Source organism: Salvia splendens, chromosome 4 (assembly GCF_004379255.2).
Source record: "Salvia splendens isolate huo1 chromosome 4, SspV2, whole genome shotgun sequence".
Lineage (NCBI taxonomy): Eukaryota > Viridiplantae > Streptophyta > Magnoliopsida > Lamiales > Lamiaceae > Salvia > Salvia splendens.
This window is the reverse complement of record NC_056035.1, coordinates 30791471-30863559: the sequence shown is the minus strand read 5'-3', so window position 1 is coordinate 30863559 and position 72089 is coordinate 30791471. Positions and strand designations below refer to the sequence as shown.

Below are 72089 nucleotides of genomic sequence, written 5' to 3'. Positions count from 1 at the left end.
CTGGGTTGCCCTGCTGTCATGGTCACTGTGGCTGACGTAGGGGATGGTTGGGTTCGCCGGCGATTTGACATATTGTGCAGCCATTACGTAGGACGCGTTTGAGATTAAAAAAAAGGCATGGGGCGGGTATTTGAAACATTTTCAAATTATTCACAAGTAAAATCCACACTTCCCTCCACACCACTTAACGTCTCCCAAACCCCTCTCAGTAACCTCTCCTTCGCCTCTGACGGTTCTTGCATGAATGGCCCCTAAACGAAAGCGGGCTGGGTCGTCTGGTGCTTCCTCCTCGCGCAATGGGCCTCGGCGTAAAAAAACATCCGACACCACCGCCATCGCCATCGTCATCGTCATCGCCAGCACGACCACATAGACGTCGACAGGAGGTAATCGATGTGGACGCGGAAACCTGGGATATCCGAGATCCTGAATTGGATTTTTTCTATCCCGAAGAAGAATACAGTAAGTTAGCGTTGAAAAATGCAATTTTCAATTTCACACGTAGATTGGCTCAGTATGTGATATTCTCACTTGTAGATAGTCTCAGTTTGTGATTTAGGGCTCCGAAATTTGTAAATCTTGTTAATTCCATTTCATAGTTTGTCAGAAGTTAGGTTATTAAAATTTTGGCTGATTTTGAATATTCTTCATAGGGGACGCTCCTGGTAAGTTTTCCGTTGCATTCCATCATGGTGATGCGTTCTTCGAGTCCAAAGAAGAGTAGAAGTATGTTGAGGGTGGACTGACTTACTTCGACGAGTGCGACGTTAACCACTTCGGGCTGATAGACTTGTTTAGTATGTTACTTAAGTTGAGGTATGACAGGAAGACAATATGCGAGTTTTATTACTGTCATCCTAAGTACAGTCCTGGATGTGGGGCCAAGGCCGTAGGAGGCCCGGTGATGCCCATTGTTGAGGATGAACATCTAGTTGAATTCCTCAAAGTTGGTGCTACTAGCACAAAGTTAGTTCACATATACGTGTTGGAGATTACCCGGGCGGACGCTATACTAAAAAAAGATGAAAGATGAAGCGCAAGAGGTTCTCAAATTCTGGCCTGCGAAATCCGCATGAGTGATTATTGAAGAGATTGACAAACCTCAGCCAACTGCCCCAGTGCGTCCACCGAGAAGGAAGAGAATGCAGGAGCATGTGGTGGTGCAAAAGAAACAGCCTTTGATGATTGGGTGGTATGAAAAAGATGTAGAGTTTGAGGAATTTCTGATAAATAGTCTAGAAACTGACTGTGCTAGGAGGAAAAGGGACGCCGAGGTAGCCCGTCAAAATCTGGAGAAAGCCTTTGAAGAGGTAGCAACCGAGGATGGAAAAGTATAAGATGATATACCAGAATTCATCAAAATTATGCCACAACAAGTTGAAACAGTCTGAGAATTTATTGAAGTTATGCCACAAGTTCAAACGGTCTCCAAACCAGTCGAAGTTATGCCACAAGTCGAAACAGTCCCATAAATTGTTGAAGCTATACCACAACCAATACCAGATGATGGTGAAGCTGATGTCGAGGAAGTTGGAGGAGAAGACTTACATACACACGTGCAAGAGGTAATTAGTTGTGAAGCAACATAAACTTGTATGGATATATTACCCACGTTTGTGAGTTGTGATTTACATGAATGATGTAGTACCCCATTTGTGATTTTGTTATGTTTTGTTTGTGTTCGTTTGTGTTGATACTGTTCTGTTTTTGCTTAGGGTGTTCATTGTTCGGTAGAAGACGTATATCATCCGGTAATGAACATCGGGTGTCAACCTCAAGCAGACATTCGGACTGGCAATTCATCCTTCCCAGTTGTTGAGGACATTACCCTTGAAGAGTTCATGGCCGACTTTCATACCCATGTGCAAGCGATAGATCCAACTCCTATTTTTGAACCAAATCTAGGACAATTACCACACGATGAGGAAAATTGCCCTACTGTGGAGTATGTGTCGGACGGATGCCATCTTCATAACGAGGGTTCTCCGAGTGATGATGATGATGATGAGGACGAGGTTGGCCATTTTATCTATTTGGCGAACATGTGTCGAGATGAGCAACTATTTACATCCTATTACAAATCCCTACATCAGCAACAACCAGATCAAGGTGGGGAACAACAACGGTAGGCGGAAGTGGAGCCCGAAGGACAAGGGTCTGGACAGTCGACTGGTGATGGCAGTGGAGGGTCGAAGAAACGGCAAAAGTATTCTCGTGTTGTGGAACAAAGGAGCCCGACGGATGCAAACCCACTACGCGATCACGAAACAGTTGATGAGCTACAGGATCTGCAGGATCTTGAAGATTTGGAGGGGTTAGAGAAGAATGGTATAAAGTACACCCCATTCAAACTAAGCCTGGTGATATTTTTAAGGATCGAGATTTCTTCTACGAGGTCATTCGCCAGTACGCGATAATGACCAAACGACCTGTCCATGTATCAAAAAATGATGGCAAGAGACTTCGTGCCATATGTAGAGGCAAGGCATGTGAATGGTATGTGTATGCAAGGAAGATAGAATCCCACAATGCTACCGATTATGTGGTAATAACTATGCAGAGAGATCATGCTCATACGTGTTCGCAAGTGTTGGATCAGAGATGGGTAACGTCAAAGTGGCTAGCCGAGCGATACTGGAGAAAATCAAAGCGAATCCCCACATATCATTGTCAGTGATACGGCAGTGTGTGGATGAGGAGTTCGGGCTGAAAGTTGTAGAATGAAGGCATACCGCGCAAGAGACACTGCATTGGATGGTATTTTTGGCAAGGCCGGACGCCAATACCTGAAACTTTTCGACTATAAATCTGAATTGGAGCAAACACATCCTGGGTCGAGTGTGCATATACACTACGAAAACTTCAGGGATCATGAAGTTGATGGTCCGAGATTCGTGAGGTTTTACTGTTGCCTAGGACCGTTGAAAACTGGGTGGATGCGTTTTTGCGGTCCAATTATTTTCTTAGATTCCTGTTTCTTGAGAGGTATGTACCGAGGACAACTTATGACTGCCATGGGAATTGATCCAAACAACGGTTGGTGGCCTATTGCGTGGGCAGTGACTGAGGCCGAGAGCTACGAACAGTGGAAATGGTTCCTTGCATACCTCTCAGAGGACCTTCGAATATAGTATAATGCCCCAAGATGCGGCTTCATGTCTGATCAGCAGAAGGTACTACTAATGTGATTTCAGCAAATAGTGCATACTGTAAATGTGATTATTTGAATAATTGTACATTATCTGTGATTTAGCACTAATATTTAAGAGTTTGATTGTGATTATAGATTTTGTGATGTGGCTTATACATGTGCTAATGTGTTGCATGACTTTGGTAGGGTCTTGCAAAAGTCATAGTGGAGGATTTCCCACAGAGCGAGCATCGCTTCTGTGTTCAGCACGTCTACAACAATTTCAAGAAGAGGTTCATTGGGGAAAATTTTAAGGAATTACTGTGGGAGCTTGCATCGAGCACAACCAACGAACAATACGTGGAGAGGATGGACGCATTACGGATTATATATCCGTAAGCGCATCAATACCTACTCGGTGTTGCTCCAAAAGAAAAGTGGGTGAAAGCATATTTCTCGTCACATGTTTGTTGTGATATCATCCTTAACAACATCTGCGAGACATTTAATTCGAATATATCAATTGCACGCGAGCTGGCCATTATCACAATGCTAGAGGAGATCCGGACTAGTCAGATGGAGAGGATTCAGATCAGAGGCCAGTGGATCAAAGCATACTATCACGCACTGCCGCCAGTTATCAAAGAGATCGTCGATAAGTTGTAAGCGAGGGCGTCTTCCCGGAGATCCACATGGAACGGGCAAGATTCGTACCAAGTGTCGGGACCGGCAGGACAGTATGTAGTAAACATGCGTGAATTTACCTGCTCGTGCAGATCATGGCAGCTGACTGGGATCCCGTGCACTCATGCCATTGCTACAATTAACAAGAATGGGAAGGATGTATCAGGTTACGTCTCCTGCTATTATTTGCGGTCAACAATGTTAATTCTATACGAGAATGTCCTACACCCAATTAATGGGATGGATAACTGACCCAAGAATACTGAGGTTGGATAAATGTCTTGTATGTTAATGGCTTGTTTGTTACAGACCAATCAACCTCGTCGAGGACGACCTCGCACACGTCAGTCTACGCGTCCAACCCAAGAGGTAGTTTCTGTTATCAATTTTTCGCTTTTCGTTTCCTATCCATTGGTAGTCAATTTGACCGCGTTGTTGTTTGTTGCAGAGCAATCCCACTGGTACAAGGGCCAACACACGTCGCGCCAGGACTCACCCGCAATGATGTGGCCGTCGCGGGGATCGGGAATGAATGTTAGCGGGGATCAGGTGTGGGAACCTGAAATCTCTCAAAATGGTGTTGGTTTATTTGTTGGTGCTATCGCATGTAGTTGACTGCCTTTTGACAAACAGTATGGTTGTTTTGACAAACAGTATGGTTTAAGTGAAGCCTCTTGTATGCTTTTGGTGTCTGTATTTTTGTACTATTAATTCAGTGTATACTTTTGTGTATGCTTTTGGTTTAGACCCTCTTCTGTGTTCACTAATTGATTGAGTACTGCATATAGTCTAACTATGTACCCAAAATGTTATTTCATAGGAAGTTTTGTCCATCGGGTGTTATTCAACAAAAGATGGGTACTTACGGTGGTATTTCGCGAAAAAGCAGGGTACGTAAGTTGTTATTATAATTTAAATTTCAAGCGGGAACCTACTTCAATCGTGTACAATAATTAAAGTCTCTTAGCAAAGTTCCCCTTATACGTTCGGTGATGCACAAGTGTTACCATTACATTAGGAAAAAAAATTACAACATATAAAACCAATATTAAGATCTTCATTTTTTGAGACATTTTGGTGATTTTAACAACTTCTACACTAAGACGTTGACACTCCTCAGTCTTCATGCTCAGAGTTAACTTCAACTCTTCACATTCCTCACTTTTCTTGCGCAATTTATCTTCAAGATCACACACCTAATTATTCTTGCATCGGAGTTGTTCTTCAAACCTGTCTCGTTCGAGCTTGATTCTTTGAAAGTACGTGTCCTGGCTTGGCGATAGACCCGCATCAAACCAACAAAAAAATCTGCAATCGTCTTCATTCCATATTGGACAACGATAGTAACGTCGCCCAGGATTAGCAGCCGACCGTGATATCACGAGCTCAGCCTCAAGATCATGCTGACAGTACACATTCTGAGGACGCGGCCAATCCCAATTGAAACTTGACCCGAAAGATTGTGAACTAGAGGAAGACATTGCAGTAAGGACCTGAATTGAAAATTTTAACCATCAATGTTGTCACACCTTAGTAAACGCCATTATTTGTCAAACGAATGCCCAAAAATTGAAACGACACACCCTAAGACACAACCAAGGTCAGCCGCATGAACTCGCGAAAAACACTCTACCTTTTACCAGTCACAAGCCAATACATTACCTAAATTGCGATGTGAAACTCAGCGATAGGGAAAAAAAACCCCAATTGAACAAAACCAAAATCAGCCGCATGAACTCACTAAAAACACTCTACCTTTTACCGGTCACAAGCCAATAAATTACCTAAATTGCGATGTGAAACTCAGCGATAGAGAAAAAAAACCCAATTGAACAAAACCAAAATCCGCTGCATGAACTCACTAAAAACATCCTACATTTTTACCGCTCACAGTACTATTTGTGCATTACAGATGTAGTTCAGGATGTGGAATAACTCACCTAAAAATTGCGATGTCAAACGCAGCGATATGGATGACTGCACGAGCGCAAGAATGAGTGAATGAGTGCAGGAGTGAGAATGGGGAATTCAGAATCATACTATTTGTGCATTACAGATGTATAGGTCGAAAGGGTGGGAAATGAAATGATTGTGAACAGTGGTAGTACATAGGGTAGCTCTGCAACGCCAGATTAGGTCTGCGGTGCATGTCCCCAGATTAAGTGAAAGTTTACTGAAAAGCCCCTGAAGGCATTTGGGCAAAATGGTCTGAAAATTGGCTACAAAAACACGATTTGTGATTATCTTTAAGGTTAGGGTTATGTGGAGATATTTTTTTTGTTAGGGGCTTGCAACGAAACTTTTGAAAACGTTAGGGATATTTGACGTAATTCACTATCTTTTTTAATGAAAAGAGTATTAAAATTATAAACTTGCATCTGCAATATGCGAATCCCAAGAGAGAATGATGTTGTGGACATTTTAAATATATTATAATCACTAACTCTTTCAATTGCAATTTGCTAAACATATATTCAATCACTAATTTTTTCTATTTAAAATGTCACGGGAGATGGGAGGTGGATTGGAATGGGATTTGATCACCATTTATATTGTCACGGGAGATGGTGGTGGACCAGAATATCTAAAATTTTAATTTCGAAGAATTTTTTTATCATGGCAATTTTAGTGTTGTACTCCCTCCGTCCCCGAATAAGAGTCGCTAATTTTCATTTTGGGCCGTCCCCCATTAAGAGTCAATCTTCATTTTTACCATAAATGGTAGTAGGCCCCACATTCCACTAACTCACTCCACTCACATTTTATTATAAAACCAATATAAAAATGTGGGTCTCACATTCTACTAACTTTTTCAACCAACTTTTCTCTACATTTCTTAAAAGTCGTGCCCAGTCAAAAAGCGACCCCTATTAGGGGACGGAGGGAGTAATATTATGTTCAAATGTACCGATGCTTGGATAAAGAAAATGTAGATTTTGCCTTATAACAAATGTAGATTTTGCCTTAGACGGGCGGTGGACGATTTTTAATATTTCTTTATTTGGGATTTAGTCACGTTAGTATATGTTTTCTCACCAATCATAAAAAACCTATATTTATAACAAAAATAAAAATCTTTACGCTTTGGGAATATTTAAAAAATCTATGTTCCCGAGTATTTCATCATTGAAGATATAAGTTTGTCTTAGATGAACCTACTCCTACCGTACCCGATGCTAATGCATCAGCTGCGAACATCAAGTGGCGCAAAGCTAAGAAGATGATGAAGTGTTGGGTTTATGGTGAATCATGCGTGACAAAAGACTTGCATAAGCAAATAAATCATATGTATACGAGATCTATTTGTTCGATTATAAGATTAATTATTTTACATCGTAAACAAATAATTGCATGCTAGAATGCAAATAATTCATGTATAAAAAATTTAAGTTCTAAATCATGAATTTTATGGTTTTGAGTGACCAAATTGATTCTCCAAAAAATCGATGATTGTTTGCACCTTCTCCACATGATGATCTTCAAAACTCGACTATGGATCTTCTAATTGTTTCCCAACCTTTAATATTGACCTTAGGGTGACCTAAGCTTATAAAAAATTTCCAGGTCTTAAATTGAAAACAGACAAAATTTCTACACAAAGTAGGAGTGAAATTCATCCATATCTAGAGAGAGATGGATACGAAAATAATGAAGAGATTTATGTCTTTGTCTCTCTACTATTCATAAAAAGTTATGTTGGGTCAGTTAGAGATCTATGGAGGTTTAGACCGAGCCACAGTAAAATAATATTGATTGTCCGCTTAAATCCAAAATTATGAGTATTCCGGGTTTTCCTCTTTAATATTGTATTCCATAATTTCTCGTGCTTAAAGTATAAATATCCATTAATTATTTTAAGTTTGATACAAACTTTAATTAATTAACATCTTATCACATAGTGGTATAGTTCGAAAAATATATTTTTGATTCGTGGAATAAATTCCAACCGGTCAGGTTTCCAGATAATAAAACTTTATTTCAGATACCACTTAGGTCATGTTTGGTTGCCAGGATTCTGTCTGAGAAAGTAATCTGATTCCTTAAATTTTAAATTCCTGTGTTTGTTTCAGATTTTAATCAAATTGAGAAAGTAATCAGAATCCAGAGAACAAGGAAAGTTAGTACAACTTTCCAGGAACCTGAATCCTAACTTTTCTTAGGTATTCTTTTTCTTAGCTTTAGGATTCATACATATTTAATGCAATATTATTATTATTATTATTATTATTATTATTATTATTATTATTATTATTATTATTATTATTATTATTATTATTATTATTATTATTATTATTATTATTATTATTATTATTATTATTATTATTATTATAATATACAATGTTTTTAAATAATTTAAAATTATAAATCAAACTTATTTCAGTATAATAAATAACTATAATTAACATTATCATAATTATAACTATGTTATTATATTATTTATATATAATTGTTATTATCATAATAATAATTAATAATTTATTAAATAATTATAATATAAAATATATAATAATAAATACTAATTATTATTTTATAAATTAATAATTAATCAATAAAATCATAGTAAAATTTTAAATTATAATATTTATGTAATTATAATATCCATAAATATAATAATAATAATTATTATTATTGTTAATATACTCCATGTAACCATAATTATAATTATATTATTATATATTGTCATGGATGATCCATTTTTAAACTATCCATTATAATAATAAATATAATAATATAATTATTATCATTTGTAATTAGTAATTTATTAAAAATATTATTATTATTATTATTATTATTATTATTATTATTCTTTATAAATAAAATAATAATAAATACTACCTCCATCCCGCATTAACTGTCTTATTTACTTTTCTGCACTCGTTTTGTAAAAATGATAATAAATAGTTAAGGTGGAGAAATAGTAAAAATAAGAGAGAGAATAAGGTAGAGAGGAGTCTTATTTACAAATTGTCCCCTCAGCCATATCCACGATCGTCTTGGCCGTTCTAAAAAATGGTCTTCCTAACAAGACTCCACTAGACTCCCTCGCTTCATGCTCACTCATTTTGATCACATAAAAATCAGCAGGGTATGTAAAATCATGCACTCTAACTAATATATCCTCTAAAACTCCCTCCGGACTTATGCATGACCTATCAGCCAGTTGGATCAATACTCTAGTACTTGACAGCCTCACTCCCTTCAACCGGTTATAGATAGACAATGGCATGACATTTATAGATGCCCCCAAATCACACATTGCATGTTCGACCTTCACATCTCCAACAGTTATTGGTAAGGTAAACATACCTGGGTCGGCTCTCTTGGGTGGTAACGTCTCTTGCACTATTGCTGACGCTATCCCTTCCACCATAATCTTGCCATCTTTCTGGGCTCTCCCGGCTATGAAATCCTTTATGAATTTCCCAAGGGGGGGTAGTTTCACGGCTTGGAGAAATGGTATGGTGACATCCAACTTCCCAAAAATCGACAAATAGTCAACCGGGTTCTCTTTCTTCCTCTTTGTAACAAATCGGAATGGGAATGGTTTCTCCCCTTTTTTCTCATCTACTTGTCCCTTAGCAACCTTCTTGGAGTCTTTCCGGGGTAGTTCCTGAGTCTAGGCTTCCATTCTGGGCTCTTCCTCTCGATGAGGTTCCTTTCTGGTCAGTAGGGTTTCGGGTTCATCTCCTGCAATTGGTGTAGCATCCAAGAAGAATGGATCCTGCATCTGAGGCATAGGCCTCCCTAGTTCTTCCGCTGAAACGGTATCGCCTCCTATCTTCGTTCCGTTAGATCCTCCACTAGGTCGTTTGGGTTGAGGCGCGTCATAAGTAGTTCCTGACCTCAACGTAACCTTACTCACATTTGCCTTTTCGGGTATTTGGACTGTAGATGGTAGTTTCCCTGCATTTCCCTTCAAATCACCTACCGAACTGGCCAGTTGGGCTAACTGCCTATTCATCATATCCATGTTCGCCTTATGTTCTTTCTGGGCATTTTGCATCCCCTGCACGACCTCGTTATGGGATTGCAATTCTCCTTTGATGCTCTGTTGTGACGCTAGCATTTCACCCATCATGTCCTCAACGGACCTCCTTGGCCTGTTCGGATTTTGGAAATGATTCGGCCCTTGGTGTTGGTAGTTCTGGAAGTTTTGCTGGCCTTGATTAGGCGGGTATTGGTTATACTGGGCAGGAGGGACGTACTGATCTTGAGGATATTGATTCTGGTGCTGGGCTTGAAACTGATTTTGGTTCTGATGGTGTTGGGGTGCATGATTTGGCTGATTTTGGAAACTGTGGAAGTTTCTCTGGTGGGGTGGTACATAAACAGGATTCGGGTTTTGGCTTTGTGGGCTTTGATTTTGGGTTTGTTGGTTTCTTCCTGACCAGTTGGGCTGGTAGTCTGGGTTTGCTAGTCCACGGTTAGGGTTTTGGTTTGGATTGGGGTTATACTGGTTCTGTCCTTGGTTCTGATTTTGGCCCCCGTCTCCCCATCGAAAGTTTGGATGATCCCTCCATGGTGCATCCCGTTGTCTACCCTGAATCCAATGCCCACTGGAATTGAAGTACCCCGCAGCATTGACCTGTTCCATATTCACGTAGTCACTAGGCTGTTCATAGTTCGGTCCTTGATTTCCCTGTTCTGCACCTTTGTAATTCCCAGCTGGGGGAGGTGGTGGGGTGCTCTTCTCGATCGCACTCAGAAGTGACTTCTTCAGCTCATCCATCTTCAAGTCCATTTTCTGCTCCAGTTTATTTTCCTGATCAGTAGACAAGACAACAGCAGCCCGCTCTCGGTTGTATCCTTCCCTTGAATGGTCATACTCTTTCTTTGCATTCAGTAGCTTCCTTAGGACTCTCTTCGCTTCGCTGACCCGTAATTGTGTGAAGCTTCCTCCTGACGATGAATTTGCTAGATCCTTGGTTACCGCGTTCATACCTTCGTAGAAAGTATGATGCACTTCAATGTCCGCCATGCGATGGTTGGGACATGATTCCAAAAGACCCATGTATCTTGCCCAATAATCGCTCAAGGGTTCATCATATCCTTGCTTCACATTAGTTATTTCCCTTTTCAGCGCGCTTGTCTTTGATGACGGGAAAAACTCGCCTAGGAATGCTGACTTGAAATCGGCCCAAGTCTCAATGGAGTTGGGGGGCAGGCGCATGAACCAGGTGTTGGCTTCCCCCTTGAGCACAAATGGCAAGGCCTTCAACCTATAATCATCCTCATTCGCTCCTACTGGTCTCCTCTGCGCCCTACAAATTTTACAAAACTCATGCAGAAACTCATACGGCCCTTCATAGCTCTTCCCACAGTATGTAGGCAGAATCGCGATCACATGAGGCTTCACATCGCAGGCGGTTTGCCCTGGAGTGACGACTATGGCTTGCGATGGTTCTCCCTCGGTATGCGCGTTAAGGGTACCGATCTCTGGATCCTCATCTCCGTTGGCGGCCATCAGAACTGGAATGCCTTCCAACAGTGGTATCTCCTCTGGTATTGGTCCTTCTATGTTGTATTGCTCTTCGTCGCTACTCGAACCTAAGTCAGATAAAGCCGTCGACAACCCGGATCGAGTGGTTACGAGTATCGATCCTCGCTGAAGTATCTTCGGCCTCCACTGGTCAGGAGCCGAACTGCTTCTCATAAACTGAAAAGAAAAGAAAAAAAAGAAAGGTTATGCACAATATATACACCGAAGTATCACTCACAGTAATTGCAAATAACGCTATCCATCCCCGGCAACGGCGCCATTTGAAAGGACCTAGGGTGCGTAGGTGTCGTTCAAGCAAGGATATATCCTACTGGTCAGGATAGAGATCCTACTAAGCCTAGACCCTGGTTTCAAAGATTCCTCAACCCACTTCTACTGATCAGTATAGTGGTGGTAAGGGTCGAATCCCACAGAGATGGTGCGTTCTTAAACTACCGCGGTGACAATCGGAAGATTTGGTTAGCTACCACGCTGGGTTGAGTTTCTACCTAGGCTGGAACTTAAAGGAGGTGTTCTACTGGTCAGACGGTAAGGAAAACATTTGGAATGTAACTGTGTACGTGGAATGGGGGGACAATTTTGTAACAGAAAAATATTTGGAAGGTACGGGTTTCTATTTCGGGCTAAACAGAATATTCAGAGTGTAGTGGAAGTTTTGTGACTGGGCTGACAGGGCTTAACTAAAAGTGAAGGACAAAAGCAAAAGCATCTTGAAAAGTAAGTGGTCCCCTCCAATTGGAATAGACATCATCTTCTTCAACAAACACTTCCAAAATTCAGATAACAATTCCAGATTCAACACGGAAAAACTCAGATTAACAACTCACAAACACAGATCCAAAACTAAGAAATCAAATCCGAAATCAAACACTGAAACTGGACTTCTGCATACTGGTCAACATGAAAGAACGATTCAGAAATTAAAACTAAGCTTTGCATACAACGACCTACTTTCCGATCAAACAATACTTGTTTATCTATCCTAAAGAAATTTGTTACGTAAACGGAATTTAGAGAATCAACACTTTAAACACCGAGAAACTTTAAATCTAAGCTAACTAGGCAAGGGAATAAAGAAACACCACAATAAACGAAACGGAAATCAACTTCATAGCATAAACACGTTCGGATCTTCAACAAAGTATTTCAAAAGCAGAAAATATCCAAAGGTAAACAAGATCCAACGTAAGGAAAGCGAGAAATTTAAAACTACGAAAGCAATGTTAAAGTGTTTTGCCACTCCGGACGATGAGACTCTAAACTACGATCTTGCTGGCTGGAATGGACGATGACTGGAATTCTGGGAACATCTGAACGTCAAGTGATCATGGCTACGGCGAGGCAAGAAGCGGGACACGGCTGAAAGACTGAAGCTACCGAGAGAACTTTCTACCTAAAGATGGTGTGTTGAATGAGTGAATGTTGTATCGTCCCCCCTCTTTCTCTCCAATTTGGCTTCCTTTTATAGGGAGGCTACCCTTGATTTTAGGGTAAATCCTCGTTGCAATTTGACTTCTTTGCCCTTAATTGTGGGTAATCCGTCCCAGCTATTCGTCTTCTCCATCTCAAGCCGTTTTAGCACGAATACTGATCAGTATGAGATCATGCTGGCGCCTTCTTCACCTGAACATTCCGAAACTTCCCTACTGGCTAAAATGCTTAACCTGCACACTTTAAACAACTGTTTTGCAAATATAATCAATTAAGCACATCATACTGACCCGTAACCAAGGCCTAGAATACGACTTATCAAACTGCTCACACTTACCACAGGCTTGTCCTCAAGCGTGAAGAACAAACAAAGAAAAGAATAAGTCGAATTCTAGCCTGGTTACTCCCCTGACCGACTCTACCTAACTTACACTCTAAACTATGACGCAAAGAAAAACACAAACAAACACAGAGAAACATAAACACATAAAAGACTGAAACACATAGATCGGGCTATATTTTCAACCATCCCTCCCCTCTGGATCAGGTGCAATCCGGCCTTAGACAGCCTTGAACTTCTGCCGCCCCCCTTTTCTCTTCCAGTCAGTATATCTGTTTGTCAAGATCGCCCACACTCTTGGCCCAACACTAGGTTCGCTCAGTCGCTCATACCTCACCAGGAATGTCAGGACTGCATTCTCTCATTATGCTCACCACAATTGCTTCGGACTTAGATTCCACGAGCGGCTACTGAAGGACTTATAGGCTTGTAACGGGGCTGTTGGCTTGTAATGTTTTCGGTGGATGTTCCTAAGGCTCTAAGGTTCAAAAATTTCTATTTTTATTTATGCGGGGGAACTGTGTATGTTAGGCTTCTGATCAGTTGCTTTCTTTAGTTGGCGCTTCTGGCTTTGATCTCCACTGGTCAGTAGCATCTTGTGGCTTCGCCACCCTTATTCCTTCATTCATCTCTTTTTTGTGGTCAAATCTTTCTGACCATTTTCTTCATTTTCTCGGTTCCCCTTTTTTTTCTTTTTTTCGTTCCTTCGTGGCTTCGCCACCCTTATTCCTTCTTCTCTTTTTTGGACTGGGAATGACTCCCTGGTCGATTTTCTTCTAACTTTTTCGCCCAGCTGGTTTCTGCTTTTCCGCACTTCTTCCTGGCCAGTAAGCTCCATTGTTTCATGCCTTACACAGTCCCAGTCGGCTGGGGTGTTTATCTGGGTACATAAAAGGTTAAGAAGAAAGGGTTCTAAAGGTGGTTTTTTTTTTTTTTTTTTTTTTTTTTTTTTTTTTTAACGAGGGGGGGGGGGTTCCTACTGCCTTCAGTATTTGCTACCCGTGATCACTTCACCCTAGGCGAATTGTGGCAGCCTCTCTCTTTTTTTTTTTCAATATATGTGGAAAGTGGTTCCACTTTAAGGCTTATAACTCGCATTTTTAGAGGGCTTTCGTGTTTGGCTCTAAGTATGGGCTTTTCTCTCATACTCACCTCATCTATCCTGACTAGGAGGTACTAACGGGGATGGTTTAGGTTTTCCAGCATGTCCTATCTCCCTCAATTCCCCTCACCTTCAGCTCAAGACGGTTGAGTTTTAAGCCCAATCACAAACAACATAAAACTAGACCTAACAAAACAAAACAAAAGCAGAAACACAAAGACTACACATATATACATACATCTTACTGGCCATTGCGTCCTCCCTCTCACTTCACAAGTGTCTGCCCCCAGATAAGGCTGTGAAGTGGAAAAGGTAATGGTCAGTACGATGGCACACAGACAACAAACAGCAAAACTAAAACAAAAACTTCTCACACTTAGACTATGGAATAGGCTAAGTGAGAGAGGTTTTATCGCCTATACAGAGATCAACAAAACATAACCACAAACACATATATACAAACTCCTCACACTTAGACCATGCAATGGGCTAAGTGTGAGCTAACATGCATGCGACATAGAAAACAAAACAAACAAAACAAAGAAAACATGCTCCAAAGAAACAAACCCTTAACTTCTCACACTTAGACTATGGAATAGGCTAAGTGTTTTGAAGTGGGGTTTGCGCACAAACACAAATTATACTACCTAAACAAAACCAACTTATAACAACAATACGAAAAGTTAAAAGAAAAACTGAAACTTAAAAAGAAAAACTAACTTGGTCAGTAGGGGGGGTCTATCGGAGTCTCCTGCTCCTTCGTGGGGCAGGTGGTGCAGGTCGTTCTATCGGTTGGTCCTCCGGTTGGTCTGTCTCCATTCCATCATCCTTTGCCGGCTCCTCGGCAGTTGCCAGCACCTCGGCTTTCTCTTCCTCTTGCTCCTTCACTACGGTCTCTGGGACTTGTGGTTCAACATCCTGGCCAGCATGGCCGCTTGTTCCTGTAGCTTGTTCTTTCTTCCGGCTGGTCACTTCTTCCAACAACACATCTATCACGGATGCCATCCGGCCCATCTCCGTGATCAATCGATGATTTTCCTCTCCCAAAGTAGTCACTAACGTCTCCATAGCGTCTTGCTTTTGAGCCAATGTCTCCTGCTCTGCAGATCTCTCCAACATCCTTTCCATCACTGCCGCTAGCTTGACCATCTCTGCTTTCAATTGCTTATTCTCCTCTCTAACTTCATCCATTTCCTTCTCCATTCTGGCTTGACGCTGTTCCTGGTCCGATGCCAATCCGATCATGTCTGCCCTTATCTGCCTGCTTCCCTCCGCTATCTTCTCCATAGCTTTTTCCATCCCCTCTTGTCTCTGGTCGTGTGCCGGTGCTTCATGAGCTGCTGCCAACCGAGCAGTGGGTGTAGCTTCCTCTCCCATCGCGTAGAAGTGTGGCACGCCTTGCCTCATGTATACCGCATTCGTCCGGACGAATAGGGGGGTATCAAACAATCCTGGGGCGTCCACCATCGCCAAGGGGGTTAAGTCTTCGTCCTCTGAAATGGTGACATTGTTTCTCACAAAGATTCCCAATATATGGCAGAGGGAAATATTCCGTGCTGGGTGGGTAGCGATGAGGTGACATGTGTATGCAGTCCAGAACCCTAAGTGCAACTTCTTGCCTCTCTTGGCACACCACATAAGATACAATTCCGTCATCGATGTCCGGACTACCGAATTCGACTGTCCTAAAAGGTTGTAACCCAAGAAGAGTTGAACCAGGCGTAGATTAGGATCGTTGAGATGGATAGATCGGGAGATAGTGGACTGAAACTGTCCTGCCCCGGGGTGAGTAAGCTCTTCCCAAGCTACCTGGGGCTCAAAGTCCACATGCCTGCAGGGAATCCCCCGCTCCCTATCTCTCCACTCGGGCCCTATGGCCTCCTCCAAACTGCATATCCCCAGCCGAACAGTCCATTCAATCAAATTCATCCTAATCTCTCCTCCAAATACTCTGAAACTGATGCACTCTACATCCAAATCCGTTGTGACCTTGAATCGAAAGGTCGCGAAAAATTCCTTGGCCAAATCGACCGGAACATTCAAATTCTCATTCCTTAACAGCCATTCAAAACCCAATTCGTGGAAAAGGGCGAGAAACGATTCCCGAACCTTCAATTCATCTAACGAGGGGAGATGAATTACCTTTCCACACTTAACCTTCTTGCCTTTTGCGTTCTTGGTGCGATAGATGGATTGGAGCTCCTTGGAGTCAAAAAATTGCATCCCCTCCACCACGTCATCTGTGAGCTCCACCGTCCAACGCTTATATCGGAGTGGTTCTGCAGGTGGATGCAATAGTTCCCGATGATCGTTAGGGAGTTGCTGCTCCTTGTACTCCTAATCTTCCATGGTCGTATCGCTATCGGATTCAGATTCTTCACTGATCTCATATTCACTGTCACTCTGTGTTTGCCGGTTTGATGGGGTCCTCTGGTCAGCCTCAGTGATCACGATGCTTGTGTTCACGGTACGCGGTTTTTTGGTACTCGGCTTGTTCTTCACAACGGCTTTTCCTTTCCTTTTTCTTTCTCGCTGATATTGTGCTTCTTCCTCCTGAGCAGTAGGCTGTGCAGGTTCACCCCCTGCCTTCGTTGGAGTGGCTTGTTCTTCCTCGCTCTCGATCTCTACTGGGTTCTCAGCCGTGTTTGTCTTGGCCTTGCTGGCTACTCTTTTACCCAGGCATCGCTGAGATACCCACATCTTCAGGACCAATTGCCGCTTCACTGGGTGGGGTTTTAAGACGGGAGGCGCCACAGTTTCCGGTACTTGAGTGTCTACGGTTGGTCTCCCCTCCTCTATTTGCATTCGATCATCCCCTGCTTCCACTTGGGTATCAACTGGCTCTGCCCCTTTTTCTTTACTCTGTTCTTCCCTCTCCTCTTCCCCTACTGACTGGGATGCCTTATCCTTCGGTATGGGTTCTGTAAAAGCTTGTTCATCCTCTCCTACTGCCCTCGATGCGAGGTCTAGACCCTCAGCCATTAGAGCAGTATCTTCCCTGCGATTCACCTCCTCCACTATTGATTCAAACTCCGTTTCCGTCATGAGGCCGCGCTTTTGGGCCGACTTATTCAGGTCGATCTCCTCCCTAATTACTTCTTGGTGAACCGCTTCCACTTCTGGCGTCTCCTCAATTCCTTCTCCCCCTTCCTGGTCTTGTTGCTCCCTTCTCAGCCTTTCCGCTCTTTCTTCCTCATCAGAGGCATAATAAGCCGCAATGGCCTCGAGATCCTCAAGTTCGGCTTCCTGGGTCGTCGGAAAAAATTCTTCCGTCTCTGTCATTTCGGCTTCAGTTGAGGGGTTGCTTTCCTGGGGAACCATCGACGGAATCGGCAATGTAGATGAAATAGGGGTTAAGGGTTGCGTAGTGGTTACTGGCATGGTTGCCGCATGAGTTGCTCCGGCTCCGCTCCCTTGCCATCTACCTTGGTTAAAATACTCTAACTCCGCTGCCCAATTCCTATTCGGATCCTGCAATCGGAGAAACTCCGTCATTGCATCCAGAGAGACCATCGGCGGGGCTTGTTGTGTTGGCGCGGGACGTTGTGGGTTTAGTGGTGGTGGTATTTCGAGGTTTCTTTCCTCACTGACCTTCTTTGAGGGCGGTTTGATTTTGGTAGCAAATGCTTTCTTCCCCATGGCTGAAAATTAGGGCTTGTAAACAGTGGAATTTGGTCTTGATATCTGGGAGAAAATGGAAGAAAATGAGGGTTTGTGATTTACGCTTTCTTGAGAGAGTATGGGATAATATCTCTTGAGAAAGGGAATTTGAAAATGAGGGTTTGTGAGGGATAAAGTTTGGGACGGTCGTTTAATTTAGGCGAGAGATAGCAGTTGCAGGTGGTTGCAACCGGCTATAGGGAGTTGCCGGTCGCGACGCTTGGACAGAAGGCGGTTAGGAATGCTGGCCCCTGATTGGCTATCGCGTCTACTCTCTCTGCTCCACGCCACTCCAGCCGCTGCCACCCTGCAAAAGCTGCATAAGTCTTAATTCAAAATTTCGTCTTTTCTCGATACCTACCTAATAAGGGAAATAATTCAAATGGGCTCTTAAATTAGAATTGAAATAGCACCAAATAGGTAGTCTCTTGGTCAATGTGTACTCCAAATTAAATTTAAGGCCCGAAAATATTTTTTTGGATTTTCTTAGGAATTATCTGACATGCAAAGACTAATTACGTATTTACAATATTTACACCTTTCTTGGGTAATTTGGAATCCTACTTGGCCAGTATACGCAGAAAATTATCAAAAAGGAACTAGCCATGTGGAATTCCCAATTCCCATCTTACTGATCAGTATGAAACCTATGTAAGTGTTTTGCAGTGGAATTTCATCCACTACACCCACTTCGCTATTCTCCCTGAATATTTTCAACCTATGTCCATTTACTATGAAAGGTTCCGAGTTAGGAAAACTCCCTGAAATTTCTACTGCCCCGTTGGATCGGAGTGCAGTTATGATGTAAGGTCCTGTCCATTTGGACTTGAGTTTCCCTGGCATAAGCTTCAATCTTGACTGGAAGAGTAGTACTTTCTGGCCAACATGGAGCTCCTTCGTCCTCAGATTTCGGTCATGCCAAAATTTAGTTCGTTCTTTGTACCACATGGCGGAGTCGAATGACTCCAATCTAAGTTCCTCAAGCTCCTGCAGTTACAGCTTCCTTTCCTCTTCACAGGCTGTAGCATCCATATTCACTTTCTGTACTGCCCAGTATGCTCGATGCTCGATTCCAACTGGGAAATGGCACATCTTACCAAAGACAATCCGGTAAGGGGACATGCCTATGGGAGTCTTGTAGGCAGTCCGATACGCCCAGAGAGCATTCTCTAACCTCACACTCCAGTCTTTCCTCGAAGTGTTCACAGTCTTCTCCAAAATCTTCTTTATCTCACGGTCAGAGATCCGCTTGACCATTGGCTTGCGGATGGTACGGGCTGGAAAGTCTATGGTGCACACCGTATTTCTTCATTAAGGCTTCAATTGTGCGATTGCAGAAGTGTGTACCTTGATCTGATATGATCGCCCTTGGAACTCCGAACCGGCTGAAGATATGACTCTTTAAGAACTTGGCCACCTCCTTTGCTTCACACGTACTTGTGGCCTTGGCTTCTACCCATTTGGAGACGTAATCTACCGCGACTAGGATATACAGATTGCCATAGGACGAAGGAAAAGGCCCCATGAAATCCATTCCCCATATGTCGAATAGCTCGCAAACTATTATAGGAACCTGCGGCATTTCGTCCCGGGCAGATATTCCACCGGTCAGTTGGCAACGCTCGCAACTTCTGCAGAACTCGTACGCATCTTGTTGAGTGTTGGCCAATAAAAGCCGCTATCCATAATCTTCCTTGCCGTCTTCTTGGATCCGAAATGTCCTCCGCATGCTAACGAATGGCAGTGGGTTAGAACATCCCGCTGCTCCCAGTCAGGAATGCACCTTCTTATCACTTGATCGGATCCTACCCTCCATAGGTAGGGGTCGTCCCAAAAGTAGTATTTTGCTTCACTCTTGATCTTCATTCTTTGTGCCTTGGTAACACTTGGTGCTTCTGGAAGTTCTCCAGTTACTAGGTAGTTAGCCAGGTCCGCATACCATGGCTCATGCCCTACCTTCTCCTTTCCTTTTGCTGTATCATTCTGACCAGTAAGTTTGTACACTACTTCCCAATCAATTTTCCTGGGCACAAAAATCACTTCAAATAAATGTTCCTCTGGAAACTTATCATGCACTCCGTCACTGTTTCCATCTTGCATTATTCTGCTCAAATGGTCTGCCACCTTGTTCTCGACTCCTCTCTTATCTTCCACCTCCCAATCAAATTCTTGTAACAAGAGTACCCATCGGATCAAGCGTGGTTTGGATTCCTTCTTGGCAATCAGATACTTAATGGCTGCATGGTCAGTATATACTATGACCTTGGATCCCAACAAATACGGCCGGAACTTCTCGAAAGAATACACCACTGCCAGCATCTCTTTTTCAGTGGTATCGTAATTCCGCTGGGCTTGATTCAAAGTCTTGGACGCATAAAAATTACGTACCTCTTCCCATCGATCTTCTGACCCAGCACGGCCCCTACCGCAAAGTCGCTGGCATCGCACATTACTTCGAAAGGATGGTCCCAGTCAGGAGCCCGTATGATAGGTGCGGATATCAGCTTTTCCTTGAGAAGATTGAAAGCAGCCTTGCATTGCTCATCAAAAACGAACTCCACGTCATTTTGAAGTAGCCTGGTAAGGGGTTGGGCGATTTTGGAGAAATCCTTAATAAATCGTCGATAAAATCCGGCATGCCCCAGAAAACCCCTAATCCCCTTCTGATCAGTAGGAAACGGTAATTTAGATATAACGTCCACCTTTGCTCGATCTACCTGGATTCCCCTTTCCGAGACCACGTGTCCCAGAACAATCCCTTCGGTGACCATAAAATGGCACTTCTCAAAGTTCAAAACCAAACTCTTCGCTTGACATCTCTCAAGAACTATATCCAAATGATGAAGGCAAGAATCGAACGAGTCTCCGTAGACCGTAAAGTCATCCATGAATATCTCTATGCAATCCTCAATCAAATCAGAAAATATGCTCATCATGCAGCGTTGAAACGTACCTGGAGCGTTGCATAGGCCGAAAGGCATGCGCCGGTATGCATAAGTTCCAAATGGGCAAGTGAAGGTGGTCTTATCCTGGTCTTCAGGATCCACGTAGATTTGGAAATATCCGCTGTACCCATCCAAGAAGCAAAAGTACTTCTTCCCAGCGAGTCGCTCCAACATCTGGTCGATAAAAGGCAGAGGGAAGTGATCCTTCCTTGTTTGCATTGTTCAGCTTGCGGTAATCGATGCACATTCGCCAACCCGTGACTAGCCTCGTTGGAATCAGCTCATTCCTCTCATTTTGGACGACTTGGATTCCCGACTTCTTTGGAACCATGTGGATTGGGCTGACCCACTCACTGTCTGGCACTGAATAGATAATCCCTAGCGACAACAACTTCAAGATTTCCTTCAATATTTCCTCTCGCATGTTAGGGTTTACTTTCCTTTGGGCATCTCGATGTGCCTTTGCTCCATCTTCCAGCCTAATATGGTGCATGCAGACGTCGGGGCTAATTCCAACTAAATCTGTAAGACTCCATCCAATCGCCTTCCTGTTCTTGCTCATCACGGTCAGTAGCCTAGCTTCTTGTTCCTTCGTAAGGCTGCTGCTGATGATCACTGGATAGGAGTCCTCACCTCCGAGGAAGGCATACTTCAAATTCGAGGGTAACTTCTTCAGCTCAACTTGGGGTGGAAGTGTGTCCTTCGGTTAGGGGGTTTTTCCTCGGACTCTTTCCCTTTTTCTAAATCTCCTTCTGATGGTTCTTCTATACTGACTGGTAGCTGAGCCCCCTGCGGCTCCTATGAACTCCGACTTTTGACAAAATCCTTGATTGCTCCTTCAATTTCTTCATCGGTCAACCCCTGGCTACTGATCAGATCACACCATGCAGCAGCTTCTACGTCAGCCTGTTCATATACATCTAAAGCCTGGAGTCTCTCCTGCAATAGTTCGGTCTCAAGAAAATCTTGGACTAAAGGGTCAATCACATCAACATAGCATAGATTTTCAGAATCAATAGGTTTCTTCATGGCATCATTGATATCAAAGGTAAATTTCTCTCCCATGGAAATCAATGCAAATTGTCCCCTCAGCCATATCCACGATCGTCTTGGCCGTTCTCAAAAATGGTCTTCCTAACAAGACTCCACTAGACTCCCTCGCTTCATGCTCACTCATTTTGATCACATAAAAATCAGCAGGGTATGTAAAATCATGCACTCTAACTAATACATCCTCTAAAACTCCTCCTCCGGACTTATGCATGACCTATCAGCCAGTTGGATCAATACTCTAGTACTTGACAGCCTCACTCCCTTCAACCGGTTATAGATAGACAATGGCATGACATTTATAGATGCCCCCAAATCACACATTGCATGTTCGACCTTCACATCTCCAACAGTTATTGGTAAGGTAAACATACCTGGGTCGGCTCTCTTGGGTGGTAACGTCTCTTGCACTATTGCTGACGCTATCCCTTCCACCATAATCTTGCCATCTTTCTGGGCTCTCCCGGCTATGAAATCCTTTATGAATTTCCCAAGGGGGGTAGTTTCACACGCTTGGAGAAATGGTATGGTGACATCCACTTCCCAAAAATCGACAAATAGTCAACCGGTTTCTCTTTCTTCCTCTTTGTAACAAATCGGAATGGGAATGGTTTCTCCCCCTTTTTTCTCATCTACTTGTCCCTTAGCAACCTTCTTGGAGTCTTTCCGGGGTAGTTCCTGAGTCTGGGCTCCATTCTGGGCCTCTTCCTCTCGATGAGGTTCCTTTCTGGTCAGTAGGGTTTCGGGTTCATCTCCTGCAATTGGTGTAGCATCCAAGAAGAATGGATCCTGCATCTGAGGCATAGGCCTCCCTAGTTCTTCCGCTGAAACTGGTATCGCCTCCTATCTTCGTTCCGTTAGATCCTCCACTAGGTCGTTTGGGTTGAGGCGCGTCATAAGTAGTTCCTGACCTCAACGTAACCTTACTCACATTTGCCTTTTCGGGTATTTGGACTGTAGATGGTAGTGTTCCCTGCATTTCCCTTCAATCACCCACCGAACTGGCCAGTTGGGCTAACTGCCTATTCATCATATCCATGTTCGCCTTATGTTCTTTCTGGGCATTTTGCATCCCCTGCACGACCTCGTTATGGGATTGCAATTCTCCTTTGATGCTCTGTTGTGACGCTAGCATTTCACCCATCAATGTCCTCCAACGGACCCTCCTTGGCCTGTTCGGATTTTGGAAATGAATTCGGCCCTTGGTGTTGGTAGTTCTGGAAGTTTTGCTGGCCTTGATTAGGCGGGTATTGGTTATACTGGGCAGGAGGGACGTACTGATCTGAGGATATTGATTCTGGTGCTGGGCTTGAAACTGATTTTGGTTCTGATGGTGTTGGGGTGCATGATTTGGCTGATTTGGAAACTGTGGAAGTTTCTCTGGTGGGTGGTACATAAACAGGATTCGGGTTTTGGCTTTGTGGGCTTTGATTTTGGGTTTGTTGGTTTCTTCCTGACCAGTTGGGCTGGTAGTCTGGGTTTGCTAGTCCACGGTTAGGGTTTTGGTTTGGATTGGGGTTATACTGGTTCTGTCCTTGGTTCTGATTTTGGCCCCCGTCTCCCCATCGAAAGTTTGGATGATCCCTCCATGGTGCATCCCGTTGTCTACCCTGAATCCAATGCCCACTGGAATTGAAGTACCCCCGCAGCATTGACCTGTTCCATATTCACGTAGTCACTAGGCTGTTCATAGTTCGGTCCTTGATTTCCCTGTTCTGCACCTTTGTAATTCCCAGCTGGGGGAGGTGGTGGGGTGCTCTTCTCGATCGCACTCAGAAGTGACTTCTTCAGCTCATCCATCTTCAAGTCCATTTTCTGCTCCAGTTTATTTTCCTGATCAGTAGACAGAGACAACAGCAGCCCGCTCTCGGTTGTATCCTTCCCTTGAATGGTCATACTCTTTCTTTGCATTCAGTAGCTTCCTTAGGACTCTCTTCGCTTCGCTGACCCGTAATTGTGTGAAGCTTCCTCCTGACGATGAATTTGCTAGATCCTTGGTTACCGCGTTCATACCTTCGTAGAAAGTATGATGCACTTCAATGTCCGCCATGCGATGGTTGGGACATGATTCCAAAAGACCCATGTATCTTGCCCAATAATCGCTCAAGGGTTCATCATATCCTTGCTTCACATTAGTTATTTCCCTTTTCAGCGCGCTTGTCTTTGATGACGGGAAAAACTCGCCTAGGAATGCTGACTTGAAATCGGCCCAAGTCTCAATGGAGTTGGGGGGCAGGCGCATGAACCAGGTGTTGGCTTCCCCCTTGAGCACAAATGGCAAGGCCTTCAACCTATAATCATCCTCATTCGCTCCTGCTGGTCTCCTCTGCGCCCTACAAATTTTACAAAACTCATGCAGAAACTCATACGGCCCTTCATAGCTCTTCCCACAGTATGTAGGCAGAATCGCGATCACATGAGGCTTCACATCGCAGGCGGTTTGCCCTGGAGTGACGACTATGGCTTGCGATGGTTCTCCCTCGGTATGCGCGTTAAGGGTACCGATCTCTGGATCCTCATCTCCGTTGGCGGCCATCAGAACTGGAATGCCTTCCAACAGTGGTATCTCCTCTGGTATTGGTCCTTCTATGTTGTATTGCTCTTCGTCGCTACTCGAACCTAAGTCAGATAAAGCCGTCGACAACCCGGATCGAGTGGTTACGAGTATCGATCCTCGCTGAAGTATCTTCGGCCTCCACTGGTCAGGAGCCGAACTGCTTCTCATAAACTGAAAAGAAAAGAAAAAAAAAGGTTATGCACAATATATACACCGAAGTATCACTCACAGTAATTGCAAATAACGCTATCCATCCCCGGCAACGGCGCCATTTGAAAGGACCTAGGTGCGTAGGTGTCGTTCAAGCAAGGATATATCCTACTGATCAGGATAGAGATCCTAACTAACCTAGACCTTGGTTTCAAAGATTCCTCAACCCACTTCTACTGATCAGTATAGTGGTGGTAAGGGTCGAATCCCACAGAGATGGTGCGTTCTTAAACTACCGCGGTGACAATCGGAAGATTTGGTTAGCTACCACGCTGGGTTGAGTTTCTACCTAGGCTGGAACTTAAAGGAGGTGTTCTACTGGTCAGACGGTAAGGAAAACATTTGGAATGTAACTGTGTACGTGGAATGGGGGACAATTTTGTAACAGAAAATATTTGGAAGGTACGGGTTTCTATTTCGGGCTAAACAGAATATTCAGAGTGTAGTGGAAGTTTTGTGACTAGGCTGACAGGGCTTAACTAAAAGTGAAGGACAAAAGCAAAAGCATCTTGAAAAGTAAGTGGTCCCCTCCAATTGAAATAGACATCATCTTCTTCAACAAACACTTCCAAAATTCAGATAACAATTCCAGATTCAACACGGAAAAACTCAGATTAACAACTCACAAACACAGATCCAAAACTAAGAAATCAAATCCGAAATCAAACACTGAAACTGGACTTCTGCATACTGGTCAACATGAAAGAACGATTCAGAAATTAAAACTAAGCTTTGCATGCAACGACCTACTTTCCGATCAAACAGTACTTGTTTATCTATCCTAAAGAAATTTGTTACGTAAACGGAATTGAGAGAATCAGCACTTTAAACACCGAGAAACTTTAGATCTAAGCTAACTAGGCAAGGGAATAAAGAAACACCACAATAAACGAAACGGAAATCAACTTCATAGCATAAACACGTTCGGATCTTCAACAAAGTATTTCAAAAGCAAAAATATCCAAAGGTAAACAAGATCCAACGTAAGGAAAGCGAGAAATTTAAAACTACGAAAGCAATGTAAAAGTGTTTTGCCACTCCGGGCGATGAGACTCTAAACTACGATCTTGCTGGCTGGAATGGACGATGACTGGAATTCTGGGAACATCTGAACGTCAAGTGATCATGGCTACGGCGAGGCAAGAAGCGGGACACGGCTGAAAGACTGAAACTACCGAGAGAACTTTCTACCTAAAGATGGTGTGTGAATGAGTGAATGTTGTATCGTCCCTCTTTCTCTCCAATTTGGCTTCCTTTTATAGGGAGGCTACCCTTGATTTTAGGGTAAATCCTCGTTGCAATTTGACTTCTTTGCCCTTAATTGTGGGTAATCCGTCCCAGCTATCCGTCTTCTCCATCTCAAGCCGTTTTAGCACGAATACTGATCAGTATGAGATCATGCTGGCGCCTTCTTCACCTGAACATTCCGAAACTTCCCTACTGGCTAGAATGCTTAACCTGCACACTTTAAACAACTGTTTTGCAAATATAATCAATTAAGCACATCATACTGACCCGTAACCAAGGCCTAGAATACGACTTATCAAGAGCTTGAGTCATGGGGATTGTGTGTTACTTTGTGCCTAAAGTATGTCATTGTTTGGGATGTTCCGTGTGTTGTGTGAATTATTGTGTTATTTTGTAGTTGTATTTTGAATTATAGTTTTTGATTAACTCCTTCACTAATTAGACAATACATATTTGGTTTTTGTTTTGGTATAGACAATGTTGGTGACGTAATTTGAATTGATTTTTTTTTTCCATAACTGTTTTGATGTCTTTACTATAAAATATTGCATGCTTAAGATTAAATCTAGCTAAGGAATACGTCACAAAGTTATACAAAAATTAGTTATTGGGTGCACTGCAACTCATATAGAGGTTGTACTGCAATCTCGACACAAACAAATGTTATCGTCAACAAACACTAATTACGGAAATGGAATGCAACCTGAGAACAATAGTATAAAATTAGTAATCAATCCTACTGTGGTGTGAAATTATTAAATTAATAGAGTGAAACAAATAGAGTGGTCTACAAGCGTTTCATTAAACTACATCAGGAACAAAAATTATTAAATAATATGTAAACTGCAATATGGTAATGATAACACTGCAATAATCAATGAATAACACTGCAAACAATTTGCGAACTAAAATTGAAACCAACAACGAAATTAACAACGAAATTTATGAAATCAACAGCAAAAAAAGGAAGAAGCAAGAAGAGATTCATAGAAATCAAAGAGAAAAATACGAAGTAAACTGCTACAAATCGGGGAGTTCAATTACTAATCAAATTCACTGAGTTCAATTACATATCAAAAACTCATGGAGTTCAATTACACATCACGACTTTCATAATGAAATTCACGAAACTCATGGATTTAAATTAACAATACGCTCACACAATTACATATGGAATTCGTGAAGTAATCTGCTCCAAATCAAGATCAACCAATAATCAGAATTTCTTCACATTCATGGAAGGAATTGCAGAATCGTTTGAAGAATCGCATGAAAATGGTGGAAGATTTTGTTGAAATCTGGAGTGAACTGTTCCACACCATCAAGTTGTTCACCTCGGCAGAGGACAAGAGCTCAAAATCCCAGCTCACACGACTCCTTAAATAGACTAAAAGGTTGGTCCCGATCTTTAAACAAGAGAACTCTGCCTCTGGTAAAGTATTTTTTTGATGTTTTTTTTGTGTTGTAGCTCTTTTCTCAATGATATATATATTTTAGAGTAAAGGCCAAAACTGGTCCTGAACATATGCCCATTTTACGATTTTGGTCCTAAACTTTATCTTTTAAATTTTGCAATCCTGAACATTCACTTCACAATTGGTCCTGGACTAACTATTCCGTTAGTTTTTAACGGTCAACGGGTTTAAATCCCAATTTTGACCAAATTAGACTATTAATTACTATAATTTTTTATTCCTTAATTATTTCCCTTAATTATTTTGTTATATTCATTTAAAATATGAAAAAATAAAATAAAATAGAATTGCTCATTAAAAATATCATGGTAGTCTCTTAGAGCATCTCCAATAGCGGCGAGCGCATCCGGCTCGCCGATTTTTGGCGCTCGCCGGTCTGCTCGCCGAACTATTGCAGTCGGAGAGCGCCAATTGGCAAGAAAAATGGCGAGCGTCGTTCACAATTTCCACCAAAACAACGTTCCACCGGCGTCGTTTTCCTCTGCCGCCGGCGGTGACCAAAGCGTGTTCCATCCTGGAAGCCGTCGCCGATCTCAACTTCAGCACGACATCGAATCTGTCGACGACGGAGCAACTCAAGGCGGGGAAGGCGAAGCAGGATCCAATTTTGGAATCGGAGATCGTAGGGAGCGATGACCTAATGCAGCCTAGCTTCCACAAATATGTGATGGGTTAGGAGGGGCACCGGAGACGACGAAGACTTGGAAGAGCAGGAATCCTTCGGCAGCAATAGCTGGGAGCCAGCAGCAGTGGACGTGTTCTTCAAGCTGGGAGCCTAATTCGGCAGAATCGACGAGATTGGTGGGGTATCAGAGGCACACAGCGGCGTCGGAGTCGGCGAGAGTAGTTGATGAAGGTGGCAAAGAATAATGGAATTGGAAGGGCGAGAATTGCGAGTCGAGTTTCGCAAAGAATTCTGTCGCATACTGCAAAGAATAAATATTATTATTTCATATTTTAAATGAATATTTATTAAAATAATTAGGGAGTAAAAATTATAATTAATCATCTAATTTGGTCAAAATCGGGATTAAATCCGTTGACCGTTAAAAACTAACGGAACAGTTAGTCCAGGACCAATTGTGATCCAATTTGAAATGTTCAGGATTCAAAAATTCAAAAGATAAATTTAGGACCAAAATCGTAAAATGGGCATATGTTCAGGACCAGTTTTGACTTTTACTGTATATTTTAATCCTTCCTTAAATTTATTTTATTTTAATATGGTACTTTAATTGATAAACATAAAAAATTAAAGAAACAAAAATTGTGATGATGTGGAAAATGAGGATGAGTGGATTTATATGGTGCTATTGAGGATATTTTGGCGGGAAGATAAAATGTTTACGTGGTAGAAGAAAAATGGAAATGGTCAAATTTATAGGGCGGGATTGTAGTCCCATATTGTGAATACTCTTATTTTAGTTACACCAGATATGATTAGAATTAATAATTTACTAGTATTATTTTGTAGATTCAACTATCCACTAATAGTATATAAACATACACTTTTATTGATAATGTGAATCATATAATCTACTAAAATTATTTGTCACGACCACACTTTTTAAGGATAAAAAAGCTCAGTTGATCGCGACTAGTGGGGGAATAAAGAAGCAGGGGAAGAAATGAGAAAATGATCAAAGGGCACGACATTTGAATCAAAAGGGAAACTTAATATTGAATCAGAGTCTCAAATCACGAAGCGACAATAGTCCAACAATTTAAGAAAAGATAAGAGTTTAAAACTTAGAGTCGCGGAAGTATTTGAGAGTTACTACTACTATGTCACACAAATAGCTATTGAAATATTTATCGAACACGACCTTCGTTCCAAATGCTCAATGTTCTCCGTCCTCGTCATGTCTCAACCTGCACGTATGGAAAATACATGCAGGGCTGAGTACTTGATGCACTCAGTCAACTCATGCCAAAAATATTTTCATCAAATAAAGTCATGCCAAACCATCGTTGAGTGAATATAGAGTTTTACTTTAATAATATCGAGAAACACCAAAATCATTTCTTTCATCGTAAAAGGTATCTGCACATACAAACATCATCATCATCCATCATATACCATATCTTAATCATCTCATGAAAAGAGAATGTGGCCACAAACTCGATCACTAGATCGGCCGACCCAAAACACGGCTCACGATCCCCATCAATGTACACTAGCCTGAGTAAGGGATCACCCCATAGTTAGACCCGATTTTGTTAACCATTAGAGTCTAGTAGGATTTTATCCCGTAGGCAATTCAAAACAGAAGAATACGACATGACATAACATTCAGACCACCCCCTTATAGCACCACATTCATAACTTTGAAAATAAAAGAGTTTAGGTAATAAAGTTCACCTCGAGCACTTAGGATTTCCATCTTTAAAAGAATGTCTCCTCCGAACTTAACTAGCGTGTGGAAGAAACCCATTTGCAAAGCACATAAGGTACACATTAATGTATGATTTTTGAATGCATGAATCCTAAATTCAATTATATTCTCGTTCTTCTTTAGAATTTTGGATCTCGTCTTTTCTTTGTTCTTTCCTTGGGCTTCATAAATTTCGATTATTTGCGGTTGCCGAGGCATCACAAGCGACGCTGGCCGACCGCTCACGTCCTTGAAACTCGTATCGTTAGTCTCGTACTTATTCATCCTCCTCGGAATGAATTCGGGAATTAAATAAATTAGCTAAGGGATTAACTAAATTAAATTGGGAACTAAAAAATAAATATATTTCACCCTTTCTTGCGTGGAAATCCAAACAACGAAATAACAATATACGATCCCGAGTAAGAGAATTTAATATGGGCCCAAAATATTTTACCTATTTACCTAAGCCCAAAACCTAAATAAATGTAAAACTAGCCCAACACTAGATATAACTAAGCCCTACAGTATATAAATAAAAGAAAAGAATCACTCCCAAATTTGAATCACCCCCAAATTTGAATCTCTCTCTCCATCGCTTCTCACCGATCCCCCCTCTCTCTCTCTCTCCCTCGCTTCTCACCCTTTCTGTTCACCAAATTGAAAAAAAAACTCTAAACTAGAATTGGACTACTTAGCTATCGATTCTCCGGAGTTCTCTTCCTCGACGCAGACAACCCTTCCTACTGTGACACCACCGCTGCTGCTATTGTTTCGGCTGGTAACCGCTGCTGTCCCCGCCGACGCTCGGTAAGTTGCTTCACTTTTAATTTGCAAAAAAAGTTTAAAAACCTTGAAATCTTTACTAAAAGTTTCAGAAATGAAAGGGTTTGGAAATGTCGTCGAAAAGGTCTGGGAAGTGTCGTTGTGCGTCGGATGCCTCGCTGCCACCGCTGGTCTGCCTCCGCCACCGCTGCTAGTCTGCCGGAGGGCAGAAAATCCGGCTTGAGGTCGATATCTTATTTCTTTAGTCAATTTCTTGTTTACATTGTGACTTCATACATTATGTGATTCATTAATCTTGAATTTGGTATATTATGAATAGGTGGAGAACTAGTTCCTACGGAACAAGCTTCATTCTGATTCAGTGGTGGGGCTGAGGGCAATAGCCTCGGGTTGTCCTCTATTTCCAACTTTCGCACTGGACGTATGCCCTCTGTTAACCGTATGATTGAGAACCTCTCGGATTGGGACATAGACACCTCTGATTCTGAGGGTGGGGGCTATGGTGGTCGCGACTCCCCTAAGGCATCGCCGCGGGATGATAAAGTGGCCAATGGTGGTGCAAGACACATTTATTTTGCCAATGCACCTGGGAATTGTAATGATAGAGTCGTTGTAGGGCACCATGATTCTGCTAGGGTGTCTTCTGAATCTGTCACTAACTGAACTCCACCCCCACCCCGGACACCACTAGTAGCAACAGCGTTTCAGTGGAGAAACGGAACAATAAAGGGGCTAATCCATCTAGCACCAGCGTGCAGCCAAATATGAAAACCATGAGATAGGTTCATAGTATCTTGTTTGGTGTTTCGAGTTTATTTGGAAAGATATTTAAGTGATCAATTCTCAGCTTTGGCGGATATTGCCAAGGTAAATTATTTCAAGGTTTTCCTTCTAAATATTATTATTTTTAATTGCCAATTTAGCTTTTTTTGGTATATCTGTTATTTAGATGGTGGGTATGAGACCTCTGGAGAAGTTTCTAGAAAAGCTGGATACGTTTTTTAAGAATGCAGCTGTAGCTTCTCATCCGTTGAGCGGTCAATATCCAACATTTCATTCAAGGTAATCTTGCTAAGAGATATTCCCATAGGAAATTCGGGATTCTTTATGCCTGATAAACATGAAAGATCTTGAAGTTAATAGTTCTCATTTAGCTTATTTTCATGGAAGCAGATCTTTTAATACTTGTTATGTCATCTAAATCCGATGCAGTGGTCTAGGCAACTGGTATGCTGTTTTATCTTATGATGCATCTGTCCGCCTATGCCCCCACTCGTGGGCAAGGAGCTGTATGGAGCTCCTCCCTTTTTGGAAAATGAATGCTCACTGCTGAGGGATGTATTAGGGTGAGATAATCTCTGGATTTTATTTTTAATTTTCTGCTGCATATGCTGATTAGTTAGCTTCCAAAGCATATTTTGGTTTCTTTTGCACAAAAGAAAGTTATTTAAAAGGGTATATCTGCTGTTACATTAACTTTCCTTAGTTAAATTTGCAGGTTAAGAAATATATTATTAAAATCAGAGGAAAAGCTGACGAGGAAAGATCATTCTGAACTTGTGGGTGAAGGCGCTTACGTAAAGTCTAAGAAAACCATCGGGAAGATTAGAGGTCCAGGTGACTATGTGGTATTACAAGAAAATTGGTTTATGCTTCTTGAGCATGGCTTGTATTTAACTGTACAAAGTTTTTCTATTATTTTTCAGTTCGTAATGTGAAAATGGGGACGAAGCAACCCACTGGTTTCACGTTTACATCTTTAAAGTCTTCATCCACGGTGAAGCTGGAAACATTTCAGCAAAGGTTATCAAATGTGAAATTGGTTGTTTCATCCAACAAAAAGAAACAAAAAAAAGAAAAAAAAGAAAAAAAGAAAAAAGGAAAAAATGAAAAAAGAGAAAAAAAAAATAAAAAAAATCTGACATTGTAAGAGGCTCTCTTTATTGCATAGAAGCGTTGCACACTTAATTGTTGGGACTCATGGATACTTGAAAGAAGTACCCATGCTCATAAAGCGCATCAACTTATGAATTGGTGCAAGGTATGCATGTTTCTTACATTCATTCATATATCAATTATGGAGTCTTGTTTCTCATTCAATCTAACTTCTACTCGGATTGCAAATCTTGTTTTTAATTGCAGAATCATATTCTTGTATGTTGAGATTGAAAAGTTCGATCGAAGAGGATGCATTGGGAATGCAACCGGGACCTGGTGAAGCTCGTGTTTTATATGTTTTGTTTCCCATTCTCCGTCTAGTTCTTAAGTTTGGCAGATCATCAATAAGTGAATTATACTGCTCTTGATCTGCAGCTTGCCAGGTGGATTTGGAGATGATCTGAATCTGAATTATATTGTGGGCATGTTCTTGTTCAGGTGGCTGACATTTCTGATGAATCGGTACTTGATCTTGACCTCATGTTTGGTTTTTTGGTGTTTTGAAACAGATCTGTTTATGTGTCTGAAAGGGTTAAATTTTTCTGCTTGTTTTAATGCAGGGGAAGAAGCGTGGTCAGTGTATTATATCCGGGGAAAAAGAGCATGAAAAAGCTGAGAAAAATACAGCTATACATCAACTACTCAACCACTGCAGATAAAGATAGTTACAAGGTATATGCAGATGTTTTATATGTCATGCTTAGCGCCTATTTCGTTCAAAATCAAGATTCCATCCTTCGGCTAAAGTGGCATCACTAACTATGTGTTACGTCCAGTGCATATCTGTAGCAGAAACTATCGCTTAAGACTGTGTTTTGGAGACTGCGATGAAAGGCCAACAGTTTCAGCACAGAAACTTGTTGCTACATGGTTCGTGGAAATGGTTGGTGGATTCATTTGCATCTTTTCTGGAGTTTTAGATGCATACACAAAGCTCAGGTATCATGAATGTGCATTGCTGGTTACCTGGAACGGCTATATATGTTTCCACAATTGTTAAATGCATTCTTGCTTTTCGATCTTTTAGATACCTTTCATACGTTATGGATATCTCCACAGCAACAGTAGATTATCTTGATTTGGTGCACGACATTCTGCTGCCCGTGGTAATCAAAGACAAAAGTAAGCACACATTGAGTCACTAAGAGGTAGGTCGTTATGTGGCAAGTTGTTGTTTTGTTATCATTTTTACATTTCCTGGTTATTGTATGATAGTATCTAATTTAATGTCTTGATTGTTTTCCTGATCAGGCCGGTTTTCTGGGAGAAGTTTCTGTTTCTGTTCAAATTGAGCAGATACTCACTCTGGTCTTGGAGAATTTCAAGTAACTTGATGAATCATCGATGTCGGGTATTAAAGATGTATTCGGACCTGCAACAGGATTGGCTGCACCTGCACTTGATCCAGCTTTGAAGCTCTACAAATGGTTGCATGATATCCTTTCCCCGAGGTGCGCTTAAAGCTATGTAGATATTTCCATGTGGGAAGGTGCCGGTGCTCAAACCGTCGCCTGTTTGTCTTTCTACAGTTTTAATCTTACTGATTATTAGTTTTCTGCAGATGTGAAGGTAGCAGTGAAAAACAAAGTTCCTCTTGTAAGGTCGTTGACTTGAGCTGTGTTACATTCTGTATTGAAACAAGTAACACAGCGACCATACCTAAGGTTCACGAGGAATATGTTCCCTCATTTATTTTGGAGGTAAGTTAGAAGCATAATCTGTTTCTCTCAACCATGCATATTTATTTTGATTTTTTTCAATCAATTACTCCTTTAACACCTGATATTGATCATTGAATCAAAATATGTCTCGGAATCTCAATTGTTTGTAATGAGTAACTCCGTTGTAAAAAAACTTTATATTCCACTGTTCCACAAAGAAATATGTCAGAGATGACAGATGAATTAATAAAATATCTTTTTCTTCACTTCTAGATTTTGTGTAGCTATAAGTACATTGTTGCAAAAAGCATTATCAATTTTTTATGCTAGGAGATATTCTAATAGGAAATTTGGGATTCATTATGCCAGATGAACATGAGAGATCTTGAAGTTAATAGTTCTCATTTAGCTTCTTTTCATGGAAGCAGATCTTCTAATACTTGTATATTATCTAAATCCGATGCAGTGGTCTAGGCAACTGGTATGCTGTTTTATCTTATGATGCATCTGTCCGCCTATGCCCCCACTCGTGGGCAAGGAGCTGTATGGAGCTCCTCCCTTTTTGGAAAATGAATGCTCACTGCTGAGGGATGTATTAGGGTGAGATAATCTCTGGATTTTATTTTTAATTTTCTGCTACATATGCTGATTAGTTAGCTTCCAAAGCATATTTTGGTTTCTTTTGCACAAAAGAAAGTTATTTAAAAGGGTATATCTGCTGTTACATTAACTTTCCTTAGTTAAATTTGCAGGTTAAGAAATATATTATTAAAATCAGAGGAAAAGCTGACGAGGAAAGATCATTCTGAACTTGTGGGTGAAGGCGCTTACGTAAAGTCTAAGAAAACCATCGGGAAGATTAGAGGTCCAGGTGACTATGTGGTATTACAAGAAAATTGGTTTATGCTTCTTGAGCATGGCTTGTATTTAACTGTACAAAGTTTTTCTATTATTTTTCAGTTCGTAATGTGAAAATGGGGACGAAGCAACCCACTGGTTTCACGTTTACATCTTTAAAGTCTTCATCCACGGTGAAGCTGGAAACATTTCAGCAAAGGTTATCAAATGTGAAATTGGTTGTTTCATCCAACAAAAAGAAACAAAAAAAAGAAAAAAAAAGAAAAAAAGAAAAAAGGAAAAAATGAAAAAAGAGAAAAAAAAAATAAAAAAAATCTGACATTGTAAGAGGCTCTCTTTATTGCATAGAAGCGTTGCACACTTAATTGTTGGGACTCATGGATACTTGAAAGAAGTACCCATGCTCATAAAGCGCATCAACTTATGAATTGGTGCAAGGTATGCATGTTTCTTACATTCATTCATATATCAATTATGGAGTCTTGTTTCTCATTCAATCTAACTTCTACTCGGATTGCAAATCTTGTTTTTAATTGCAGAATCATATTCTTGTATGTTGAGATTGAAAAGTTCGATCGAAGAGGATGCATTGGGAATGCAACCGGGACCTGGTGAAGCTCGTGTTTTATATGTTTTGTTTCCCATTCTCCGTCTAGTTCTTAAGTTTGGCAGATCATCAATAAGTGAATTATACTGCTCTTGATCTGCAGCTTGCCAGGTGGATTTGGAGATGATCTGAATCTGAATTATATTGTGGGCATGTTCTTGTTCAGGTGGCTGACATTTCTGATGAATCGGTACTTGATCTTGACCTCATGTTTGGTTTTTTGGTGTTTTGAAACAGATCTGTTTATGTGTCTGAAAGGGTTAAATTTTTCTGCTTGTTTTAATGCAGGGGAAGAAGCGTGGTCAGTGTATTATATCCGGGGAAAAAGAGCATGAAAAAGCTGAGAAAAATACAGCTATACATCAACTACTCAACCACTGCAGATAAAGATAGTTACAAGGTATATGCAGATGTTTTATATGTCATGCTTAGCGCCTATTTCGTTCAAAATCAAGATTCCATCCTTCGGCTAAAGTGGCATCACTAACTATGTGTTACGTCCAGTGCATATCTGTAGCAGAAACTATCGCTTAAGACTGTGTTTTGGAGACTGCGATGAAAGGCCAACAGTTTCAGCACAGAAACTTGTTGCTACATGGTTCGTGGAAATGGTTGGTGGATTCATTTGCATCTTTTCTGGAGTTTTAGATGCATACACAAAGCTCAGGTATCATGAATGTGCATTGCTGGTTACCTGGAACGGCTATATATGTTTCCACAATTGTTAAATGCATTCTTGCTTTTCGATCTTTTAGATACCTTTCATACGTTATGGATATCTCCACAGCAACAGTAGATTATCTTGATTTGGTGCACGACATTCTGCTGCCCGTGGTAATCAAAGACAAAAGTAAGCACACATTGAGTCACTAAGAGGTAGGTCGTTATGTGGCAAATTGTTGTTTTGTTATCATTTTTACATTTCCTGGTTATTGTATGATAGTATCTAATTTAATGTCTTGATTGTTTTCCTGATCAGGCCGGTTTTCTGGGAGAAGTTTCTGTTTCTGTTCAAATTGAGCAGATACTCACTCTGGTCTTGGAGAATTTCAAGTAACTTGATGAATCATCGATGTCGGGTATTAAAGATGTATTCGGACCTGCAACAGGATTGGCTGCACCTGCACTTGATCCAGCTTTGAAGCTCTACAAATGGTTGCATGATATCCTTTCCCCGAGGTGCGCTTAAAGCTATGTAGATATTTCCATGTGGGAAGGTGCCAGTGCTCAAACCGTCGCCTGTTTGTCTTTCTACAGTTTTAATCTTACTGATTATTAGTTTTCTGCAGATGTGAAGGTAGCAGTGAAAAACAAAGTTCCTCTTGTAAGGTCGTTGACTTGAGCTGTGTTACATTCTGTATTGAAACAAGTAACACAGCGACCATACCTAAGGTTCACGAGGAATATGTTCCCTCATTTATTTTGGAGGCAAGTTAGAAGCATAATCTGTTTCTCTCAACCATGCATATTTATTTTGATTTTTTTCAATTAATTACTTCTTTAACACCTGATATTGATCATTGAATCAAAATATGTCTCGGAATCTCAATTGTTTGTAATGAGTAACTCCGTTGTAAAAAAACTTTATATTCCACTGTTCCACAAAGAAATATGTCAGAGATGACAGATGAATTAATAAAATATCTTTTTCTTCACTTCTAGATTTTGCGTAGCTATAAGTACATTGTTGCAAAAAGCATTATCAATTTTTTATGCTAGGAGATATTCTAATAGGAAATTTGGGATTCATTATGCCAGATGAACATGAGAGATCTTGAAGTTAATAGTTCTCATTTAGCTTCTTTTCATGGAAGCAGATCTTCTAATACTTGTATATTATCTAAATCCGATGCAGTGGTCTAGGCAACTGGTATGCTGTTTTATCTTATGATGCATCTGTCCGCCTATGCCCCCACTCGTGGGCAAGGAGCTGTATGGAGCTCCTCCCTTTTTGGAAAATGAATGCTCACTGCTGAGGGATGTATTAGGGTGAGATAATCTCTGGATTTTATTTTTAATTTTCTGCTGCATATGCTGATTAGTTAGCTTCCAAAGCATATTTTGGTTTCTTTTGCACAAAAGAAAGTTATTTAAAAGGGTATATCTGCTGTTACATTAACTTTCCTTAGTTAAATTTGCAGGTTAAGAAATATATTATTAAAATCAGAGGAAAAGCTGACGAGGAAAGATCATTCTGAACTTGTGGGTGAAGGCGCTTACGTAAAGTCTAAGAAAACCATCGGGAAGATTAGAGGTCCAGGTGACTATGTGGTATTACAAGAAAATTGGTTTATGCTTCTTGAGCATGGCTTGTATTTAACTGTACAAAGTTTTTCTATTATTTTTCAGTTCGTAATGTGAAAATGGGGACGAAGCAACCCACTGGTTTCACGTTTACATCTTTAAAGTCTTCATCCACGGTGAAGCTGGAAACATTTCAGCAAAGGTTATCAAATGTGAAATTGGTTGTTTCATCCAACAAAAAGAAACAAAAAAAAGAAAAAAAAGAAACAAGGAAAAAATGAAAAAAGAGAAAAAAAAAATAAAAAAAATCTGACATTGTAATAGGCTCTCTTTATTGCATAGAAGCGTTGCACACTTAATTGTTGGGACTCATGGATACTTGAAAGAAGTACCCATGCTCATAAAGCGCATCAACTTATGAATTGGTGCAAGGTATGCATGTTTCTTACATTCATTCATATATCAATTATGGAGTCTTGTTTCTCATTCAATCTAACTTCTACTCGGATTGCAAATCTTGTTTTTAATTGCAGAATCATATTCTTGTATGTTGAGATTGAAAAGTTCGATCGAAGAGGATGCATTGGGAATGCAACCGGGACCTGGTGAAGCTCGTGTTTTATATGTTTTGTTTCCCATTCTCCGTCTAGTTCTTAAGTTTGGCAGATCATCAATAAGTGAATTATACTGCTCTTGATCTGCAGCTTGCCAGGTGGATTTGGAGATGATCTGAATCTGAATTATATTGTGGGCATGTTCTTGTTCAGGTGGCTGACATTTCTGATGAATCGGTACTTGATCTTGACCTCATGTTTGGTTTTTTGGTGTTTTGAAACAGATCTGTTTATGTGTCTGAAAGGGTTAAATTTTTCTGCTTGTTTTAATGCAGGGGAAGAAGCGTGGTCAGTGTATTATATCCGGGGAAAAAGAGCATGAAAAAGCTGAGAAAAATACAGCTATACATCAACTACTCAACCACTGCAGATAAAGATAGTTACAAGGTATATGCAGATGTTTTATATGTCATGCTTAGCGCCTATTTCGTTCAAAATCAAGATTCCATCCTTCGGCTAAAGTGGCATCACTAACTATGTGTTACGTCCAGTGCATATCTGTAGCAGAAACTATCGCTTAAGACTGTGTTTTGGAGACTGCGATGAAAGGCCAACAGTTTCAGCACAGAAACTTGTTGCTACATGGTTCGTGGAAATGGTTGGTGGATTCATTTGCATCTTTTCTGGAGTTTTAGATGCATACACAAAGCTCAGGTATCATGAATGTGCATTGCTGGTTACCTGGAACGGCTATATATGTTTCCACAATTGTTAAATGCATTCTTGCTTTTCGATCTTTTAGATACCTTTCATACGTTATGGATATCTCCACAGCAACAGTAGATTATCTTGATTTGGTGCACGACATTCTGCTGCCCGTGGTAATCAAAGACAAAAGTAAGCACACATTGAGTCACTAAGAGGTAGGTCGTTATGTGGCAAGTTGTTGTTTTGTTATCATTTTTACATTTCCTGGTTATTGTATGATAGTATCTAATTTAATGTCTTGATTGTTTTCCTGATCAGGCCCGTTTTAAATTTGCAGGTTAAGCATTGTCAGTATTTTATATCTCGGGAACCAGAGCAAGAAAAAGCTGGGAAAAATACAGCTATACATCAAATATTCAACCACTGCAGATGAAAGTAGTTGCAAGGTATGCAGATGAATATAGTTACAAGATATATGCAGATGTTTTATAGTTCATGCTTAACGCCTATTTCGTACAAAATCAAGATTCCATCCTTCGGCGAGAGTGGCATGACTAACTATGTGTTATGTCTAGTGCACATACATCTGTAGTAGAAAATATAGCTTACGACTATGTTTTGGAGACTGCGATGAGAGGCCAACAGTTTCAGCAAAGAAACTTGTTGTTGCTACATGGTTTGTTGATGAATTTGGCGTTTTAGATGCATACACAAAAGCTCAGGTATCATGATTTTGCATTGCTGGTTACCTGGAACGGCTATATATGTTTCCACTATTGTAAAACGCATTCTTACTCTTCGATCGTTTAGATACCTTTCATACGTTATGGATTTCGCCACACCAACAGCAGAATGTCTTGACTTTGTGCACCACTTTCTGATTGAATGTCTTGATTGTTTTACTTATCAGGTCCGTTTTCTGGGGGAAGTTTCTGTTCAAATTGAGCAGATACACACTCTGGTCTTTCAGAATTACCAGGCACTTGATGAATATTAAAGATGTATTGAAGCTCTACAAATGGTTGCATGATATTCTTTCACCCGAGGTGCGCTTAAAGCTATGTAGATATTTCCATGTGGGAAGGTGCCGGTGCTCAAACCTTCGTCTGTTTGTCTCTCTCTTTTGAATATAACTGTGATATTTCCATAGGTTCTTAGTGAAGGCCTATCATGGATGGTTTCTGCAGTGGATGACTTTGGTACTTCTCATATTAAGCTGAAGGTGCTCAAAACTTATCGGTTTTAACATGCGTGATAATCATTTTCCAGGATTTAATTGACTTATGCAAGTACGTCGGTTTACAATCTAGTGCAGCTACATCTAGAAATGCAACAGTTTGTTGGTCCAGGTGTTACATTTTTTAAACTCAGTCACTGGATGTGTTGCGAGGGAGCTTATTAGTGTGGTTTTACTGAAATCAAAATAGTCAAATCTGAAGAGGAATTAACTGTTTTTTTCCTCTTCTTGAAGATATACAGGGATTTCTGTCTTATGGGGATACATTTTTTAAAACTCAGCTTTCATATCTGGGGATGTGTTGGGAGGTTTTATGGAAATCATAATAGTCAAATTTGAAAAAGAAGTAACTGTGTTTTTCTCTTCTCGAAGATATAAAGTGATTTCTGTCCGATGATAAACCTGCTTTACTAAGTACTCTCGACGCCGAGTATGACAATATTAATTTTTTTGGGGTGTGTAACTGTCATTTTTCCTATGATATGTTTTTTTCTTCAGTTCAAATTTACAAATATTACCCTTTGCATGCATCTGCAGCTTTAGGAAGGTTGATAAAGTAACTGATTCTACATCAACTGCGGTGAGTGGTGGCATCACTGGCATGGATGGTCTTCCACGTCAAGATATCAGTGAAAAGACTACCCCCCCCCCCCCGTTAAAAGGCTTAGAGGGTTCTGATTTGAAGGTTGGTTAAATGGAGTATATGTTTGTTAATCATCAAATCTATGAATGATTTATGAGGGCATGCTGTCAATCTGACTTTATCTTCAGTGTAGGTCCGTTTGGAATCTATTGAAAGTGTGACCAAAATTCTGGAAGAGGCGAACAAACCTATTCTGCCTGCTGGAACTGGTACGTTCAGTGAAAAATTTGAAATAACTATCAACTTTTGTATATGGAGTATATAATTATCTACATGATATGCCCTTTTATCTTTCTTGTTTTAGGAGATCTATTTGGAGCTCTAAAAGGGCGTCCACACGACAGTAACAACATTTTTTTATTATTGCTACTTTGTCCACAATCGGTACTCTTACGACTGCAATGGACTGCCAGTTGAGAAGTCAGGCAAGGTACTCTCGTATACTATTAGTTATACTATTATTAAGAGTCTCTTGCGCTAACTAAATGTGAGTTACAATCCCAATATTATAAATACTTGGGATCCTTTAGATAATCTTGAAAACGTCAAACACAATATTTGTACTTTTAAATCCCAATATTCAAACTCTTCTGTCATGTACATAGCTCCTGTGAGGCTTGATCATTTACATGAATGTGGCTCATGCAGGGCATTCTTTCAGATGCCTTGAAATGCCTTGAGTGTACAATGAGAGTACCAATGCTTGGTGCTGCTCATCTCGATAAAATGGTCTGTAGTCATTTTAGAAAATAGTGTTTTTCGACTTCCTGCTTTGAGTATTGTTAACCTCACGCTTGCTGATGTCTTTAGCGTTTAGCTACCATATATTATTCTCTCAGACGCTGAAATAGGCATAGAAGGGCGCAGGGATCTTTTTAAATGGCTATCAAGAAGACAACTTACTGGATTGGTGAGTTTCCTTGATGAAATAAAGCTGCTCAAACCCACTGCATCTGCTATGATGGTTTTTCATTATGCAAGGTTGTTATTCTGTAGGTAGTTGTGTATCAACTTATGTCTCTAGATATTTTTTGGTTACCTTTCCAGGATAAATAAGCAGATGGTTGTAAAGCGGCTGAAGCATGCTTTAATGAAATATTGAGAGGGTTTATGGACAAGAAACGGTATGAACATCCAAATTTTTTGTTACTTGATTGATGTTGGCCAACTCTTTTAGCTGCTATGTGGCGCCTAGACCTATCTTATATCTCTTCCCTTATATGTACCCAAAAAATTGAGATATATACAACATTTTGCTTTAGCTGTTATTAGCAAACAACTGAAGCCATATGGAGCTCTTCAAGGTATTATGCTACTTACATTTAACTCATTCATCTCCTAGTAAAAAAATATATTTATGTTTTTCCACTTTTCCATATCATTATATTGATTTTTTTCGTGCCACATCCATTGCAGATAATTATGAATCTGGTAGATCTGTTTCGTCAAGGTTATCAGGTAAACAAATTTTTGTTCTTTTACTTATTTTAGTCTGTTGTTCTTGTAGATGTATTTGATTAAATAATTTACTTTTTTCCTTTTTGTAGGTACACCGGGTGTTTTTTTATATTGCAAATGCCAAACCAGGGTTTGGAAGATATCATCCTTTTAAGGGCGTGGTGGATGGAATGCTTTTACTTCATTTACTGTTGGCATTATGTTTTGTTTATTTTGTTAGATCTTAATAGGGGGCATTCTTTGGTGAAAATTATGCAGGTCATAGCAATTGCCACAACTGAAGGATTCAAGAATGAAGCTAAAAACATGCTAGTTGCATCTGGTAACATTGAACATGTATATGTTCCAACTCAACATCTTATACGTCTAGTGTAGAGGCGAGGAGTACTGCAACTGATTTAGTTCTACCATCTTTGATTGTTTTGCAGGATGGATAGACAACGACGTGAAGAGGAGTTGAAAGGTAGGTCTTCCAAAAAGGGGTTCTCTGTAATCTATATTGAATCGACTAAACATGTTTTTGGAACTTATCTTACTTTATTTAGGAATGGAAGTTGTCTTCTTATTTAATGAATGTCCATGGCCATAAAATTGCTTGCTATACCCATGGGATGAAAAATGGTTGATGTTATTTCCTCTAATTGCTTGGCGGGGGTACACATCTTTTCATAAGGATGAGGTATATTCCAGAGTTAATTATTTTAGTTAGTGTAGAAACATGCCTGTCCTTGGTCTATGTGATTCTTAGTGTCTAAATTGTCCTCCCCCCCCATGGCCCGCTTGCTATATAAAAATAGCAAAATCGTTAACATAAATACAAAAATAAAAATGCGGAGTGTGGAAGTACTCTGATGTTTTCCTTTTAGTATGATATGATCTAATATTGTGAACATTACGTCCTTACCCTTTTCCTTCTCTGTTTTAAATATGCATGCCACAGTTCTTGCCTTCTCAAAGCAGCCTTACCAGAGTTTCATACGTTTAATGTAATGAAGTGTTCATACTATCAGACTTATCTTCCTTTGATAATGACCTTCTCATCAAACATTAGGGGTAGTTTGTTGTCCACATATGGGAGATGGAATTAGAAATGTAATAGAAATGATATGGTATGGTCTAATCTTGTAAACATTACCCCCTCCCCCTTTTCCTTCTCCTCTGCTTTAAATATGCATGCCACAATTCTTAACTTCTCAAAGCAGGTTATCTGAATTTTTATATGTTTGACATATCTTGCTTTGATCATGACCTTCGCATCTTGCTTTGGAACACCCCATACAGATATTTTGGGATTCAGTTCATTTAATTCAAAATGCTGTGCTTGAACGCTAATAATTCAGTTTCGATATTCATCAGGGCCATCGAAATTCCATGGCTTCTTCTCCTCCGATGTTCAGTCCTTTTCGATAACCGTTTTCGGAGTAACTCTTACCAGCCGCATCGACATGCTTCGTGAGAACCGGAAGCCAAAAAGGGTGAGTTTTTTTGCAATCTAAATAGTACTTCTAATATCATTGATTTCGTATCTATTTAGCCCTAACCTTGATTGTTCTTGTTTTCGATTCGTATAGTTCTGAAGCAGTTGATCATGCTAAGTGATTTTAGGGAGGATTCAATGCTTTTACTGAGTGAACATTAAATAGTGTTGTAAAATAATCTTCAAGCTTACTGTGATAGTTGTAATGTACCCCATTCTAAAATTTCCAGTTTGCCTTTAGGGTTTAGGATCAGTCAGTAAGTGTTCTGGGTACTTTACTGCTTTATGAGCTGTTTTAGATGCTTTGAGGAAGCATGCAGATTCAAAAGTTCATCCCTTCCTAGGTTATCAGTTAATGTAATTATTGTGAATTTCAGTCTGACGTCTGGCCACAGTACTGCAATTATAGGAGCACATTGTAGAGAGAGCACTTAATAAGATTTCAGATAGTTAAACTGAATCACTGATCATCATAGTGCCAATACTGATCAGTGACACAGTCTTATTCAATCTTTTGCTCTACATATTGAGGTATTTGACATAGTAATACTATTTGCTTGTTAAGTAGTTGAACATGAATATGAGAAACAAATTTACGTTTCCTAAAAACATGACAAATGTTATAATGCTATCTGGATGTCATCATGATAGCACTTTAACGTGATCGCTGCAATTGGGTCCTTTTGTCTATGTGCTTGTGATAATACTTCTACTCCAAGTTATTTGCGTGAACTCATGATCAATGCAATTGCGTCCTTTTATTTTCAGATTGTAGGCACATTGTCTAGATTAGCAGTTCCTTCTTTGATCCTCCACTACAACATAGACCACCATGTTCTCCAGATGAGAAGAAACCATTCGTTACTCCTAATTACATAAAGAAGACAGCACAATACACCTAAACTTCACTTGATACTTTTTCTATTTTTTGTCTACTTTAGTTCACTTGATACTTTTTCTATTTTTCCTTGTTCTGACAGTATTTTGAGAGCTAATCTACTCACACCCACAATTAGATATGCAGTGGCATTGTGCTGTCAATACAATCTGCCTCGTCAGGTTTGCCTGTCTTCTAGATCAACCTAAGCAAGTAAATTATCACTTTTAGTTGTGCTACTCTCTCTTTGTGTGCTTATGGATTATATTAACATTGGGATTGCTGTTACGGCTGAGAGAAGAGAAACTCCTGTAGAGGTGATTGGATGTAGCTGTCTTATACTTTTAGGTCACTGTCACTTGATTTTGGTCCTTTTGGTTTTCACATGCTTTTTACTCTGGGGATTTTTGTTCCTTGTTATGGTTGTATTCTCTGGTTACCTATGTGCTAACTTATAATTCTCCTGATCATTGATATAAAAATGGTAGTATTCTCAAATCAAATGGTCATTTGAATTCTGCAAATATCCTGGTTAGGACTGTAAATGTGATTATCGAACCCTGTTCGAACAGGTATTGGATATAGGCCTCCTTACCCTTGGACAATGGGAATTATTTGTTTCTTGCTGAGATTTATGCAATGCCGAACATGAAGATGATCCTCAAATTTTAGATTGAGGTAATTCTATATTATTTGGTTGCTTCAGTTTTCTATTTTTATTCAATGGAACTATTGGAGGTTGATTTTGTAATCACGATAATAGTATGCTACACCTAGCCCTCATTCATACGGAACTTTGACCGGGGATTGACAAGTGAGTTAGCTTAGGATATTCTGACCAGCTTCCTTATGCTCAAGGCCTTTTACAAGGACAATCAGAATATGCAGTTAGTCAAGTCTCTCCACATCCATCACATTTGTATTAAATACTTACTAACGATCTATTACTTTTGCAACAAACTTTTGTATTGTCGCAGGTACAACAACTAATATTGAAAACCAAATGGTTGTCAATAAGAAGCTTTATACTATGGCTTCATTCCAGTTATATGTTTTCTTTTTTTTTCAGTGCCGGTTGCCATGGATAGAAAACTGAAGAACTTTTCTTGTAGATATATTCCTTTCCAATGTGAATTTTTGACGAAAGAAGTTATGCTTTTTTAAATTACAGATTATGCAATGGAGCCTAGATAAACGACTAAAGAAATTGTCTTGAAGGTATATTTCTTTCCAATGTGAATTGATTACTAAAGAAGTCTTGCCTTTTTACATGGCAGGACTATAATAGTGTGTAGTGTGTGCAGTACCTGCATGTGTATTTTATGTATGTGTGCATGTCATTTTTTTGTTTGTGTATGTGGAGCGCGTGTATATTTTATCAATGTTATCAAATAGCAGATATGGCGGCGCCATGGCGCTATGGCATGGCGTTCAGTGGTGGAAACGCCATAGCACCATGTCGCTGCCATAACACCGCCATATCCGACATTTGACAACATTGCGTGTGTATTGTATTTAGGAATGGGGCATTATGCAAGAAACATGGAGGTTAGAGTTGTATTTTATACTTTATTAATTGTTTAAAGTGTTTTAGATGTTATATTTTAATTATTTTCTAATTTCTGAATTATATATAAATATATAAGTATTATTTTATTTATTTAATTATTGACCGCTATATCCGCCATATCCCTGTGGCGGTTTTTAGGCGAACCGCCATAATCCGCCATACGAGAGTAGTGTCTGGATTTCGCGTATATGCGTGTTTGTCGTACATGTATTTTGTGTAAATATTGCAATGTGTGTATATGCATGTATTTTTTTCATTTTGTCATTTTTTCATATAATGTGTAACGTGTATTTGTTTATAGTGTGTGTAACCTGTATTTTTGTTTATAGTGTATTATGTGTACATCGTGTTATGTGCTTTATAGTGTATTGTGTGTACATCATACTATGTGCTTTATAGTGTATTGTGTGTACATCGTACTATGTGAAGTGCATGTATTTTATGTGTATGGTATGTATAGTGTATTTATTTCATTTGTTTTGTGTATAGTATGTGTATTGTGTATAGTGTGTATTTATATTTTGTGCAATGTAAGCAGTGTGTATTTTTTTTGTTGTGTGTATGTGTGCAGTGTTTGTATTTTGTGTATAATAAATTTGCCTACGTGTGCATATTTTTTGTTTATATTGTGCTTGAATAGGATGTGTGGTGTGTGTATTGTATATATATTTGTGGATAGGAGTGTAGCACAATGTTTGTATTTTGTATAGTGTGTATTGTGCGCGTTTGTAGTGTGGATTTTGTGGATTATTTATATTTTTCCTATGAAGTATGCATTGTGTGTATTTTGTGGTAAGTGTGTGTAATTTGTGTTTAATGTGTGTATTTTGTCCGGGGATGTGTATAGTGTCTGTTTTTATATTTTGTATATAGTCTGTATTTTATGCAATGTATATATTTTGATTAGTTGTGTTGTGTGCAATGTATGTAGTGTGGAGTGTGTGGATTGTGTGTATAAAGTGTGCATTATGTTTATTTTATGGGAAGTGTGTTTATTCTGTGTATGTAGTATGTTTATTTTGTGTTTAATGTAAGTATTTTATTTATGAAGCGTGTATTTTATGCTTAGTGTATAGTGTGTGTTCTTTATATACATTTGTTTGTATTTTGTATAGTGTATTTTATGCAATGTATGTATTTTGTATAGTGTGTATAAAGTGTGTATTGTGTGTATGTGTGTGAAGTGTGTGTATTTTTGGTTGTATTTTGACTAGGGATGTGTATAGTGTGTATTTTATGCAATGTATATATTTTGAATAGTGTGTATTGTGTGGATTATATGTACATTGTGTATAAATTGTGCATTTGTGTGTATGTGTGTGGAAGTGTGTATTTTATTATTAATGTTTGTATTTTGATTGAGGATGTGTATATTGTGTATTTATATTTTGTTTAGTGTGGATTATATGTACTTTGTGTATAAATTGTAAAGGGTGTGTATTTTGTGTTTAATGTGTGTTTTATTATTAATGTTTGTATTTTGTGATTAGTTTGTGTGTATATGTCAATTGTGTGTTTTGTGTTTAATGTGTATTTTATTATTAGTGTGTCTATGTGTATTTTGTGTTTAATGTATGTAATATATTTATAATGTGTGTATTTGGATCAAGGATGTGCATAGTGTTTATTTATACTTGGTATAGTTTATGTATATTATGCAATGTATGTATTTTTATTAAGTGTAGTGTGTTCAATGTATGTTATGGAGTGTCTGTGTGTGAATTGTGTATTTTCTGTTTAATCTATGTATTTTAATATTATTATATGTATTTTTGACTAGAGATGTGTTTAGTGTGTGTTTATGTGTGTGAAGTGTGTCTATGTGTATTTTGTGTTTAATGTATGTAATTTATTTATAATGTGTTTGGATCGGGGATGTGTATAGTGTTTATTTATATTTGGTATAGTCTATGTATTTATGCAATGTATGTATTTTTGTGATGTGTGTTTTTCGTGTTTAATGTGTGTATTTTATTATTAATGTTTGTATTTTGACCAGGGATGTGTATAGTGTGTCTATTTTATGCAATGTATGTATTTTGAGTAATTTGTATTTTTGCAATGTACGAAGTTTGGAGGATGTGGATTGTGTGTTTAATTTGTGTATTTTATTATTAGTGTGTCTATGTGTATTTTGTGTTTAATGTATGTAATTTATTTATAATGTGTTTGGATCGGGGATGTGTAGTGTTTATTTATATTTGGTATAGTCTATGTATTTATGCAATGTATGTATTTTTGTGATGTGTGTTTTTCGTGTTTAATGTGTGTATTTTATTATTAATGTTTGTATTTTGACCAAGGATGTGTATAGTGTGTCTATTTTATGCAATGTACGAAGTTTGGAGTATGTGGATTGTGTGTTTAATTTGTGTATTTTATTATTAGTGTGTCTATGTGTATTTTGTGTTTAATGTATGTAATATATTTATAATGTGTGTATTTGGATCAAGGATGTGTATAGTGTTTATTTATATTTGGTATAGTTTATGTATATTATGTAATGTAAGTATTTTTATTAAATGTATTGTGTTCAATGTATGCTATAGAGTGTGTCTGTGTGTGAATTGTGTATTTTGTGTTTAATCTATGTATTTTAATATTAGTGTGTGTATTTTTGACTGGAGATGTGTTTAGTGTGTGTTTATGTGTGTGAAGTGTGTCTATGTGTATTTTGTGTTTAATGTATGTAATTTCTTTATAATGTGTGTTTGGATCGGGGATGTGTATAGTGTTTATTTATATTTGGTATAGTCTATGTATTTATGCAATGTATGTATTTTTGTGATGTGTGTTTTTCGTGTTTAATGTGTGTATTTTATTATTAATGTTTGTATTTTGACCAGGGATGTGTATAGTGTGTCTATTTTATGCAATGTATGTATTTTGAGTAATTTGTATTTTTGCAATGTACGAAGTTTGGAGTATGTGGATTATGTGTTTAATTTGTGTATTTTATTATTAGTGTGTTTGTGTATTTTGTGTTTAATGTATGTAATATATTTATAATGTGTGTATTTGGATCAAGGATGTGTATAGTGTTTATTTATACTTGGTATAGTTTATGTATATTATGCAATGTATGTATTTTTATTAAGTGTAGTGTGTTCAATGTATGTTATGGAGTGTCTGTATGTGAATTGTGTATTTTATGTTTAATCTATGTATTTTAATATTATTATGTGTATTTTTGACTGGAGATGTGTTTAGTGTGTGTTTATGTGTGTGAAGTGTGTCTATGTGTATTTTGTGTTTAATGTATGTAATTTATTTATAATGTGTTTGGATCGGGGATGTGTATAGTGTTTATTTATATTTGGTATAGTCTACGTATTTATGCAATGTATGTATTTTTGTGATGTGTGTTTTTCGTGTTTAATGTGTGTATTTTATTATTAATGTTTGTATTTTGACCAAGGATGTGTATAGTGTGTCTATTTTATGCAATGTACGAAGTTTGGATTATGTGGATTGTGTGTTTAATTTGTGTATTTTATTATTAGTGTGTCTATGTGTATTTTGTGTTTAATGTATGTAATATATTTATAATGTGTGTATTTGGATCAAGGATGTGTATAGTGTTTATTTATATTTGGTATAGTTTATGTATATTATGTAATGTAAGTATTTTTATTAAATGTATTGTGTTCAATGTATGCTATGGAGTGTGTCTGTGTGTGAATTGTGTATTTTGTGTTTAATCTATGTATTTTAATATTAGTGTGTGTATTTTTGACTGGAGATGTGTTTAGTGTGTGTTTATGTGTGTGAAGTGTGTCTATGTGTATTTTGTGTTTAATGTATGTAATTTCTTTATAATGTGTGTTTGGATCGGGGATGTGTATAGTGTTTATTTATATTTGGTATAGTCTATGTATTTATGCAATGTATGTATTTTTGTGATGTGTGTTTTTCGTGTTTAATGTGTGTATTTTATTATTAATGTTTGTATTTTGACCAGGGATGTGTATAGTGTGTCTATTTTATGCAATGTATGTATTTTGAGTAATTTGTATTTTTGCAATGTACGAAGTTTGGAGTATGTGGATTATGTGTTTAATTTGTGTATTTTATTATTAGTGTGTTTGTGTATTTTGTGTTTAATGTATGTAATATATTTATAATGTGTGTATTTGGATCAAGGATGTGTATAGTGTTTATTTATACTTGGTATAGTTTATGTATATTATGCAATGTATGTATTTTTATTAAGTGTAGTGTGTTCAATGTATGTTATGGAGTGTCTGTATGTGAATTGTGTATTTTATGTTTAATCTATGTATTTTAATATTATTATGTGTATTTTTGACTGGAGATGTGTTTAGTGTGTGTTTATGTGTGTGAAGTGTGTCTATGTGTATTTTGTGTTTAATGTATGTAATTTCTTTATAATGTGTGTTTGGATCGGGGATGTGTATAGTGTTTATTTATATTTGGTATAGTCTATGTATTTATGCAATGTATGTATTTTTGTGATGTGTGTTTTTCGTGTTTAATGTGTGTATTTTATTATTAATGTTTGTATTTTGACCAGGGATGTGTATAGTGTGTCTATTTTATGCAATGTATGTATTTTGAGTAATTTGTATTTTTGCAATGTACGAAGTTTGTAGTATGTGGATTGTGTGTTTAATTTGTGTATTTTATTATTAGTGTGTTTGTGTATTTTGTGTTTAATGTATGTAATATATTTATAATGTGTGTATTTGGATCAAGGATGTGTATAGTGTTTATTTATATTTGGTATAGTTTATGTATATTATGTAATGTAAGTATTTTTATTAAATGTATTGTGTTCAATGTATGCTATGGAGTGTGTCTGTGTGTGAATTGTGTATTTTGTGTTTAATCTATGTATTTTAATATTAGTGTGTGTATTTTTGACTGGAGATGTGTTTAGTGTGTGTGAAGTGTGTGTGAAGTGTGTCTATGTGTATTTTGTGTTTAATGTATGTAATTTATTTATAATGTGTTTGGATCGGGGATGTGTATAGTGTTTATTTATATTTGGTATAGTCTATGTATTTATGCAATGTATGTATTTTTGTGATGTGTGTTTTTCGTGTTTAATGTGTGTATTTTATTATTAATGTTTGTATTTTGACCAGGGATGTGTATAGTGTGTCTATTTTATGCAATGTATGTATTTTGAGTAATTTGTATTTTTGCAATGTACGAAGTTGGAGTATGTGGATTGTGTGTTTAATTTGTGTATTTTATTATTAGTGTGTCTATGTGTATTTTGTGTTTAATGTATGTAATTTATTTATAATGTGTTTGGATCGGGGATGTGTAGTGTTTATTTATATTTGGTATAGTCTATGTATTTATGCAATGTATGTATTTTTGTGATGTGTGTTTTTCGTGTTTAATGTGTGTATTTTATTATTAATGTTTGTATTTTGACCAAGGATGTGTATAGTGTGTCTATTTTATGCAATGTACGAAGTTTGGAGTATGTGGATTGTGTGTTTAATTTGTGTATTTTATTATTAGTGTGTCTATGTGTATTTTGTGTTTAATGTATGTAATATATTTATAATGTGTGTATTTGGATCAAGGATGTGTATAGTGTTTATTTATATTTGGTATAGTTTATGTATATTATGTAATGTAAGTATTTTATTAAATGTATTGTGTTCAATGTATGCTATGGAGTGTTTCTGTGTGTGAATTGTGTATTTTGTGTTTAATCTATGTATTTTAATATTAGTGTGTGTATTTTTGACTGGAGATGTGTTTAGTGTGTGTTTATGTGTGTGAAGTGTGTCTATGTGTATTTTGTGTTTAATGTATGTAATTTCTTTATAATGTGTGTTTGGATCGGGGATGTGTATAGTGTTTATTTATATTTGGTATAGTCTATGTATTTATGCAATGTATGTATTTTTGTGATGTGTGTTTTTCGTGTTTAATGTGTGTATTTTATTATTAATGTTTGTATTTTGACCAGGGATGTGTATAGTGTGTCTATTTTATGCAATGTATGTATTTTGAGTAATTTGTATTTTTGCAATGTACGAAGTTTGGAGTATGTGGATTGTGTGTTTAATTTGTGTATTTTATTATTAGTGTGTTTGTGTATTTTGTGTTTAATGTATGTAATATATTTATAATGTGTGTATTTGGATCAAGGATGTGTATAGTGTTTATTTATACTTGGTATAGTTTATGTATATTATGCAATCTATGTATTTTTATTAAGTGTAGTGTGTTCAATGTATGTTATGGAGTGTCTGTATGTGAATTGTGTATTTTATGTTTAATCTATGTATTTTAATATTATTATGTGTATTTTGACTGGAGATGTGTTTAGTGTGTGTTTATGTGTGTGAAGTGTGTCTATGTGTATTTTGTGTTTAATGTATGTAATTTATTTATAATGTGTTTGGATCGGGGATGTGTATAGTGTTTATTTATATTTGGTATAGTCTATGTATTTATGCAATGTATGTATTTTTGTGATGTGTGTTTTTTCGTGTTTAATGTGTGTATTTTATTATTAATGTTTGTATTTTGACCAGGGATGTGTATAGTGTGTCTATTTTATGCAATGTATGTATTTTGAGTAATTTGTATTTTTGCAATGTACGAAGTTTGGAGTATGTGGATTGTGTGTTTAATTTGTGTATTTTATTATTAGTGTGTTTGTGTATTTTGTGTTTAATGTATGTAATATATTTATAATGTGTGTATTTGGATCAAGGATGTGTATAGTGTTTATTTATATTTGGTATAGTTTATGTATATTATGTAATGTAAGTATTTTTATTAAATGTATTGTGTTCAATGTATGCTATGGAGTGTGTCTGTGTGTGAATTGTGTATTTTGTGTTTAATTTATGTATTTTAATATTAGTGTGTGTATTTTGACTGGAGATGTGTTTAGTGTGTGTGAAGTGTGTGTGAAGTGTGTCTATGTGTATTTTGTGTTTAATGTATGTAATTTATTTATAATGTGTTTGGATCGGGGATGTGTATAGTGTTTATTTATATTTGGTATAGTCTATGTATTTATGCAATGTATGTATTTTTGTGATGTGTGTTTTTCGTGTTTAATGTGTGTATTTTATTATTAATGTTTGTATTTTGACCAGGGATGTGTATAGTGTGTCTATTTTATGCAATGTATGTATTTTGAGTAATTTGTATTTTTGCAATGTACGAAGTTTGGAGTTTGTGGATTGTGTGTTTAATTTGTGTATTTTATTATTAGTGTGTCTATGTGTATTTTGTGTTTAATGTATGTAATTTATTTATAATGTGTTTGGATCGGGGATGTGTAGTGTTTATTTATATTTGGTATAGTCTATGTATTTATGCAATGTATGTATTTTTGTGATGTGTGTTTTTCGTGTTTAATGTGTGTATTTTATTATTAATGTTTGTATTTTGACCAAGGATGTGTATAGTGTGTCTATTTTATGCAATGTACGAAGTTTGGAGTATGTGGATTGTGTGTTTAATTTGTGTATTTTATTATTAGTGTGTCTATGTGTATTTTGTGTTTAATGTATGTAATATATTTATAATGTGTGTATTTGGATCAAGGATGTGTATAGTGTTTATTTATCTTTGGTATAGTTTATGTATATTATGTAATGTAAGTCATTTTTATTAAATGTATTGTGTTCAATGTATGCTATGGAGTGTGTCTGTGTGTGAATTGTGTATTTTGTGTTTAATCTATGTATTTTAATATTAGTGTGTGTATTTTTGACTGGAGATGTGTTTAGTGTGTGTTTATGTGTGTGAAGTGTGTCTATGTGTATTTTGTGTTTAATGTATGTAATTTCTTTATCATGTGTGTTTTGGATCGGGGATGTGTATAGTGTTTATTTATATTTGGTATAGTCTATGTATTTATGCAATGTATGTATTTTTGTGATGTGTGTTTTTTCGTGTTTAATGTGTGTATTTTATTATTAATGTTTGTATTTTGACCAGGGATGTGTATAGTGTGTCTATTTTATGCAATGTATGTATTTTGAGTAATTTGTATTTTTGCAATGTACGAAGTTTGGAGTATGTGGATTGTGTGTTTAATTTGTGTATTTTATTATTAGTGTGTTTGGTGTATTTTGTGTTTAATGTATGTAATATATTTATAATGTGTGTATTTGGATCAAGGATGGTGTATAGTGTTTATTTATACTTGGTATAGTTTATGTATATTATGCAATCTATGTATTTTTATTAAGTGTAGTGTGTGTTCAATGTATGTTATGGAGTGTCTGTATGTGAATTGTGTATTTTATGTTTAATCTATGTATTTTAATATTATTATGTGTATTTTTGACTGGAGATGTGTTTAGTGTGTGTTTATGTGTGTGAAGTGTGTCTATGTGTATTTTGTGTTTAATGTATGTAATTTATTTATAATGTGTTTGGATCGGGGATGTGTATAGTGTTTATTTATATTTGGTATAGTCTACGTATTTATGCAATGTATGTATTTTTGTGATGTGTGTTTTTCGTGTTTAATGTGTGTATTTTATTATTAATGTTTGTATTTTGACCAAGGATGTGTATAGTGTGTCTATTTTATGCAATGTACGAAGTTTGGAGTATGTGGATTGTGTGTTTAATTTGTGTATTTTATTATTAGTGTGTCTATGTGTATTTTGTGTTTAATGTATGTAATATATTTATAATGTGTGTATTTGGATCAAGGATGTGTATAGTGTTTATTTATATTTGGTATAGTTTATGTATATTATGTAATGTAAGTATTTTTATTAAATGTATTGTGTTCAATGTATGCTATGGAGTGTGTCTGTGTGTGAATTGTGTATTTTGTGTTTAATCTATGTATTTTAATATTAGTGTGTGTATTTTTGACTGGAGATGTGTTTAGTGTGTGTTTATGTGTGTGAAGTGTGTCTATGTGTATTTTGTGTTTAATGTATGTAATTTCTTTATAATGTGTGTTTGGATCGGGGATGTGTATAGTGTTTATTTATATTTGGTATAGTCTATGTATTTATGCAATGTATGTATTTTTGTGATGTGTGTTTTTCGTGTTTAATGTGTGTATTTTATTATTAATGTTTGTATTTGACCAGGGATGTGTATAGTGTGTCTATTTTATGCAATGTATGTATTTTGAGTAATTTGTATTTTTGCAATGTACGAAGTTTGGAGTATGTGGATTGTGTGTTTAATTTGTGTATTTTATTATTAGTGTGTTTGTGTATTTTGTGTTTAATGTATGTAATATATTTATAATGTGTGTATTTGGATCAAGGATGTGTATAGTGTTTATTTATATTTGGTATAGTTTATGTATATTATGTAATGTAAGTATTTTTTATTAAATGTATTGTGTTCAATGTATGCTATGGAGTGTGTCTGTGTGTGAATTGTGTATTTTGTGTTTAATCTATGTATTTTAATATTAGTGTGTGTATTTTTGACTGGAGATGTGTTTAGTGTGTGTGAAGTGTGTGTGAAGTGTGTCTATGTGTATTTTGTGTTTAATGTATGTAATTTATTTATAATGTGTTTGGATCGGGGATGTGTATAGTGTTTATTTATATTTGGTATAGTCTATGTATTTATGCAATGTATGTATTTTTGTGATGTGTGTTTTTCGTGTTTAATGTGTGTATTTTATTATTAATGTTTGTATTTTGACCAGGGATGTGTATAGTGTGTCTATTTTATGCAATGTATGTATTTTGAGTAATTTGGTATTTTTGCAATGTACGAAGTTTGGAGTTTGTGGATTGTGTGTTTAATTTGTGTATTTTATTATTAGTGTGTCTATGTGTATTTTGTGTTTAATGTATGTAATTTATTTGTAATGTGTTTGGATCGGGGATGTGTAGTGTTTATTTATATTTGGTATAGTCTATGTATTTATGCAATGTATGTATTTTTGTGATGTGTGTTTTTCGTGTTTAATGTGTGTATTTTATTATTAATGTTTGTATTTTGACCAAGGATGTGTATAGTGTGTCTATTTTATGCAATGTACGAAGTTTGGAGTATGTGGATTGTGTGTTTAATTTGTGTATTTTATTATTAGTGTGTCTATGTGTATTTTGTGTTTAATGTATGGTAATATATTTATAATGTGTGTATTTGGGATCAAGGATGTGTATAGTGTTTATTTATATTTGGTATAGTTTTATGTATATTATGTAATGTAAGTATTTTTATTAAATGTATTGTGTTCAATGTATGCTATGGAGTGTGTCTGTGTGTGAATTGTGTATTTTGTGTTTAATCTATGTATTTTAATATTAGTGTGTGTATTTTTGACTGGAGATGTGTTTCAGTGTGTGTTATGTGTGTGAAGTGTGTCTATGTGTATTTTGTGTTTAATGTATGTAATTTCCTTTATAATGTGTGTTTGGATCGGGGATGTGTATAGTGTTTATTTATATTTGGTATAGTCCTATGTATTTATGCAATGTATGTATTTTTGTGATGTGTGTTTTTCGTGTTTACTGTTGTATTTTATTATTAATGTTTGTATTTTGACCAGGGATGTGTATAGTGTGTCTATTTTATGCAATGTATGTATTTTGAGTAATTTGTATTTTTGCAATGTACGAAGTTTGGAGTATGTGGATTGTGTGTTTAATTTGTGTATTTTATTATTAGTAGTGTTTGTGTATTTTGTGTTAATGTATGTAATATATTTATAATGTGTGTATTTGGATCAAGGATGTGTATAGTGTTTATTTATATTTGGTATAGTTTCTGTATATTATGTAATGTAAGTCTTTTTTATTAAATGTATTGTGTTCAATGTATGCTATGGAGTGTGTCTGTGTGTGAATTGTGTATTTTGTGTTTAAATCTATGTATTTTAATATTAGGTGTGTGTATTTTGACTGGAGATGTGTTTAGTGTGTGTGAAGTGTGTGTGAAGTGTGTCTATGTGTATTTTGTGTTTAATGTATGTAATTTATTTATAATGTGTTTGGATCGGGGATGTGTATAGTGTTTATTTATATTTGGTAATAGTCTATGTATTTATGCAATGTATGTATTTTTGTGATGTGTGTTTTTCGTGTTTAAGTGTGTGTATTTTATTTATTAATGTTTGTATTTTGACCAGGGATGTGTATAGTGTGTCTATTTTATGCAATGTATGTATTTTGAGTAATTTGTATTTTTGCAATGTACGAAGTTTGGAGTTTGTGGATTGTGTGTTTAATTTGTGTATTTTATTATTAGTGTGTCTATGTGTATTTTGTGTTTAATGTATGTAATTTATTTATAATGTGTTTGGATCGGGGATGTGTAGTATTTATTTATATTTGGTATAGTCTATATATTTATGCAATGTATGTATTTTTGTGATGTGTGTTTTTCGTGTTTAATGTGTGTATTTTATTATTAATGTTTGTATTTTGACCAAGGATGTGTATAGTATGTATATTTTTATGAAATGTACGAAAGTTTGGAGTATGTGGATTATGTGTTTAATTTGTGTATTTTATTATTAGTGTGTTCTATGTGTATTTTGTGTTTAATGTATGTAATATATTATAATGTGTGTATTTGGATCAAGGATGTGTATAGTGTTTATTTATATTTGGTATAGTTTATTATATTATGTAATGTAAGTATTTTATTAAATGTATTGTGTTCAATGTATGCTATGGAGTGTGTCTGTGTGTGAATTGTGTATTTTGTGTTTAATCTATGTATTTTATATTAGTGTGTTTGTATTTTTGACTGGAGATGTGTTTAGTGGGTGTTTATGTGTGTGAAGTGTGTCTATGTGTATTTTGTGTTTAATGTATGAATCTTTATAATGTGTGTTTGGATCGGGGATGTGTATAGTGTTTATTTATATTGGTATAGTCTATGTATTATGCAATGTATGTATTTTTGTGATGTGTGTTTTTCGTGTTTACTGTGTGTATTTATATTATTAATGTTTGTATTTTGACCAGGGATGGTATAGTGTGTCTATTTTATGCAATGTATGTATTTTGAGTAATTTGTATTTTTGCAATGTACGAAGTTTGGAGTATGTGGATTGTGTGTTTATTTGTGTATTTTATTATTAGTGTGTTTGGTGTTTTTGTGTTTAATGTATGTAATATATTTATAATGTGTGTATTTGGATCAAGGATGTGTATAGTGTTTATTTATATTGGTATAGTTTATGTATATTATGTAATGTAAGTATTTTTATTAAATGTATTGTGTTCAATGTATGCTATGGAGTGTGTCTGTGTGTGAATTGTGTATTTTGTGTTTAATCTATGTATTTTAATATTAGTGTGTGTATTTTGACTGGAGATGTGTTTAGTGTGTGTGAAGTGTGTGTGAAGTGTGTCTATGTGTATTTTGTGTTTAATGTATGTAATTTATTTATAATGTGTTTGGATCGGGGGATGTGTATAGTGTTTATTATATTTGGTATAGTCTATGTATTTATGCAATGTATGTATTTTTTGTGATGTGTTTGTTTTTCGTGTTTAATTGTGTATTTTTATTATTAATGTTTGTATTTTTACAAAAGGATGTGATGCGCTTATAGAGTGTTGATCTTTCGTAATTGTTGTCTGCTAATTATTGCAGATGTATGTATTTTGTAGTCATTTTGTATTTTGCTTAATGTTTACGAAGTTTGGAATGTGGGGATTGTTGTGCTTTAATTTGATCTTGCATTGTTTATTATTAGTTGTCTATGTGTATTTTGTGTAATGTATAGTAATTTTATTTGTAATGTGTGATTCTGGTGCTGGGCTTGAAACTGATTTTGGTTCTGATGGTGTTGGGGGTGCATGATTTGGCTGATTTTGGAAACTGTGGAAGTTTTCTCTGGTGGGGGTGGTACATCAACAGGATTCGGGTTTTGGCTTTGTGGGCTTTGATTTTGGGTTTGTTGGTTTCTTCCTAACCAGTTGGGCTGGTAGTCTGGGTTTGCTAGTCCACGGTTAGGGTTTTGGTTTGGATTGGGGTTATACTGGTTCTGTCCTTGGTTCTGATTTTGGCCCCCGTCTCCCCATCGAAAGTTTGGATGATCCCTCCATGGTGCATCCCGTTGTCTACCCTGAATCCAATGCCCACTGGATTGAAGTACCCCGCAGCATTGACCTGTTCCATATTCACGTAGTCACTAGGCTGTTCATAGTTCGGTCCTTGATTTCCCTGTTCTGCACCTTTGTAATTCCCAGCTGGGGGAGGTGGTGGGGTGCTTTCTCGATCGCACTCAGAAGTGACTTCTTCAGCTCATCCATCTTCAAGTCCATTTTCTGCTCCAGTTTATTTTCCTGATCAGTAGACGAGACAACAGCAGCCCGCTCTCGGTTGTATCCTTCCCTTGAATGGTCATACTCTTTCTTTGCATTCAGTAGCTTCCTTAGGACTCTCTTCGCTTCGCTGACCCGTAATTGTGTGAAGCTTCCTCCTGACGATGAATTTGCTAGATCCTTGGTTACCGCGTTCATACCTTCGTAGAAAGTATGATGCACTTCACTGTCCGCCATGCGATGGTTGGGACATGATTCCAAAAGACCCATGTATCTTGCCCAATAATCGCTCAAGGGTTCATCATACCCTTGCTTCACATTAGTTATTTCCCTTTTCAGCGCGCTTGTCTTTGATGACGGGAAAAACTCGCCTAGGAATGCTGACTTGAAATCGGCCCAAGTCTCAATGGAGTTGGGGGGCAGGCGCATGAACCAGGTGTTGGCTTCCCCCTTGAGCACAAATGGCAAGGCCTTCAACCTATAATCATCCTCATTCGCTCCTGCTGGTCTCCTCTGCGCCCTACAAATTTTACAAAACTCATGCAGAAACTCATACGGCCCTTCATAGCTCTTCCCACAGTATGTAGGCAGAATCGCGATCACATGAGGCTTCACATCGCAGGCGGTTTGCCCTGGAGTGACGACTATGGCTTGCGATGGTTCTCCCTCGGTATGCACGTTAAGGGTACCGATCTCTGGATCCTCATCTCCGTTGGCGGCCATCTGAACTGGAATGCCTTCCAACAGTGGTATCTCCTCTGGTATTGGTCCTTCTATGTTGTATTGCTCTTCGTCGCTACTCGAACCTAAGTCAGATAAAGCCGTCGACAACCCGGATCGAGTGGTTACGAGTATCGATCCTCGCTGAAGTATCTTCGGCCTCCACTGGTCAGGAGCCGAACTGCTTCTCATAAACTGAAAAGAAAAGAAAAAAAAGAAAGGTTATGCACAATATATACACCGAAGTATCACTCACAGTAATTGCAAATAACGCTATCCATCCCCGGCAACGGCGCCATTTGAAAGGACCTAGGGTGCGTAGGTGTCGTTCAAGCAAGGATATATCCTACTGGTCAGGATAGAGATCCTAACTAAGCCTAGACCTTGGTTTCAAAGATTCCTCAACCCACTTCTACTGAATCAGTATAGTGGTGGTAAGGGTCGAAATCCCACAGAGATGGTGCGTTCTTAAACTACCGCGGTGACAATCGGAAGATTTGGTTAGCTACCACGCTGGGTTGAGTTTCTACCTAGGCTGGAACTTAAAGGAGGTGTTCTACTGGTCAGACGGTAAGGAAAACATTTGGAATGTAACTGTGTACGTGGAATGGGGAGACAATTTTGTAACAGAAAAATATTTGGAAGGTACGGGTTTCTATTTCGGGCTAAACAGAATATTCAGAGTGTAGTGGAGTTTTGATGACTAGGGCTGACAGGGCTTAACTAAAAGTGAAGGACAAAGCAAAAGCATCTTGAAAAGTAAGTGGTCCCCTCCAATTGGAATAGACATCATCTTCTTCAACAAACACTTCCAAAATTCAGATAACAATTCCAGATTCAACACGGAAAAACTCAGATTAACAACTCACAAACACAGATCCAAAACTAAGAAATCAAATCCGAAATCAAACACTGAAACTGGACTACTGCATACTGGTCAACATGAAAGAACGATTCAGAAATTAAAACTAAGCTTTGCATACAACGACCTACTTTCCGATCAAACAATACTTGTTTATCTATCCTAAAGAAATTGTTACGTAAACGGAATTTAGAGATCAACACTTTAAACACCGAGAAACTTTAAATCTAAGCTAACTAGGCAAGGGAATAAAGAAACACCACAATAAACGAAACGGAAATCAACTTCATAGCATAAACACGTTCGGATCTTCAACAAAGTATTTCAAAAGCAGAAAATATCCAAAGGTAAACAAGATCCAACGTAAGGAAAGCGAGAAATTTAAAACTACGAAAGCAATGTAAAGTGTTTTGCCACTCCGGACGATGAGACTCTAAACTACGATCTTGCTGGCTGGAATGGACGATGACTGGAATTCTGGGAACATCTGAACGTCAAGTGATCATGGCTACGGCGAGGCAAGAAGCGGGACACGGCTGAAAGACTGAAGCTACCGAGAGAACTTTCTACCTAAAGATGGTGTGTTGAATGAGTGAATGTTGTATCGTCCCCCCTCTTTCTCTCCAATTTGGCTTCCTTTTATAGGGAGGCTACCCTTGATTTTAGGGTAAATCCTCGCTGCAATTTGACTTCTTTGCCCTTAATTGTGGGTAATCCGTCCCAGCTATCCGTCTTCTTCATCTCAAGCCGTTTTAGCACGTATACGGATCAGTATGAGATCATGCTGGCGCCTTCTTCTACCCGAACACTCCGGAACTTCCCTACTGGCTAAAATGCTTAACCTGCACACTTTAAACAACTGTTTTGCAAATATAATCAATTAAGCACATCATACTGACCCGTAACCAAGGCCTAGAATACGACTTATCAAACTGCTCACACTTACCACAGGCTTGTCCTCAAGCGTGAAGAACAAACAAAGAAAAGAATAAGTCGAATTCTAGCCTGGTTACTCCCCTGACCGACTCTACCTAACTTACACTCTAAACTATGACGCAAAGAAAAACACAAACAAACACAGAGAAACATAAACACATAAAAGACTGAAACACATAGATCGGGCTATATTTTCAACCATCCCTCCCCTCTGGATCAGGTGCAATCCGGCCTTAGACAGCCTTGAACTTCTGCCGCCCCCCTTTTCTCTTCCAGTCAGTATATCTGTTTGTCAAGATCGCCCACACTCTTGGCCCAACACTAGGTTCGCTCAGTCGCTCATACCTCACCAGGAATGTCAGGACTGCATTCTCTCATTATGCTCACCACAATTGCTTCGGACTTAGATTCCACGAGCGGCTACTGAAGGACTTATAGGCTTGTAACGGGGCTGTTGGCTTGTAATGTTTTCGGTGGATGTTCCTAAGGCTCTAAGGTTCAAAAATTTCTATTTTTATTTATGCGGGGGAACTGTGTATGTTAGGCTTCTGATCAGTTGCTTTCTTTAGTTGGCGCTTCTGGCTTTGATCTCCACTGGTCAGTAGCATCTTGTGGCTTCGCCACCCTTATTCCTTCATTCATCTCTTTTTTTGTGGTCAAATCTTTCTGACCATTTTCTTCATTTTCTCGGTTCCCCTTTTTTTTCTTTTTTTCGTTCCTTCGTGGCTTCGCCACCCTTATTCCTTCTTCTTTTTTTGGACTGGGAATGACTCCCTGGTCGATTTTCTTCTAACTTTTTCGCCCAGCTGGTTTCTGCTTTTCCGCACTTCTTCCTGGCCAGTAAGCTCCATTGTTTCATGCCTTACACAGTCCCAGTCGGCTGGGGTGTTTATCTGGGTACATAAAAGGTTAAGAAGAAAGGGTTCTAAAGGTGGTTTTTTTTTTTTTTTTTTTTTTTTTTTTTTTTTTAACGAGGGGGGGGGGGGTTCCTACTGCCTTCAGTATTTGCTACCCGTGATCACTTCACCCTAGGCGAATTGTGGCAGCCTCTCTCTTTTTTTTTTTCAATATATGTGGAAAGTGGTTCCACTTTAAGGCTTATAACTCGCATTTTTAGAGGGCTTTCGTGTTTGGCTCTAAGTATGGGCTTTTCTCTCATACTCACCTCATCTATCCTGACTAGGAGGTACTAACGGGGATGGTTTAGGTTTTCCAGCATGTCCTATCTCCCTCAATTCCCCTCACCTTCAGCTCAAGACGGTTGAGTTTTAAGCCCAATCACAAACAACATAAAACTAGACCTAACAAAACAAAACAAAGCAGAAACACAAAGACTACACATATATACATACATCTTACTGGCCATTGCGTCCTCCCTCTCACTTCACAAGTGTCTGCCCTCAGATAAGGCTGTGAAGTGGAAAAGGTAATGGCCAGTACGATGGCACACAGACAACAAACAGCAAAACTAAAACAAAAACTTCTCACACTTAGACTATGGAATAGGCTAAGTGAGAGAGGTTTTATCACCTATACAGAGATCAACAAAACATAACCACAAACACATATATACAAACTCCTCACACTTAGACCATGCAATGGGCTAAGTGTGAGCTAACATGCATGCGACATAGAAAACAAAACAAACAAAACAAAGAAAACATGCTCCAAAGAAACAAACCCTTAACTTCTCACACTTAGACTATGGAATAGGCTAAGTGTTTTGAAGTGGGGTTTGCGCTCAAACACAAATTATACTACCTAAACAAAACCAACTTATAACAACAATACGAAAAGTTAAAGAAAACTGAAACTTAAAAGAAAAACTAACTTGGTCAGTAGGGGGGGTCTATCGGAGTCTCCTGCTCCTTCGTGGGGCAGGTGGTGCAGGTCGTTCTATCGGTTGGTCCTCCGGTTGGTCTGTCTCCATTCCATCATCCTTTGCCGGCTCCTCGGCAGTTGCCAGCACCTCGGCTTTCTCTTCCTCTTGCTCCTTCACTACGGTCTCTGGGACTTGTGGTTCAACATCCTGGCCAGCATGGCCGCTTGTTCCTGTAGCTTGTTCTTTCTTCCGGCTGGTCACTTCTTCCAACAACACATCTATCACGGATGCCATCCGGCCCATCTCCGTGATCAATCGATGATTTTCCTCTCCCAAAGTAGTCACTAACGTCTCCATAGCGTCTTGCTTTTGAGCCAATGTCTCCTGCTCTGCAGATCTCTCCAACATCCTTTCCATCACTGCCGCTAGCTTGACCATCTCTGCTTTCAATTGCTTATTCTCCTCTCTAACTTCATCCATTTCCTTCTCCATTCTGGCTTGACGCTGTTCCTGGTCCGATGCCAATCCGATCATGTCTGCCCTTATCTGCCTGCTTCCCTCCGCTATCTTCTCCATAGCTTTTTCCATCCCCTCTTGTCTCTGGTCGTGTGCCGGTGCTTCATGAGCTGCTGCCAACCGAGCAGTGGGTGTAGCTTCCTCTCCCATCGCGTAGAAGTGTGGCACGCCTTGCCTCATGTATACCGCATTCGTCCGGACGAATAGGGGGGTATCAAACAATCCTGGGGCGTCCACCATCGCCAAGGGGGTTAAGTCTTCGTCCTCTGAAATGGTGACATTGTTTCTCACAAAGATTCCCAATATATGGCAGAGGGAAATATTCCGTGCTGGGTGGGTAGCGATGAGGTGACATGTGTATGCAGTCCAGAACCCTAAGTGCAACTTCTTGCCTCTCTTGGCACACCACATAAGATACAATTCCGTCATCGATGTCCGGACTACCGAATTCGACTGTCCTAAAAGGTTGTAACCCAAGAAGAGTTGAACCAGGCGTAGATTAGGATCGTTGAGATGGATAGATCGGGAGATAGTGGACTGAAACTGTCCTGCCCCGGGGTGAGTAAGCTCTTCCCAAGCTACCTGGGGCTCAAAGTCCACATGCCTGCAGGGAATCCCCCGCTCCCTATCTCTCCACTCGGGCCCTATGGCCTCCTCCAAACTGCATATCCCCAGCCGAACAGTCCATTCAATCAAATTCATCCTAATCTCTCCTCCAAATACTCTGAAACTGATGCACTCTACATCCAAATCCGTTGTGACCTTGAATCGAAAGGTCGCGAAAAATTCCTTGGCCAAATCGACCGGAACATTCAAATTCTCATTCCTTAACAGCCATTCAAAACCCAATTCGTGGAAAAGGGCGAGAAACGATTCCCGAACCTTCAATTCATCTAACGAGGGGAGATGAATTACCTTTCCACACTTAACCTTCTTGCCTTTTGCGTTCTTGGTGCGATAGATGGATTGGAGCTCCTTGGAGTCAAAAAATTGCATCCCCTCCACCACGTCATCTGTGAGCTCCACCGTCCAACGCTTATATCGGAGTGGTTCTGCAGGTGGATGCAATAGTTCCCGATGATCGTTAGGGAGTTGCTGCTCCTTGTACTCCTAATCTTCCATGGTCGTATCGCTATCGGATTCAGATTCTTCACTGATCTCATATTCACTGTCACTCTGTGTTTGCCGGTTTGATGGGGTCCTCTGGTCAGCCTCAGTGATCACGATGCTTGTGTTCACGGTACGCGGTTTTTTGGTACTCGGCTTGTTCTTCACAACGGCTTTTCCTTTCCTTTTTCTTTCTCGCTGATATTGTGCTTCTTCCTCCTGAGCAGTAGGCTGTGCAGGTTCACCCCCTGCCTTCGTTGGAGTGGCTTGTTCTTCCTCGCTCTCGATCTCTACTGGGTTCTCAGCCGTGTTTGTCTTGGCCTTGCTGGCTACTCTTTTGCCCAGGCATCGCTGAGATACCCGCATCTTCAGGACCAATTGCCGCTTCACTGGGTGGGGTTTTAAGACGGGAGGCGCCACAGTTTCCGGCACTTGAGTGTCTACGGTTGGTCTCCCCTCCTCTATTTGCATTCGATCATCCCCTGCTTCCACTTGGGTATCAACTGGCTCTGCCCCTTTTTCTTTACTCTGTTCTTCCCTCTCCTCTTCCCCTACTGACTGGGATGCCTTATCCTTCGGTATGGGTTCTGTAAAAGCTTGTTCATCCTCTCCTACTGCCCTCGATGCGAGGTCTAGACCCTCAGCCATTAGAGCAGTATCTTCCCTGCGATTCACCTCCTCCACTATTGATTCAAACTCCGTTTCCGTCATGAGGCCGCGCTTTTGGGCCGACTTATTCAGGTCGATCTCCTCCCTAATTACTTCTTGGTGAACCGCTTCCACTTCTGGCGTCTCCTCAATTCCTTCTCCCCCTTCCTGGTCTTGTTGCTCCCTTCTCAGCCTTTCCGCTCTTTCTTCCTCATCAGAGGCATAATAAGCCGCAATGGCCTCGAGATCCTCAAGTTCGGCTTCCTGGGTCGTCGGAAAAAATTCTTCCGTCTCTGTCATTTCGGCTTCAGTTGAGGGGTTGCTTTCCTGGGGAACCATCGACGGAATCGGCAATGTAGATGAAATAGGGGTTAAGGGTTGCGTAGTGGTTACTGGCATGGTTGCCGCATGAGTTGCTCCGGCTCCGCTCCCTTGCCATCTACCTTGGTTAAAATACTCTAACTCCGCTGCCCAATTCCTATTCGGATCCTGCAATCGGAGAAACTCCGTCATTGCATCCAGAGAGACCATCGGCGGGGCTTGTTGTGTTGGCGCGGGACGTTGTGGGTTTAGTGGTGGTGGTATTTCGAGGTTTCTTTCCTCACTGACCTTCTTTGAGGGCGGTTTGATTTTGGTAGCAAATGCTTTCTTCCCCATGGCTGAAAATTAGGGCTTGTAAACAGTGGAATTTGGTCTTGATATCTGGGAGAAAATGGAAGAAAATGAGGGTTTGTGATTTACGCTTTCTTGAGAGAGTATGGGATAATATCTCTTGAGAAAGGGAATTTGAAAATGAGGGTTTGTGAGGGATAAAGTTTGGGACGGTCGTTTAATTTAGGCGAGAGATAGCAGTTGCAGGTGGTTGCAACCGGCTATAAGGAGTTGCCGGTCGCGACGCTTGGACAGAAGGCGGTTAGGAATGCTGGCCCCTGATTGGCTATCGCGTCTACTCTCTCTGCTCCACGCCACTCCAGCCGCTGCCACCCTGCAAAAGCTGCATAAGTCTTAATTCAAAATTTCGTCTTTTCTCGATACCTACCTAATAAGGGAAATAATTCAAATGGGCTCTTAAATTAGAATTGAAATAGCACCAAATAGGTAGTCTCTTGGTCAATGTGTACTCCAAATTAAATTTAAGGCCCGAAAATATTTTTTTTGGATTTTCTTAGGAATTATCTGACATGCAAAGACTAATTACGTATTTACAATATTTACACCTTTCTTGGGTAATTTGGAATCCTACTTGGCCAGTATACGCAGAAAATTATCAAAAAGGAACTAGCCATGTGGAATTCCCAATTCCCATCTTACTGATCAGTATGAAACCTATGTAAGTGTTTGCAGTGGAATTTCATCCACTACACCCACTTCGCTATTCTCCCTGAATATTTTCAACCTATGTCCATTTACTATGAAAGGTTCCGAGTTAGGAAAACTCCCTGAAATTTCTACTGCCCCGTTGGATCGGAGTGCAGTTATGATGTAAGGTCCTGTCCATTTGGACTTGAGTTTCCCTGGCATAAGCTTCAATCTTGACTGGAAGAGTAGTACTTTCTGGCCAACATGGAGCTCCTTCGTCCTCAGATTTCGGTCATGCCAAAATTTAGTTCGTTCTTTGTACCACATGGCGGAGTCGAATGACTCCAATCTAAGTTCCTCAAGCTCCTGCAGTTACAGCTTCCTTTCCTCTTCACAGGCTGTAGCATCCATATTCACTTTCTGTACTGCCCAGTATGCTCGATGCTCGATTCCAACTGGGAAATGGCACATCTTACCAAAGACAATCCGGTAAGGGGACATGCCTATGGGAGTCTTGTAGGCAGTCCGATACGCCCAGAGAGCATTCTCTAACCTCACACTCCAGTCTTTCCTCGAAGTGTTCACAGTCTTCTCCAAAATCTTCTTTATCTCACGGTCAGAGATCTCCGCTTGACCATTGGCTTGCGGATGGTACGGGCTGGAAAGTCTATGGTGCACACCGTATTTCTTCATTAAGGCTTCAATTGTGCGATTGCAGAAGTGTGTACCTTGATCTGATATGATCGCCCTTGGAACTCCGAACCGGCTGAAGATATGACTCTTTAAGAACTTGGCCACCTCCTTTGCTTCACACGTACTTGTGGCCTTGGCTTCTACCCATTTGGAGACGTAATCTACCGCGACTAGGATATACAGATTGCCATAGGACGAAGGAAAAGGCCCCATGAAATCCATTCCCCATATGTCGAATAGCTCGCAAACTATTATAGGAACCTGCGGCATTTCGTCCCGGGCAGATATTCCACCGGTCAGTTGGCAACGCTCGCAACTTCTGCAGAACTCGTACGCATCTTTGTTGAGTGTTGGCCAATAAAAGCCGCTATCCATAATCTTCCTTGCCGTCTTCTTGGATCCGAAATGTCCTCCGCATGCTAACGAATGGCAGTGGGTTAGAACATCCCGCTGCTCCCAGTCAGGAATGCACCTTCTTATCACTTGATCGGATCCTACCCTCCATAGGTAGGGGTCGTCCCAAAAGTAGTATTTTGCTTCACTCTTGATCTTCATTCTTTGTGCCTTGGTAACACTTGGTGCTTCTGGAAGTTCTCCAGTTACTAGGTAGTTAGCCAGGTCCGCATACCATGGCTCATGCCCTACCTTCTCCTTTCCTTTTGCTGTATCATTCTGACCAGTAAGTTTGTACACTACTTCCCAATCAATTTTCCTGGGCACAAAAATCACTTCAAATAAATGTTCCTCTGGAAACTTATCATGCACTCCGTCACTGTTTCCATCTTGCATTATTCTGCTCAAATGGTCTGCCACCTTGTTCTCGACTCCTCTCTTATCTTCCACCTCCCAATCAAATTCTTGTAACAAGAGTACCCATCGGATCAAGCGTGGTTTGGATTCCTTCTTGGCAATCAGATACTTAATGGCTGCATGGTCAGTATATACTATGACCTTGGATCCCAACAAATACGGCCGGAACTTCTCGAAAGAATACACCACTGCCAGCATCTCTTTTTCAGTGGTATCGTAATTCCGCTGGGCTTGATTCAAAGTCTTGGACGCATAAAAAATTACGTACCTCTTCCCATCGATCTTCTGACCCAGCACGGCCCCTACCGCAAAGTCGCTGGCATCGCACATTACTTCGAAAGGATGGTCCCAGTCAGGAGCCCGTATGATAGGTGCGGATATCAGCTTTTCCTTGAGAAGATTGAAAGCAGCCTTGCATTGCTCATCAAAAACGAACTCCACGTCATTTTGAAGTAGCCTGGTAAGGGGTTGGGCGATTTTGGAGAAATCCTTAATAAATCGTCGATAAAATCCGGCATGCCCCAGAAAACCCCTAATCCCCTTCTGATCAGTAGGAAACGGTAATTTAGATATAACGTCCACCTTTGCTCGATCTACCTGGATTCCCCTTTCCGAGACCACGTGTCCCAGAACAATCCCTTCGGTGACCATAAAATGGCACTTCTCAAAGTTCAAAACCAAACTCTTCGCTTGACATCTCTCAAGAACTATATCCAAATGATGAAGGCAAGAATCGAACGAGTCTCCGTAGACCGTAAAGTCATCCATGAATATCTCTATGCAATCCTCAATCAAATCAGAAAATATGCTCATCATGCAGCGTTGAAACGTACCTGGAGCGTTGCATAGGCCGAAAGGCATGCGCCGGTATGCATAAGTTCCAAATGGGCAAGTGAAGGTGGTCTTATCCTGGTCTTCAGGATCCACGTAGATTTGGAAATATCCGCTGTACCCATCCAAGAAGCAAAAGTACTTCTTCCCAGCGAGTCGCTCCAACATCTGGTCGATAAAAGGCAGAGGGAAGTGATCCTTCCTTGTTGCATTGTTCAGCTTGCGGTAATCGATGCACATTCGCCAACCCGTGACTAGCCTCGTTGGAATCAGCTCATTCCTCTCATTTTGGACGACTTGGATTCCCGACTTCTTTGGAACCATGTGGATTGGGCTGACCCACTCACTGTCTGGCACTGAATAGATAATCCCTAGCGACAACAACTTCAAGATTTCCTTCAATATTTCCTCTCGCATGTTAGGGTTTACTTTCCTTTGGGCATCTCGATGTGCCTTTGCTCCATCTTCCAGCCTAATATGGTGCATGCAGACGTCGGGGCTAATTCCAACTAAATCTGTAAGACTCCATCCAATCGCCTTCCTGTTCTTGCTCAGCACGGTCAGTAGCCTAGCTTCTTGTTCCTTCGTAAGGCTGCTGCTGATGATCACTGGATAGGAGTCCTCACCTCCGAGGAAGGCATACTTCAAATTCGAGGGTAACTTCTTCAGCTCAACTTGGGGTGGAAGTGTGTCTTCGGTTAGGGGGTTTTTCTCGGACTCTTTCCCTTTTTCTAAATCTCCTTCTGATGGTTCTTCTATACTGACTGGTAGCTGAGCCCCTGCGGCTCCTATGAACTCCGACTTTTGACAAAAATCCTTGATTGCTCCTTCAATTTCTTCATCGGTCAACCCCTGGCTACTGATCAGATCACACCATGCAGCAGCTTCTACGTCAGCCTGTTCATATACATCTAAAGCCTGGAGTCTCTCCTGCAATAGTTCGGTCTCAAGAAAATCTTGGACTAAAGGGTCAATCACATCAACATAGCATAGATTTTCAGAATCAATAGGTTTCTTCATGGCATCATTGATATCAAAAGTAAATTTCTCTCCATGGAAATCAATGCAAATTGTCCCCTCAGCCATATCCACGATCGTCTTGGCCGTTCTCAAAAATGGTCTTCCTAACAAGACTCCACTAGACTCCCTCGCTTCATGCTCACTCATTTTGATCACATAAAAATCAGCAGGGTATGTAAAATCATGCACTCTAACTAATACATCCTCTAAAACTCCCTCCGGACTTATGCATGACCTATCAGCCAGTTGGATCAATACTCTAGTACTTGACAGCCTCACTCCCTTCAACCGGTTATAGATAGACAATGGCATGACATTTATAGATGCCCCCAAATCACACATTGCATGTTCGACCTTCACATCTCCAACAGTTATTGGTAAGGTAAACATACCTGGGTCGGCTCTCTTGGGTGGTAACGTCTCTTGCACTATTGCTGACGTTATCCCTTCCACCATAATCTTGCCATCTTTCTGGGCTCTCCCGGCTATGAAATCCTTTATGAATTTCCCAAGGGGGGGTAGTTTCACGGCTTGGAGAAATGGTATGGTGACATCCAACTTCCCAAAAATCGACAAATAGTCAACCGGGTTCTCTTTCTTCCTCTTTGTAACAAATCGGAATGGGAATGGTTTCTCCCCTTTTTTCTCATCTACTTGTCCCTTAGCAACCTTCTTGGAGTCTTTCCGGGGTAGTTCCTGAGTCTGGGCTTCCATTCTGGGCTCTTCCTCTCGATGAGGTTCCTTTCTGGTCAGTAGGGTTTCGGGTTCATCTCCTGCAATTGGTGTAGCATCCAAGAAGAATGGATCCTGCATCTGAGGCATAGGCCTCCCTAGTTCTTCCGCTGAAACGGTATCGCCTCCTATCTTCGTTCCGTTAGATCCTCCACTAGGTCGTTTGGGTTGAGGCGCGTCATAAGTAGTTCCTGACCTCAACGTAACCTTACTCACATTTGCCTTTTCGGGTATTTGGACTGTAGATGGTAGTTTCCCTGCATTTCCCTTCAAATCACCCACCGAACTGGCCAGTTGGGCTAACTGCCTATTCATCATATCCATGTTCGCCTTATGTTCTTTCTGGGCATTTTGCATCCCCTGCACGACCTCGTTATGGGATTGCAATTCTCCTTTGATGCTCTGTTGTGACGCTAGCATTTCACCCATCATGTCCTCAACGGACCTCCTTGGCCTGTTCGGATTTTGGAAATGATTCGGCCCTTGGTGTTGGTAGTTCTGGAAGTTTTGCTGGCCTTGATTAGGCGGGTATTGGTTATACTGG

General features: G+C 39.1%; 2 long non-coding RNA genes across 44 annotated transcripts; both read left to right on the top strand.

Moving 5' to 3' along the window:
• The first annotated feature begins 30354 nt into the window (after window positions 1-30354).
• LOC121799416 lies at window positions 30355-36986 on the top strand. 7 transcript variants are annotated; one of them, XR_006050269.1, is made up of 24 exons: window positions 30355-30518; window positions 30596-30718; window positions 30814-31361; window positions 31444-31556; window positions 31707-31840; window positions 31993-32111; window positions 32201-32535; window positions 32637-32708; window positions 32808-32894; window positions 32993-33104; window positions 33209-33371; window positions 33460-33580; window positions 33684-33883; window positions 33994-34132; window positions 34560-34693; window positions 34846-34964; window positions 35054-35389; window positions 35491-35562; window positions 35662-35748; window positions 35847-35958; window positions 36063-36225; window positions 36314-36434; window positions 36538-36737; window positions 36848-36986. It is a non-coding gene; the product is annotated as an uncharacterized LOC121799416 (long non-coding RNA). The 7 variants fall into 7 exon arrangements; XR_006050274.1 differs by having other exon boundaries at window positions 31993-32105; window positions 36838-36980; XR_006050273.1 differs by having other exon boundaries at window positions 34846-34958; window positions 36838-36980.
• Window positions 36987-37408: 422 nt separating this feature from the next.
• On the top strand, window positions 37409-48681 carry LOC121799417. 37 transcript variants are annotated; one of them, XR_006050303.1, is made up of 21 exons: window positions 37415-37547; window positions 37700-37818; window positions 37908-38234; window positions 38336-38407; window positions 38507-38593; window positions 38692-38803; window positions 38908-39070; window positions 39159-39279; window positions 39402-40110; window positions 40215-40286; window positions 40839-40986; window positions 41073-41153; window positions 41249-41374; window positions 41593-41673; window positions 41784-41854; window positions 41992-42402; window positions 42661-42738; window positions 42831-42865; window positions 43759-43877; window positions 45329-45434; window positions 45520-45804. It is a non-coding gene; the product is annotated as an uncharacterized LOC121799417 (long non-coding RNA). The 37 variants fall into 37 exon arrangements; XR_006050293.1 differs by having other exon boundaries at window positions 41755-41854; XR_006050312.1 differs by adding an exon at window positions 42492-42563 and having other exon boundaries at window positions 41249-41854; window positions 41992-42068; window positions 42361-42402.
• The last annotated feature ends 23408 nt before the right edge of the window (window positions 48682-72089 follow it).